Here is a 72,089-nt window from a genome sequence, read left to right as displayed (position 1 = left end):
TGAACACATATAATATCTGGGGATACTTCACAATTTGCTATAAAATGGGGTTACAGGTTGAATCTTTCTAGTCAAGCGGCATGTCATTCTTTTCAGAATCTTATTGGCTATCAGATACGCCTGTCATTTGCAAACTCTGACGCGACAGGATCGATCTATTGTCAATCAAATAGAGGACGGTCCCATCCTCGCTCAAGGGCGTTCCTTGTGTATTTCTCCCTGTTGTCACCTATGAGAAGCACCTATTCGCTCAAGTGAGGTGTCAATCAAAAGGGCAGAGTTCAGCGGCCATTTTGACATCAACACATCTGCAATGTTTACAAGTGAAGAGACGCTACACGACGGAATGCGTCGGAGATTTGGTGGCTTTGTTGGCTATTTATAAATGATACTACTATGTTCCTTGGATGTTTATTGACTTATAAATGTGCTGTGGACTAAATATTTCACTGAATTGGATTTACTGGACCCTTCAGAGTGTAACTACACCGTTTTTGTTGGAATTTTATGGATCTTTGGACTACAAGAAGGCGTCATAGGTCAGTTTTTTCATTTTCATACACATTTTGTAGCTGGTTTTTTGGTTGTTGGTTGTTTGACAAACACTCTGATTGCACTGACTGTGTTGACTGGATCTTAATATGGTTTACATCGTTCGAATCACAAGAATCTCAGCTTTTTAATGATATATGATATGTTTAGGTTTGTCTTTTTTAAGTTGTTGTATTTCCCAATGTTATCAACCAAAACACATGCAGTGTGCCGCCGGCGGTACAGCGGATTCGGATCAGGTTAAACAAAACATATTAAGTTATACAAAGTAGTGCTGTTGGTTAGTAGCCTTATTTTGTTAGGGTTTAATTATGGAATTTGTACCCAAAAAGCCAAAAGGATCGTGAGGATAATTATGGAATTTGTAGATATAGAGATTATCCACAGTGTCTAAAGAAAAACAGCCTTTGCGATGCCATTTGGATAACACCGATTCATCATGCTTCCGTTTGGGCTGTTTAAGGCACCAGACACTTTTCATCATCTTATGGATCATATTCTTCGGCCCCATGCCACTGCCAACTTAGATGACATCATTATTTATTGCAATGACTGGGAGCGGCATATGGAGCATCTGAGGGTTGTCCTGCAAGTGCTGAGAAGGGCCAGACTCAAGGCCAGCCCAAAGAAGTGTGCGACATGTGCAGGTCAGGTATCTGGGTTTCCACTTGGGTGACAGCCAGGTGCATCCCCAAATTGACAAGATGGCAGTCCGAGACATAAGACCAAAAAGGATTTTGGGGCTGGCAGGATATTATAGAAGGTTTGTGCCTAATTATTCAAACCTTACCAGCTCCTTGACTGATCTCACTAAAAAGGAAGCTTCCGAACCGGTCCAGTGGACAGAGCTGTGTCAGCAGACTTTTACCCAAGTGAAGGCGGCTCAGTGTGGCAGACCACTCTTATACTGTCCTGATTTTTGTACCCCTTTTTTGTTGCAGACTGACCTGTTAGACAGGGTGCAGTCCTGTCCCAGGAGATAGAAAGTGAGGACAGTGAGCCGGTGCTGTACATTAGTTGTGAGCTCTCAAAGAAAAGTAATTGACCTATGGCTAAGCCATGCCACCTCCACTCACTTGGACAAACAATCAACATTCGGTGACAGGCGCTATGGCAGCTGTCACATTATGAGACATTTCAATTGATTATTTTTGGAGAAAGAAAGACTATATATCATCTTGAAGTAACCAAAAGGGCCTTAACTATGCATTGGATGGTTATATTAATAATTTTATTGTTGAGAAGGTTGATGAAAAGCTTCAGCTCCAGGCAAAGGTACAGGTTTACAGTGTAAACGTGATAAACCGCATCTTGTTGCCATCATGATCAAATTAAATATGTACAGGTTTAAGCTGCATACGTTTCCAGGAAAAGCCTTTTTACCATCTTTACCAAGAGTATCTCTCCATTAGTTTGGTGCTAGAGTATTTGCATGAATCATTCAGCACAACATTGCTATTACAAATAACATTTGTCATCTTGGTTATTTACAGATATGTTAATGAAGCTAAGTGACATAATGTACAATGCAGCTAAAAGCTAACGTTAACGTTTTCCAATGTTAGGCTAACAATACGTTAGATATGTTAAAGATAACGTTCAAATACGTTGTTGACTTTGGTTAGAACAGGTGTAGACATCCTTGTTCAATTTATCTACGTTTAGTTGGTATTAACTTAACTTAATCCAGAGCAGACACTTAACGTTATCTCAGTTGAGATGTGGCCTAGGAAAAGGTAAAACATACACAACATCGCCCAGTCTCTCGGGATACCTAGTGTTGCAGTTGCATGTACCCCAGGCACACAGTTTGACCATTTTAAAGGGGGGGTTTAATGGTATTTCAAGCATTCTGACTTATTAACACAGTTATAGAGTTGTTTCCTCATGCTAAACGTAGGCAAAGTGTCAAAAGTATTTTCAGGGCGTGTTTCAGAGTATTTCTGTGACGAATGGACTTCGCCAGGGTTCGTACAAGTTTCGGCTAATTTTTTTCGATTACGGTTCTAACTGACATTTCAGGGGTTTTCGATACGTATCACTTCTTTATATGGGCTTCCGCCGGAAAACTTCCCCCGGAAAACCCCGCCCACCCGTCAGTCAGCGAGAGACGCTAGAGCTTGCTAACAGCTTATCACGCCACTCAGCTTTGTTTAATTTCAAAAGTCAACAATGGCACAACAAGAAGTGTGTTTTTGGATGTAAGGAGAAGACATCCAGCCTTATGGAAACAATGGATATAGTTTATTATCCGGATTAGCAGCGGAGTTTTGCGTGTGTGTTTGATGCGGTGGATTTTCATGACGAGTTACACGTGGTAAGTAAGACTTCTGTCTTATGTTGGAAATAGGCGCGTGTATATTATATAAATGACATGAACATGTAGTGAATCATAAGTTAAAACAGTGTTGTATAGTGTTGCATGACTCGTACTCGCTCCTCCCGTGTTATAACTCCTCCTTCTTCATTTTTTCGTACGTTATCGGAAAGATTCGGTAAAGCTAATCTTTCTTTTATAAATCTGATTAAACTAAAGACTCTTCAGAGATATAAAGGATGTCATACTACTCCATAGGTACTCCAGATTAATATCAGAAATGCAGAAACAGCGTGTGTTACGTGAGCTTTAAACTTAAAATGACAAGAAAAAAACATAAAAGCGAATGAAAACTGACTAACTGCAATGCATTTCAATGGACGTGGAAGCAGAGAATGTCTTTGGTTAGCTATGCGCTCCACAAACATGACAGAGGCTATGCGCACTGTGATTGGCTCATCACATTTTGGTGCATGGCTTAGCCATAGGTCAATTGGTAAATTGCTCAGATACAAATGAGTAACATTAGTAATGGGCATGAAGAGACTGAATAAAAGGCCCAAGAGTGATCAGAGAAAGAGACAATGACTGCTAGCTGCTACACGCTCGGACTATACGAGAAATACTCTCTGTGGCGCTGATAGAGCGACCCTTTTCTGTATCGTTGATTACTTAATAAACAAGCAACAACTTTTAAACTATTGACTGAAAAAAGTTTTACCTTAAAAAAGTTAAGATTTCCTGAGCAACTTTTTAAGAAATTTTGTTTACAACAAAATCTTTTGCATTCTCAGCATTTCATGTTAACATCTGTGCCAGTAATGCATGCAGTCAGTGCCGTAGCATATAGGAATATGTGGGTAATCATCAATCATGAGATTCATTCATGCTTTTTTGGTACAGGTTGCACATTATTTTCTTTCATGGACTATATAGACCATATAAAGTAGCCCTGGCCACCCCATTTAATTATAGCTAAATTATAGTTTGTATAAAGGCCTAAACTTATACTGTATTAAAAAAATATATTTCATTTATGTATTATTTTTAATATACCCTCATCAGGAGGCTGAGCCTCCCTAAAATGAAGATCTTAATCTCCCCTGTAAACCACAAACACACACACACACACACACACACACACACACACACACACACACACACACACACACACACACACACACACACACACACACAAGGAAATCCTATTGAAGGTGGGTGTGAACATCAGACCACTACACATATTGAAACTTATGAAAAAACAATCATTCTTTCTTCTGCTGAGCAAGAGATGCATTTATTACTCTTTTTTAATTTTTTTCATTAAGTCCTCTTGTTTGGGATATCCTTTAACATTTGAGCTTGTTTGCAGGTTATAAGTGGGATTTTTCTATGCAAGAAGCAGCATAGTTATTCAGGGATGAAAGGACTGCTATATCTTCGTTTTTCAAGGTACCGTGTCAATTAACTTCTATTCATACATTTTATGGGGCAAGAGATTCTGTCAAAGGACACCGCTGCAGCCCTTGCGGTGCGTGGGGGCCCCGCCCATTGATGGGCCCAATCTACATTATATTAATATTTATTTGAATTTTAACTGAATTCATTTTTTTATCTCTGCAGTGAGTGAAATGCTTTGTTAATTAATATATAAACAAATATTTTACTCCCCCGTGCACTTTCCCATGTGTGCTGCTGTCAAATTAAACAAAAGTAATTTTATTATGACTGTAGGAGCCATTTATATTCACCTTTAGTTTGGTTAATTTAGTTATTGCTTATTTTGGCCACTAGGGGGAGTATTGCACTGGGTGTAGCACATCACTGGAAAGTAGATATATATTTACAGGTGTGGTAATTAGTGAGAAAGCTGTGGATGGTGGGGAACACCATGCCATCCATGCTGAGGCTTAGAGGTTAGCCTCCACAATGACTTTTATGACATTCGTTCTTTATTTACTCACAAGCGTGCAAGATGCATTAAGATGCATTTTGATGAACTATGTGAGGATCAACATTTGCAAAATCCCCAATAAATATTTTAAGGTTTTCATTTTCTATTCAACAGTCGTCACATTTACAAGACAACTAAAACACAAAAGTTTCAGGCTATATATTAGGCCATAAATATGTCTTTGTAATTGTTTTACAATCTTCAAAAGTAGATTTTAATCCCTATAGCTTTAGAATTTTCCTTCAATTGGACTAGGGCTGTAACTCTATGAGCATTGTATTGTGATTCCTTTAATTTATTAGGGGTTCAAGCCCGTAGGGCTGAAACCCTATTGTATTTGTATGGATTTTTATTATTATTCTATTTATTATTTTTCTTCTGCCGTAGAACGGATCGTGCAGACCAAACCGTAAGGCCTAGAGACTTGGCCAAATGGTAGGACCCAATTTGGGGAGAGGTTGATAGAGTATCAACCCGATTGGCCTATAGGTGGCGCTATAGCGATAACAAACGCGTTGATGCTCATAACTCCCACAAATCTTGTCCAAATGTCAAGTGTCTTATATCACTGAAATCCTTGCGTCAAGACGAACAATATCTCCGATTTCATTTCCGTCATGAATTTTTTTTCGCTATTTTCGATTTTGTCGAAAAAAATAAAAACGAACTAGTCCTAGGTTTTTTGTCCGATCGGAACCGTTCCAGTGCTGTAATATTCCTTGGAGTGTGAATATAAAAAGTTATCAAAAAAAAGTTGAACTTTATACTCGTCGTCGTCAAGCCACGCCCAAACGCCCCCAATGGGCGGAGCCTCTTGGACTTAAATGGCTATAACTTGGGATTGGGAAGAGGTATCGAAACCATATTTGGTACACATATACCGCTGACTATTCTGGGGTGATCTGAAAAAAATTGCATCGCTTGACCACTAGTTGGCGCTAAAACACAACCTCAACTTTGAAGGGCTGTAACTAGAGAAATATGTGACCGATCAACTTGAGATTTGGCACGGGTGCTCTTGGTCTAGGGTGCTATCTGTGTGTGAAAGGAATTTCGCGTAGGTCAAAAAACATGGCCGCCATCGGCCAATCAAGAAAAAGCAGCTATTAGGCAGGGTTAACGGAGGCCGATCGAAACGAAACGCGGTGGGCCTGTTTGTCTCTTGGCCATGAAGGTCTGTGCAGAGTAAGAAAAAATTCGGCCTCCGGGGGGCGCTATCACGTTTTTTCAGTGTTTAAGTGATTGTGTATTATGCAGTGTTTCAGATATCAACAAGATCCTCATATCATTCAATAGAGGTACTTAAAATGAACAACATTGCCTCAAGAAGCACTTGTCTCAGTCGAATCGTTTGTGAGATATTCATCATTTTCTTTTAAACCTACTTTTGCGAACTAGTCCTAGGTTTTTTGACCGATCTGAACCAATCCAGTGCTGGAATATTCCTTAGACACTAAATATCAATAATTATCAAAAAAAGTTGAACTTTGCACTCGTCGTCGCAACACCATGGTCAAAAGTACGAAGAGGCGGGGGCACAAATACTTAAATGGCTATCATTTATGATAGGAATGAGATATCAACACAAAACTTGGTACACACATGTATAGACCTAGGCCGAGTTCACATGCAAAAAATTGCAGATATTGTCCACTAGGTGGCGCTATAAACTAAGAACAAAGAACGATGACTATAGCATATGTATACGACACATAAATATTTGTCTGACCTACTTGTTATTTTGCACATAACATATGCTTTCAGATTCTTATAATGGTCTATTAGGATAATTACATATTTTAGAAAACATGCCAACCAACAGCCAACCAGCATTTACCATGTACGAGTCAAGCGAAATGGTGTGAGATTACAACTAAACTGATGGGCCTATTTGTTTTATGTTCTCAAGTCTCTGTGAGGATTTTTAGTTCATCTTTCTGAAAATCTTTGCGTCTAACACAATGTGTGCAAAGTAAACAGATCAGTGGTTCTCAACACACCTGCTTCAAATAATCAGCACAATAGTAGAGATTTCTATGAACTAAACTGATTGTGTCAGATGAGAGAAACATACAAAATGTGCAGAGCAGTGGTCCTCCAGAAACAGAGTAGAGAACCATTGCTCTAGATGTTCATGTTTATATGAAAAAAAATATTTTGTGAACTAATACTTGGTTTTTCACTCAACAACAGTAAAGCCAATGCAGTACAATTTTCTGTAGTCTGTGAGCCAATATAAATGCCAAATTTTGATCACCAATTGTAAGTCTTATTCCTTTAGTTGTTTAAGTTTGAATTACAAAAACAATTTTTCAAAACTCATCCTAGGTTTTTCAGTCAACAAAAATAAAATCAGTGTAGTACATTTTTTCTGTCCTCTGTGTGTATAGATTTATCAAGTACAAAATGTAATGAATTTGAATATCTGCTGTTGTATGCATAGATTTCATGTGATGTCACACAGTGGTGTAGGTGCCATTTGTACGATTGAATTGCAGCATGCATGTTTAAAGGAAATCATAAAGATATGGATTAAAGTTTTCCATTGTCCCCAAAACTCTGAGCATAATCAGAAATGAATTGCTGCTATCAAGATGATATACAGTCTTGTTCAAAATAATAGCAGTACAATGTGACTAACCAGAATAATCAAGGTTTTTAGTATATTTTTTATTGTTACGTGGCAAACAAGTTACCAGTAGGTTCAGTAGATTCTCAGAAAACAAACAAGACCCAGCATTCATGATATGCACGCTCTTAAGGCTGTGCAATTGGGCAATTAGTTGAAAGGGGTGTGTTCAAAAAAATAGCAGTGTCTACCTTTGACTGTACAAACTCAAAACTATTTTGTACAAACATTTTTTTTTTCTGGGATTTAGCAATCCTGTGAATCACTAAACTAATATTTAGTTGTATGACCACAGTTTTTTAAAACTGCTTGACATCTGTGTGGCATGGAGTCAACCAACTTGTGGCACCTCTCAGCTGTTATTCCACTCCATGATTCTTTAACAACATTCCACAATTCATTCACATTTCTTGGTTTTGCTTCAGAAACAGCATTTTTGATATCACCCCACAAGTTCTCAATTGGATTAAGGTCTGGAGATTGGGCTGGCCACTCCATAACATAAATTTGTTGGTTTGGAACCAAGACTTTGCCCATTTACTAGTGTGTTTTGGGTCATTGTCTTGTTGAAACAACCATTTCAAGGGCATGTCCTCTTTAGCATAGGGCAACATGACCTCTTCAAGTATTTTAACATATGCAAACTGATCCATGATCCCTGGTATGCGATAAATAGGCCCAACACCATAGTAGGAGAAACATGCCCATATCATGATGCTTGCACCTCCATGCTTCACTGTCTTCACTGTGTACTGTGGCTTGAATTCAGAGTTTGGGGGTCGTCTCACAAACTGCCTGTGGCCCTTGGACCCAAAAAGAACAATTTTACTCTCATCAGTCCACAAAATGTTCCTCCATTTCTCTTTAGGCCAGTTGATGTGTTCTTTGGCAAATTGTAACCTCTTCTGCACATGCCTTTTTTTAACAGAGGGACTTTGCGGGGGATCCTTGAAAATAGATTAGCTTCACACAGACGTCTTCTAACTGTCACAGTACTTACAGGTAACTACAGACTGTCTTTGATCATCCTGGAGGTGATCATTGGCTGAGCCTTTGTCATTCTGGTTATTCTTCTATCCATTTTGATGGTTGTTTTCTGTTTTCTTCCACGTCTCTCTGGTTTTGCTCTCCATTTTAAGGCATTGGAGATAATTTTAGCTGAACAGCCTATAATTTTTTGCACCTCTTTATAGGTTTTCCCCTCTCCAATCAACTTTTTAATCAAAGTACGCTGTTCTTCTGAACAATGTCTTGAACGACCCATTTTCCTCAGCTTTCAAATGCATGTTCAACAAGTGTTGGCTTCATCCTTAAATAGGGGCCACCTGATTCACACCTGTTTCTTCACAAAATTGATGACCTCAGTGATTGAATACCACACTGCTATTTTTTTGAACACACCCCTTTCAACTAATTCAACTAATTGCCCAATTGCACAGCCTTAAGAGCGTGCATATCATGAATGCTGGGTCTCATTTGTTTTCTGAGAATCTACTGAACCTACTGGTAACTTGTTTGCCACGTAGCAATAAAAAATAAACTAAAAACCTTGATTATTCTGGTTAGTCACATTGTACTGCTATTATTTTGAACAAGACTGTATGTCTGGCTGTATTTACATCAGTAGCATTAGGATTCTAGTCTACCTTCCATGACATAAACGTGTCATGACATGATGTATAATACAAAGTATTTACATTTTTATACGTTCTTTTTAAAATATTGCAGCCCAAAACTTCACGTAATAATGCATTTGGATATTATTCACACAAATGACCTGCCAGAACCCAACTAAATGGCTGCACTTTATGAAAGTGACCACAGACAAATGCTCACCAGCAAATATGCTGCAAGTCTACTAAATGACATGACATTTGTTATTGACACAATTTGATATTGAAAACATAGTTGGATCAGTTATGTATTGGCCTAGCCTATAATCACATACCAATGATTGCAGAGCTATACCACTATTTGACAATTTAACATGACAGAGCCTGAAAATGTTTTTATTAAAATATGTAACATTGCTTTATTGTTTCCAAATCCAAAATGTGTTCACAGGTTTCATCAATGGATACATGATTTATGAAGTCCCTACTATTATGTTAAAATAACATTTCATCAATCATTCTGTTGGTATCCGTTTTAACAGTCATGTGACAATCGGACAAGGGTTAAACATTTAAATAGGTTGATGGAATCTTCAAGGACACAAAGCATATGGAGATGGGTCATTTATTTCAAAGTATTATTTCCTAACCCTGCCATTTCTGCTTCTGTGTGTGTGTTAGCTTATTCTTCACCATTGCTGTGTTATAGGTTAGCCCTGTGAGACGTATATATCTATATCAGAACATCGTAGAGAACTTGTGGTGGGCTGTTTTGTCTCTTGTTAACAATTTTTGAAACCTTTTGTGTGGCAAATCTTGCCATGGCATGCACCACATCATATTCTCTACAGAAAATTGGTAACATGTTAGTATTCCAGATTCTAAGTAGCAGCAAATCTACACAGGCATGCCCTTAAAGGGGTCATATTATGAGATTTTATTAAGATGTAAAATAAATTGTTTGTGTCCCCAGAGTGTGTATGTGAAGTGTTACCTCAAAATACTCCACAGACCATTTATGATTGCATGTTTCCTTTAAAATGCAAATGAGTGGATGAAATGCAAACACTAATCACAATGATGGTGGTTTGTTGTAATTGAATCTCAATTGTGAGGTCAATTATTTTTTTCCCTTCTTTCTCTCTGCACTAAATGGCAGTGCTGTGGTTGGATAGTGCAGATAAAGGGGGCAGTATTATTGTAATTCGCTTTGCTACCTACCTCACAAAACAGGTCAAATTTGAACTACGTAAATTTTCACATGCTTACAGAGAATGGTTTTCCCAAAGAAAGTTACTGGGTTGATCTGTTTTACGTTGTCTAGGTTGATAGAAGAACTGGGGACCCAATTATAGCACTTCCACATGGAAAAAGTGAGATTTTCACGCTATGACCCCTTTAAGGTCCCAGATCGCTTGAACCCCGCTAATCACTGCTTGCAGCTATATTTTTCTTATTTTTTTTCTACTTTGCTTGTTGCATTTCCTTTCTACACGTTGTAGCAATGCTATAGACAAGGGTTTTTACGAAGACAGGGTGAGGGACGGCTACATACATTGAGACCTTTTTGTGCTGATTGGTTGGATTAGATGACAGTGCTCCTCTTGAACTTCATTAAAAACTTCATTTGTTTTGCCTTTCCTGAAAATCAAACCAACTTGTTGATAATGTCAATCTCTTCTGATTGAGTTACAGGAACTTAATGTTAAATTGTCAGGTTAAACAGACAGCCATTAATACATTAATATTATCTAATGTTTTTCTCACAGGTGTTCTGCTGTATGAGACTTTGGCATTGGAAGTGAGAATGCCATCAGAAATTCATGGCCTCAGAGGTTCCTGCACTGAAAAAAAATATTCATTGAATTTAATCTTTTTAAGGTAAGTGGTTGCAATCAATTTATTTAAGCTATATCCAAAAGTTTTATATTTTATTTTACTTCACTAATCTTTTTTGATTAAATGTAGCTTAAATAAATTGATTGCAACCACTTACCTTAAAAAATTGATTAAATTCAATGAATCATTTTTTTCAGTGTGTCTGGTTATACCGTGCTTTTACTCTTACACTTCAAACCCACCAACTAACCCACGTAGAGTTGTGTGGTATCAGTGGGTGTCGAGTGGCTACTCTATAATTTGTGATCCCTGGTATCGAGACAGTGTCACTGACAAGTTCAGAGGAAAAACTGATATATATAGGCATACAAACTTGAGGCAAGTCAGTAATGACTGTACACGCGCATCTGTAAGACGTGTTGTCAAATCGACCGAGTCCAGTTCAGAAAAGAGATCCTCTGCACGGCGCAAAGTTTCCTCTTTTTCCAGCTGACCCGAAGACCCAAATGAGCGAGGTGTTTGAGAGTTAAGTCTCTGTGATTGCACAGCGTCTGACGTGATTGAGTTATTATGAGCCAATCGTCTTGATACGTGAGAATGTGCACACCTTTCTCTCTCAGGGGTTTTAAAGCCCCCTCCACTACTTGAATACACGGGGCGAGTGAGAGAGCTCGAATAGGAGGACTTTGTAGTGGTATGCTGGCCCCTCGAACGCGAAGCGGAGAAATGGACTATAGACTACATAGACTCGCCGCCAAAATTATCAGAGCTCTGCTGCACACATGCAGGGTATGTGCAGTAACCTGTTAACATCAACACTTAAAGAGTAGTGCTTCAAAGACGCAGTTCATTTATGCATTGTGTGAAGGCTAAACTTAGTTATGTGTCTGAAACAGTCAAATGTAGCATCTATGTCCTTACTCTTGGGTGGTGTGAAAGAGTAGTGGCAGGATATTTGCATATTCATATCTATGGTTTGAGCTGTTCGATTGAGTAGAGGTGGGGACTATATTTATTCATAGCCTATTCATAGATCCACGTACACTAAATGAGGCAAGAGTGTAGAGTTACATTCAAGCTGTTTTAAAGCATGTATATATACGCATATATGCTATTATGATGTTCAGAGTTTTAAATAATACAATTCATGGTTACAGGGAGACTTTAAGGTATAAGTTGCCGTTTGGTGTTTTTGCTGCATTGTCATGTTGGGGACTCTTACAAGACTCGATTCAATTCAAGCACCGGATAAAATATTTGTTGAACCACAAAACTATGACGACAAAGGAAATGCTTTAGATCTTGGGGGGCGCTTCAGAGCACAACACATATTGAGCCTTGTGTGAAATAACAAATCATTCTTTCTTCAGTTGAAGGCATTTGTTACCTCTTTTTTCTTACTTTCTTTTATTTTGTCGGTTATCATCCAGTCCACTTGTTTGAGCAGGGGACTCAGAAGGTAAGGATGAAACTTGGAAGCTAATATTACATTAAGTGTATTAAATAAACGTATTATTTTACTTCTTGTTTTCTAAGGGCTTCACCTAATAAACCCATTATGATATTTTTTTTTTAAATACTTTAGGTGGTAAACAGGTGAAAGTCATGAGATGTGCACTGTTACATAGTTCTGCAAAAAAACATTGTATTTGTGATTTTCTGAAACGTTTTTAACATTTGAGCTTGTTTGCAGTTTATTAATTTGATTTTTCTATATAAGAGGAAGCATTGTGATCCAGAAATGAAAGGACTGATATATCTTCTGTTTCAAGGTACCGTGTCACTTTACTTCTATCTGTGTATTTTATATGACAAGAGGTTCCGTCACAGAAAATGTATATAAAACTAATGTGACTTATGTTTTTTACATTTCATATATTGCAGTATGCCAAAAGAAAGCAAAAGTTGCTTTATGTTTTCTGAATATGACACCTTTTTTCATAGTGCGTAATGTCCCTTCCCTGAAAATCAAACCCATGATCGTGTTGCCGAATGCCGATAGTGATTGAGCTACAGGAACTGAAAACTAAAATCGAGACTCTTAATGACACTCTTATATTCCCTGATTTTTCTCACAGGTGTTCTGATGTATGAGACTTTGGCATGGGAAGTGAGAATGCCAACAGAAATTCATGGCCTTGAAGGTTCCTGTCTGGTTATACCGTGCTCTTACTCTTACACTTCAAACCCACCAACTAACCCACGTAGAGTTGTGTGGTATCAGTGGGTCTCTCGTGGCTACCCTTTAGTTTGTGATCCCTTGAATCCAGACAGTGTCCTTGACAAGTTCAGAGGAAAAACTGATTTATATAACCCTACAAACTCAGAATGGGATTGTAGTCTGCTGATCAAAAGCGTGGATTCATTCCACAATGGAGAAAAATTATATGCATGGATTGATCGAGAAAATGTTGGATGGCGCACCTATAAGTTTTATGATGTCACCTCCATGGTTATTGTTGACAGTACGTAAATACTTCACATGTTCTTTTAATGTAATATTTTTGGTTTTAAAAGTGTCATTACAGCTGTATCATCGGTTGCCTAACTGTAACATTTGTCTCTACTGTAGCAAATCCACAGCAGCCCATCATTAATATTTCTGAAGGTTTAAAGATCGGTGACAGCATTACAGTAGTGTGTTACACCTTACACACCTGTCCATACAGCAAACCAAACATCATTCTGAAGGGTATTGAAGGATCTGATAAAATCGATGATGTCCGTATGGAAAATGGTCAATGGAAAACCACTCTGACACGCACCGGTGTTGTGAAGGCTGAACGCTCAGATATTGAGTGTAATGTAACACATCATGGAGGCATAACAACAAGAGCTACAAAATCACAAAATGCCAAATGTAAGTAAAAACATTATATGCCTTCAAAAGCATACATCTACTTGCCTCTGTTTTATCTGTGTGTTACCTTCAGTTTTAACGATGAATTTAAAGACTTGAACATTTAACTATTTGTAAAAATGTAATTCATTCAAATAACTTAAAACATGTTTGATTTTTGTGCAAACTGCTTATTATTTTAATTTTCAATGTCAGGTGTTCATTCTAATATAACCATTGAGCCTGAACAGGCAGCAGATATCATAGAGGGTGTTGATATGAACTTCACTTGTACCGTCCACCATTCCTGCCAGACGAATCCTCCGATCCTCTCCTGGAACTATGAGAACATGTCAGTCAAAAATGATAAGAAACAACTTACAGGATTTGAATTGGCCACCTTTTCCACCATAACCTTTTTGGGGGCAAAGAAAGACGATGGGAAGATATTGATCTGCACTGCAAATATTTCTGGACAGAAAATCACAGCATCTGTCGACTTACATGTACAACGTGAGTGATTTAAGATATCATACATGATGTGTGCGATTCCTTTGTGTCTTTTCACTTCTAGATTTTTGTCTGCAACTTCTTTTACAGAGTCTCCAAAACCAATGACAGCAGTCCCTTATAAATGTATGTGTTTTACATTTGTCCTGCAGCTGTTTACATGATATATGCTTCCTTTTTCCTTTAGCTGTTTCCCAGAACCCAGATGTGATGACCTTTGACATGAAGACAATTGGGCTTTACATTCTAGCCCCCTCATTTGCCTTTCTTCTCATTTGTATATTTGCTGGAGTCATCATATACAAGAAGTGTAACAGGTACATGTGTGTTACATCAGGTTTAGGAAAAGTCTGAATGAAGTATTCATATATTGCTATGATGTAGTTTGTTGAGCATGTATAGCTTCTTATACGGTCATATAACACTGTCAGTATTATTTATAGGTCTTCACCTGCTAATCCACAAGAATCACAGCTGGAACGAAGGTACAGTATGCATATTTTTTTAAATGTAATGTTTAACCATATGTAGATGTTAACCAACTTGTTTGTATGGATCTGAGCTCTTCATGTAAGTAAGTAAGTATGTGTGTCCGGGTGTTAATTCTAAAATGTGTTTATCTGTTTGCAGGTCAAATGCGGTTGCGGCAGACAAGACTTTCTCTAAAGCCCGTATACCATCACCAAAGAGGTATTGTGCATTTAAACCAAGTCAGTCTCTAAAACAGTTAACTGTAATTTGTTTCATAAAAAAATTGTGCAGTATTATAGTAGATTAAAGTATTTGTCTTAACTCTTAAAAATAAAGGTGCATCATATTGGCATAGAAGAACCATTTTTGTTTGTACAGTGTGGTTCCATAAAGAACCTTTAACATCTGAAGAATCTTTCTGTTCTTTGCACTGGATAAATAACTAGTTGTCAATTGTCACATAACATTTCCTTAGTCAGCATAGTTTGTCAGTACAGTCAGTAATGTAACAGATGAAAAGTTCATATATTTCTGCAGTCCAATAGACGGAAGTGCAGTGATGGCTTGAATCTCTTGAATGATTTTTTTATTAAATTGTTGTTTTTATTAATTCAATTAATTAGACATATTTTCTGTTTATGTATTTACTGTATGGGAAGTGTGGAAAACTTTTGATTGGTACTATATAGAACATCGTCCCAAATATTGGTATCTGGCCTTTTAACCCTCTGGGGTCCGACCATTTTGGGACACTGTTAGAGGTTCTGACATGCTCTTACATTTGGTCTTTTTTCTGTTGCTTTAAAACATAATAATGGCAAGTGTCTCATAGCTACATGAGCTACATGTATGTACATATTTGTATTTTTGAGAGAAAAATGTTTATGCATGGTTTTTGAAAAAGCTAAATTTTTAAATCACTGATATAAGTCCACAAAACCCATTCTAAACATGTTTTCACAAGACTTTTCTAAACAGAGTCTAGTAGTCTAGAGTTTTTTTCATTAAAATGATGTGAAAATCATCCTGCCTACTCATTCACACAAAACAATATATTGATTTAGAAATTGTAAGACTCTTTTTGTTTAGATGGGCCGTATGCGAGAAGGATTGATTGACAGCTAGCAAACAATGAGCTACATAATGAGCTGCATAATGAGGCAGGAATGTGAGATGAAACTACAGTTAAGAATGTGAGGACAAACGTATACATGTTTGTTTGAGTTATGAACAGCTGTTAGCATAAATTGTCCACAGAAATACCCTTACATACATAACTGATGGGTAAATATCACTGATAGCACTACATTTAGAAAAACTATCATGTACATAAACTAAATTCAGAACATCTCAGATAAACATCTGCAGTGATTATTAGTTTTATAAAAACATACAAAAATGTATTTCTTAACTTTTGTAGCGTAGCATTAATACCTGGATGGCCTGAGCTGGGAGAAGTGTGTAGCCTTTGGATGAGCTGTCATCTGAATTTAGGAGGAACAAATGTGCAGTCGTTGGGACAACCGCTAGGTGGCGGGTTCTGAGTGTTGGCTTGATTGATTTTCTGAATGACGTTCCATTGTACTGGAGCAACAATGAGGGAGGGAGGGATGATGGGCTCAGGTTTGATGGGTTGTGGCACAGAGTCATACTGACGAGACAGAGCATCAGCTTTGGAGTTCTTTGAGCCTGGATGATAGATTATTATAAATTGAAAGCGAGTAAAAAAGAGCCCACCTGGCTTGTCTGGTGTTGAGGCGTTTCCGCTGTTTGTAGGTATTCAAGGTTGCGGTGGTCAGTTAAGATGGTGATTGTGTGTTTGGCACCCTCTAGCCAATGCTGCCATTCTTCCAGCGCTGCCTTCATAGCCAAAAGTTCACGGTTGCCCACATCATAGTTTCGTTCGGCTGCATTCAGTTTTCTTGAGAAGAATGCACAGGGAAAAAAGTTTAGCGGGTTCGCCTTGCCTTCGGGACAAAATGGCACCAATGCCTGAATTTCATGCATCCACCTCCCCAATAAACGGATGTTTAGGACCAGGGTGATGTAGGATGGGGGCTGACGTAAACATGAACTTCAGATCCTCTAATGCCTGTTTTTGCGTCAGGACACCATGTCAGTTTGTGGTTGGTTTTCTCCTTACTAAATATTTTAAAGGTGCTGCAATGGCACTAAAGTTTTTGATAAAGCTTCTGTAAAAGTTTGCAAAGCCTAGAAAACGTTGGAGGTCTTTTACAGATTGGGGTTTTGGACAGTTCAATACTGCACATAACTTCTGCTTGTCCATAGCAACACCCTCTGGACTGATGACATATCATAGAAATTAAGTTGAGGTAGAATGAAATTCACACTTCTCTGCCTTGGCATAAAGTTGATGTTGAATGAGACGTTGCAACACTGCCCTGACGTGTTGAATGTGTCAGAATAGATCAATAGGTTGTCGATATACACAATGACAAAGTGGTTAAGTATATCTCTGAATACATTGTTGATAAAGGACTGAAAGATGAACGTACTGTTAGATAATCCGAACGGCATCACTAAATATTCATAGTGTCCTGCGGCTGGGGATGTGGACTTCCAAATAAACCCTTTGTCTAAGTATTACTTCATGGCTTGGGTTTCAGGTTCTGACAGGGGAAAAATTAGACCCTTGGGAGGTTATGTGTTGTGAAGCAGCTCAATCACGCAGTCACAGGATTGATGAGATGGGAGTTGTGTCGCTTTGGTTTTGCTGAATGCGACTGCCAAATCGTGGTACTCACTGGGTACTTTGTCAGGGAGAGGGATTGCAGGATTTACTGGAGACATAACAGCAGGTAACAGGTTGTCTTTGTGTACACTTTATCTGGCAGGTTGTGCTCCAACTCACAATTTCTTTGTTGCTACATGAAATCAAGGGATTGTGTTCATATGGCCAAGAGAAGCCAAAAATAATGGGGTTGTGAGGTGATGGCATGGTGTAGAAGGTGATGTTTTCGGAGTGATTCGTTGAGATGTCTAGAGTTATTTCTTCGGTGATGTGCGTGACGCGTCCCTAGCCTAAGGGCCTACCATCTTACGCTGAGACAGAAAGAGGTGAGCAGGGGGTTAATTTGATATCATGATTTGTAACTAAATTAATGTTAATGAAGTTGCCTGCAGCGCCAGAGTCAAGTAATGCCTTGGTGGTTACTGTACAATCGTGAAATTTTAACGCAACAGGAATCTCAAGACAATCAAAAAACCCAGTGGGAGAAAGAGCACTCGCCCTGCCTTGACGGGACTGAGCGGGTTGATCAAAATTCAACCTTGCCTTACAGACCATCCTTAACTGAAATATTGGTATTTTAGCTTATTATTTACTCTAGGAAGACAATACACTAGACAAAGGTTTTTTTTAATAGCATATTTTATCATTAAAATCGCATTTAACATTAATGGTGATCTGAGGGGGCGGGATAGTGGCGCTGGCCCTGCCACAAGATCGATTTTAAAGCATATTGGGTCATTTACTCTTGAATTGCTCTCGCGCTGCTAAGATGTCACAGTCCGATTGGTCTGCATTGAAGCTTAATGAGCGCTGAGCATTGAGTCAAATAAGACAAGCGTCAGAAAATTACAGAGGTGCGGACCTCTGGGACTCAGTGGTAGGTATACGGCCATGTTCATAGTCAAGGTATAAGAATAGTTTTTTTAAAAGAGACCTTGACTGAATGGTTTGTGGATCCAGTAATTGTTCTTCTATGGCATTGCTGTAACCTTTATAGAACTTTTATTAAGTGTTAGATCATTATTTATGAATATGTTAAAGTATGTTTATTGAAAAGTGTAATATACAACCCCATATCAGAAAAGTTGGGACACTGTAGAAATTATGAGTAAAAAGGGAATAATTTACTCTATTGTGTATAAAATATACATGTATGAGATTTGTAAATGTTTCCATTCCCTTTTACTCACATTTTCTACAGTGTCCCAACTTTTTCTGATTTGGGGTTGTATGTTTCTTTGTCATTTGGCAAATAAAAATATTCAAACTGAATGCTTATCAGATTAAACATGTTTAAACAAATTAACCTTACATACAGTATATCAGTGCCAGTCTTTTGTCTCAAGATACACACCACTTTGGTTTTTGTAAGTGTTGTTTTTAAAAATGACTCATATGTCTCAATACAACTAAGGCCTAGTCCTGGATTAATCTAAACACTGTCTGAGAATATGCAGCTAAATTATTTATTAACTTCATTTTTAATTGTTTGTTGTCTCCTGTGCAATTTAGGCAGAGAAAATCCTGCCCTGTAAGTATATAATCAATCATTATAATTACTTTACACCATTTTAGTGAATTGACACAGTTTCTGTCCTCAAATAGTGTCTGAAATGTGTAGTACTGAGGCACTCAAAAGGAATATATGTTAAAAAGCCTTTATTTCACATGACACAAAAAAGCCACATTGTCAATATTATAAAGTAATAATTTTAAATACCACTAACAATATATATATATATATACAGCAACTGGTTACTTTATACAGCCATTTCCGAAACAGATTATATCATAAAAAAGAAACGAAAAAGGATTTAATTACATTTCACGATCCAATACATAGTCTCAGATGCTAAATGATTTTACACTTTCTATATTCTTCACTTTTCACATCAGTATATAATTTAAAAACATCTACATGGACAGATAAATATAACCAAACAATGACATAATACATTAAGTCAGTTACAAAAAAAGGGTAAAAATCCAATTCCAAGTTTAGACCAGGGTATTGATTAGCTTTTAATGTATAAATCCAAAAGGATTCTCTTTGCAAAAGTTTTTTTTAGTCACTTTATTCAGTGTCTGAAATGTTATTGACTGATTTTACCTCTGTGTCTCTGAATTTATACTTTAAGATGGAGAATTATGAAGATTATTATGCCAACATGGAAGATCTCAACATTTATGGAAACGTCTAATGAAAATGCTCCACATTTTCTCCAAAAATGTGCTTAATACAGTGTTTAAAACAGAAAAAGACAAAAGTCAAACATATATTTTAGACAATATATTAAAAATACAACGTGTCTTGGATTTGTCAAGGAAAAATTAGCATCAATACTTTTCACATGCTTTTATACATATTATACTTACTGTCTCTCTCTGTTTGATTTGTGTGGCATCTGGATCTCTCTCTGGCTTTTCAGCTCTAATGAGCAAGGTTGTCTTCAATGCCAAGTTCAGACTGCATGATTTTTAAAGTAGTTGAGTCACAGATCTTTTTTTACACTGTATGACTATCTGGGATAGGGTTCAGTAGCTGGTGTGTTGACACTGCATGATGGGTCGGCGACAGTGGGTTTCACACATAGACTGTAAAAAAATAAATTGTAATTATTTTGATTCCAAAAATGTCCGACCATGGGCGCTGCCATGTTACGTATGTCATTTTGGAATCAGGGCATTGGCAGAAGGAATCGTGCATGCAGCCAGAGGCGGAGCCGCAGTATATTAAACTTCCGCCCAAACACTCGTGCGCCCAATTCAACCACGCCAATCATAAGGACACGCCCAATTTCTATAGCATCAAATTACTAGCTACAATGAAACTTATTACAAAAATGAACAATTATTAATTTTATTAAAGGAAATGAAAGAAATGACTTGGGAAAACCCAGATGCACTGAATGTCTCACCCTGATACCCCCAATTTATGGGGACGGAAATAAAATAAAGTCTCATTACACAATAATGCCAATGCTTAGTGGGATAAAATTAACTTTAATATTTCTTACATCTATCTTAAACAAAACAGTGAACAAAAAATTGACAACAACTGGGTATTATACAATCTATATTGTTCATTACACCCCTGTGGACTGAAACTGTGGAATTGCCCATCAGCGTGATAACAACTACCTTAAAGGACCAAAACCATCTTTAGGAAAATTTTATTGGAAGTGTAAGGGGTTGTGTACACCAAAACTTTTACGCCCGCGGCCGGCGCATGTTTTCAATTGTTTCCAATGGAAGCTCAGTGTTTTTCAAATAAGTCAGTTTTTTCCGCGCTGAAAACCGGCGTTCGGCGTTTTTTCAGCGCTCGGCGCTGAGCGTCGAGAGTTGAAAGAGATTCAACTTTGGGAGAAAAGCTCCGCTCGTTAATGTCAGTTCTCACACGGCCGCCCAATCACAGTGGAGGAGGGGCGGGACATTACCACAGCAACCAACCGGCTCGCAGCTGAAGTATCACAGCTACCAAAGTGCTCAGCTGAAGAAAGCTGGCACTCAGCTGAAAAACAGCTGGCAATCAGCGTCCTCAAGGCGTTTTCAGCCGCGTTTAAAAGTTTTGGTGTGTCCAGCCCCTAAATATTGTTTTATTTAGAGCCGAGTCTCGTTCGTTTGCATGGAGAGGGCGGGGTTTAAGACTTGTATTGCAGAGGATTCACTTTTCAAGATGTATGAGGCACACCCGGTTTTACATTGCATGACTTCACCATAGGAATAATCGCCGACAACTTTGTCCCGGTCCGCAAATTACGTCTCTCAACCAAACGCACGTGATAAGTGACAAGGAAACAATGCGAGTTCACGCATGCAACACCCCGGAGTTCTCATGTGAAACTGGGATTATTATTAAAAATGGTAGCCCTCAAGAAGCTTGCCATACAAATTGCATGCGCGCTCATTTGCAGCGAAAAAAGAAAAAGTGAAGCACCCCTTTTTCTGATCCGAAGCCATGCTTGCTGATATTTTGGTCTGTCTGTACCTTATAACTCCTCCCTGAACTTCCAACTATCCTGTATGTTGCTCTCTCATTGGCTGTAGGTCATCAACGATGTTATTTACGGTCAAAACACATTTTACACGGCATGATTTTTAATCGTATGCAGGTCAAGATATCTGATATTCTCTCAGATCACATGTTTGATAGATCACACTGTGTGAATGTCACTCGCATGCACGAGCACCGAGTTGCCTGTGGTTTCAGGCATTTGTCGGCGATTTCTCAGAACTTGTTGGCGAGACTAAATCAAGGCTAAAGTGCAGTCTGAACTTGGCACAAGCAAACAACTTTTCTTATCAAGGAATAGTTCACCCAAAAACTAAAATTCTGTCAACATGTACTCCCTCTTTTATTGTTCCTGTCTTTATTCTGTTGAAGATATTTTGTTAAATAATGTTGAGCATAGTCGGTACCTATTGATTTTCTTGTTTTTTCCTACTAAGTGTGTTGTTACCATCATTAATCAAAATATCTTCTGTTGTGTTTAACAGAATGATGAAACTCATGCAGGTTTAGAAAAGCATGAGGGTGGGAAAATGATGACAGATTTTTCATTTGTGGATGAACTATGCCTTTAAGTATACAAATTATGTATTATTGTAAATATAAAAACAATTCTAGTGCTGTTTAACCTGAGAATTAAATATAAAGAAATAAAACATTTATGTTACATTTTCATCTTATTTTAATTGATTTTGCACCTATGCCTTTGTCTGGGCGATAGCAAGTCAGTTTCTTCCCTTGTAGTAAACACATTTTTTTGTGATGCATGCAGAAGTCCTGATGAATCTTTAAGAGGATGTCCAGGACTGTAGGGAGATACCAAATATTTTGTTTGGTGATAAAAAACTCTCTCTCTCTGTGTATTTTTTATTTTTTTAATCAAAGTATCTTTATAATATACTGTCATTGTTTCAGAAAATGCAAATACTAATCCCTAGAGTGTCTTACTTTTTGCAAGCTATGAAAGCTGTTACTGGGACAGTACCTATCCTAATAAATACCATTAGGTACTGATATGTACCTTTGATGTGCTAATATGCAGTCTTTAGGTACAAAAGTGTACTTTTAATAAGAGTACTGCCCCAGTGACTGCGTTTGTACCTTTGTTTCTGAGAGTGTGCTGCCCTCTGGAGGATATGAAATAAAATATTAACAAAAGTTTTTGTCAACAGTAGAGTTTCTGACAGCACAGCAAAACACAAGAGAAGATTATCAAAAGGGCAAAATTGGGAATTACTATGCCCGGCTTGAGTGGCTTGTACACGTTGTATTTGGTGTGATGGGTGAGGTTTTTGTTAAACATCAAACTCCTTTTCTCTGTCCAGTAAAGCATTTCTTAGTTTCTATTTTGTTTATTTTGTATTAGATAGTATTTTTTCATTTAATCCACTGGTTCAAGGACAATGTTGGAAAGGTAAGAGTGTATGAAGGTATTTTTGGTGCAAAACACCTGCACACCCATGACAGTGGAATTTGTAGTTGTAGAGATTATCCACACAGGTGGATCAGTAAATTTCATTATTTTGGGTGCATTATTTTTAAAAAACACTTTGTAAAGGGGGGGGGGGGGGGCATGTCTTTCAAAAGAAGGTCCAGGTTCTATTGGGGTAGGGGCGTGTTTGTTTAGGTGATTTCAAACATCAACATTGGCTTTCAGAGATTGTGCACCCCACCTTTAAATACAACAGAAGAGTTTCATTTTTACGAATCCTTCATTGAAATGTGCCTCCCCCCATGAGATAGTAAGGGGATCTTCTTATAATGATATCACCCCTTCATCTGCACTATCCAACCACAATGAGGCCATTTATTCGAGACTGTATGCACTTATATCAAAACAAGTATTAAATATGTTGTTTAATATGTTTCTTTAAAGTTTAAAATGAATACGAGGATTAATGCACTGCAAGAGAGAGAGAGTGAGAGAACAACACGTATTTGCTATCATACACAATAAACATATGTTGTTTTATCTGTTTATCTAATGATTGAGCATTAAATGTGTTGTTTAGTTACATATCATTTAAATGTGCTTGTGTGGTTTGGTCAAAAAGTAAACTCATGAGTGTTTGTGGAAGTAGCATGTGAAGGACCTAAAAGTCTTTATTTTTATCCCACAATGTTCCCCATCTGCTGATGAACACTTATGTAGTATAGAACAGATGATCGACTTTTTAAACTGGTTAAAATATATAAAGCTGAACACACCGCTACTAACTTGAAAACTGTATTTTTGCTCACACCCATAAAGTGACTATTTTGACATGCTACAATAAATTATCTATATGGTATTTTCAGCTAAAACTTGACATATGTACTCTGGGGACATCAAAGATTTATTTTACTTCTTAAAAAAAAGTCTTGTGGAATTTCCCCTTTAGTTAACTAAATAAGAAAAGAAGAAGAGAAAATCACTCATTGGCGAATGAGGAGAGAAGGCAGAGTACAAAGGGACCTTTGGAGATAGCAGACGGTGTGCTTTTGGTGTACTTTGTGTGCGCTGTGTTGCTGCTGTGCAGACCCGCTTTATCGATCTAAATCAATCCCTTGGGGAAGAAGGAGATATAAGATCGGGCGAAGAGATCATTGGGCGATTTCACGTATGACTGTGCTACTATCGAGTCAGCGAGTACATTGTTGTAGGATTGTGTTGACAACGAAGAGTGAGTAACAGCTGATGTGTGTTGATGAAGTAATTATAAGAAGAGCTACTTGGTGTACATTTGAAGTGTGTTGAAGGTCCCTGGCCCCACTGAAGAGAGTAGCGTGGGCGAGCTACGGATCGTCCGGAAACACGGGCAAGACACTCAACTGGGGAAACGTGTGCTGTTTGTTATCTGGCCCTGCGGAGGAAGGGAGCGTGGGTGAGCCGAAGAGGTAACTAATCAAAATTGTGTACTAACCCGTCTTCTCTGGGGAAAGAACAACGCTCAACCCGCCTCACAAGGTAGTCAAAGCCAGGCGGCTTCAGTCCATATATTCACGTAAAGTGTGTGTGCAGAGTGCTGTGGGTGAATTGTGATTATCATTTGTGTTTACACTAAAGCTTGCTGTGTATGCTGTGCTTGTAGCGACCAAAGCTGCCCTGGCCTCGGACGGGTCGTGAGAAGGAGAGAACACGCTGTGGTTTGAGCCCTATGAGAAGGGGAAATTAAACTTCTTTTTGTTTGGCCTTCCTGTGTGTTAGCAAGAGTCACACCACCCCAGCTAGCAGGCAGTGGTGAAGCCCGGCGGTACATCAGAGTGAGTAGCAGCCAACGTGCATTGTACGGACGGAGGGTCGTAGTGGTGTGTAGATCTATCCCACCGAAACCAGGGGTGTGGGCGGAGCCTCGTTGAGAGTTCGCCCCAGCTCGCGACCCCGGTTACTACAACAGAAGGGGGAGCTAGGGAAGCGTTCGGCTCTGTGCCACACGACTCCTCAGTCCCCAAGACACCCCGGAAGTTTAGGTGACAGGTGGAGGTATACCGTGTGTGGACGCTGCTGCGAAAACCCACTGCCTGTAAAAGCAACGAAAAGTCTAAGTCTTGTGAGTAATCGATCTCTGTGGTGTGAAACATACGTCTGCTTACAGTGAACGCCTTGAAGTGAATGGAAAGCCCAAGTCTTGTGAGTAACTTACCATTGTGATGTGTTACCTACCTCTGCTTACAGCAACGTCTTAAGGAGGAACGACCCATGTCAACAGTGTGAACCACTTACCTGTGTCCCAGTGAACGCCCCGAAGCGAATGGAAAGCCCAAGTCTTGTGAGTAACTTACCGTTGTGATGTGTTACCTACCTCTGCTTACAGCAACGTCTTAAAGAGGAACGAACCGTGTCAATAGTGTGAACCACTTACCTGTGTCTCAGTGAATGCCCCGAAGTGAATGGAAAGCCCAAGTCTTGTGAGTAACTTACCATTGTGATGTGTTACCTACCTTTGCTTACAGTAACGTCTTAAGGAGGAACGAACTGTGCAAATAGTGTGAAACGCCTACCTTGCTCCAGTGAATGCCCCAGAGCGAACGAAGATCCCAAGTTCTGTGAGTAACTTACCTTAGTGGTGTGTAACCTACCTTGCTCCAGTGAATGCCCCAGAGCGAACGAAGATCCTAAGTTCTGTGAGTAACTTACCTGCAGAGTGTGTAACCTACCTTGGCCCATAGTAATCCCCGAACGAGAACGAGCCGCCTACGTAGTGTGAGTATCCACCTCTGGCCACTGGTTCGCACCCGTGGGGCGTGAGAGTTCCCCGAGGGACCAGGACATCCAGCCAAGGAAACCTGTAGGGACAACAAGAGACCAAAGAAATTAGGCAAGTAGCAACTGAGTACAGAAATAAGCCACTAATAGTGTTCCACCTGTTCTGCCTCCAGGAAGAAGCGGAGGGCGCCACGAGTCAAATGACCAACCCAGGAAGGAGTCCCAGCCCCCGTTTCATGGTCCAGACCGCCCTGGAGGCGAGAAAGAGATATTTGTTTTAAACTGCCCTTTCCCCCTTCCCCCTTGCTTTTAGATATTTAAATAAAGTTTCATTTTAATTATAGTATACTTGTCTGTCTGGTCATTGGGGTGGTCCTGGGAAACTCCTCGAGGTGGCGATTAGAGAGGGGGGTGACCCTTTATAGATCTCAGGTCCGCTCCGGCCTGTGACAACAGGTATTTATAGTGTACATACATGATAACTAATATCAAACACTACTGTTCTTACAAATTGTATATACACAATAAGTGAATGCACCCAGTATTTATTCATATGATAGTCAATGGTTGGGTTTGCCTCACAGTGACATGTATATGATGCTATATCTTAGGTGGTAGGTCCTATGTCATTACTGTGTAAAAAACAACACTTTATTTTACAGTCCTGTTCCCATGCAGTTACCATAGGTACTAGTGAATGTACCCAGTAGTTAATGCATACGGTTATTAAATGCTTGGTTTAAAGGACAAAGATACTGAGTACCAAAATGACACATCAGTAATGTTTGTTCTTAGTTATCATATATGTATGGTATAAGTATAACTTACACTTGCCTGCAGGTACCACACACTTATCGTGTATATACAATTTGTAAGTACAGTAGTGTTTTTTGTTAGTTACAGTATACATACACCATATGTGCCGGTCATTAACTTACACTGGCCTGCAGGTACCACACACTTATCGTGTACAGTATATACAATTTGTAAGTCCAGTAGTGTTTCTTGTTAGTTACAGTACACATACACCATATGTGCCGGTCATTAGCTTACACTGGCCTACAGATACCACACACTTATCATGTATATACAATTTGTAAGTACAGTAGTGTTTGATATTATTTATCATTATGTACACTATAAATACCTGTCATTTACCCTAACTTGCCTGTAAATACTAAATACTTAAATTGTACATTTATTTTGTAAGTACAGTAGTGTTTCTCGTTAGTTACAGTATACCTACACTATAAGTATGTATCTGTTATTACCCAGTACTTATCTAGAGTTACATAATAACTACCAAGTATGTACCACTGGTAAGTACAGTAATGATACCAATTAACTACCATGTAGATACCTAAAAGTAAGTACCACACATTTGTTTGTAAGTACAACTTATTTACCATATATGTACAAGGTAAGTACACGTACTGTAAAACAAAGTGCTACCGAACTTTTTTATGTAATGCTTTTAAAAAAACACAAGGCTCTCTTCAAATTCTGAAACTTTTAAGCTCCCAACACGTTTGTAAATTATTTTTCTCTTGTTTGTTACAAATACAATATTAACGAGAACAACCCTTTTCTTGCATATTTTTTTTTTTTATTTTTTTTTTTTTTTTGAGATAAGAAAACGACTTTTAAAGGTTTTAATAGAAAAAATAACAATTTCAATACAAATAATTTTTTAACATCAATCTTAACATGGTGGTGGTCTTCTTCCTTCACTTGGTTTTTCAGTTTTCAAATTCCACCATCTTAATAGAAAATAGGCTTTTAAAGGGAATAGGAGATGAGACTCTCATTGGTTTATTGCCATTACAGCCAAAACACATCCATTACAAGAATAGGAACAACCCTTTTAGACTGTGCACCGTGCATTTTAGACAATGCCCTTAGATCGCTAAAATAGGGCCCATTATATTTGGATGCCGCATAGATTCGCTGTCAAAATGATCAGAACTCTGCTGCACACATGCAGGGTATGTGCAGTAACCTGTTAACATCAACACTTAAAGATTAGTGCTTTAAACATGCAGCTTACTTATTCATTGTGTAAAGGCTAAACTTAGCAGTTATGTGTGTAAAACAGTTGAATGTAGCACCTATTTCCTTGGTCTGAGGTGGTGTGAAAGAGTAGAGGCGGGACTAATTTGCATATTGATATCTATGGTTTGAGCTGTGCAGTTGAGTAAAGGCGGGGACTGTATGTATTCATAGTCTATAAATCAAGAGGCAAGAGTATAGAGTTACATTCAAGCTGTTTTAAAGCATGAAGAAATTACTGTGACAGGTGACACACATGATATTATGATGTTCAAAGATGAGTTTTAAATAATACAATTCTTGACTACAGGGAAACTTTAATGTAGTAATGTGTTGCCATTTGGTGTTTTTGCTGCATTGTCATGAGGGGGACCCTTATAAGACTCGATTCAAGACGAGCACCGTGGTAAAATATTTGTTAAACCACAAAACCATGATGACAAAGGAAATGCTTTAGATTTTGGTGGGCGTAAACATCAGAGCACAACACATATTGAACCTTATATGAAATAACAAATCATTCTTTCTTCAGTTGAACAAGAGAGGCATTTATTACTGTACGTCTCTTTTCTTACTTTATTTCACTTGTTTGAGCAGGGGGCTGAGAAGGTAAGGATGAAATTTGGAAGCGGATTTTACATTAAATTAATTAAATAAACTTATTACTGTACCCTTTTACTTCTTGTTTTCTAATGGTAAAGGCCTTAACCCAAAAACCCATAATGAGAAAAATTGTGAAAACACTTTAGGTGGTAAACAGGTGAAAGTCATGAGATGTGCACTGTTACATAGGTCTGCATGTTGTTTTTGGGATATTCTTTAACATTTGTGCTTGTTTGCAGTTTATAAGTTGGATTTTCTATATAAGAGGAAGCATTGTGATCCAGGGATGAAAGGACTGATATATCTTCTGTTTCAAGGTACTGTGTCACTTTACTTCTATCTGTGTATTTTATATGACAAGAGATTCTGTCACAGAAAATGTATATAAAACTAATGTGACTTATGTTTTTTTTATATTTTATATGTTGCAGTATGCTAACAGAAAGCAAAAGTTTCATTAAAGTTCCCATTGCTTTATGTTTTCTGAATATGATACCTTTTTTCATAGTGCCTCATGTCCCTTCCCTCAAAAATCAAACCCATGATTGTGTTGCCGAATGCTGCTAGTAATTGAGCTACAGGAACTGAAAACTATAATCAAGACTTTTAATGACACTCTTATATTCCGTGTTTTTCTCACAGTTGTTCTGCTGTATGAGACTTTGGCATGGGAAGTGAGAATGCCATCAGAAATTCATGGCCTCAAAGGTTCCTGTCTGGTTATACCGTGCTCTTACAATTACACTTCAAAGCCACCTACTGACCCACGTAGAGTTGTGTGGTATCAGTATGTGTCGAAAAGCTATCCTATAGTTTGTGATCCCTGGTATCCAGGCAAAGTTATTGATAAGTTCAGAGGAAAAACTGATTTATATAACTCTACAAACTCAGATCGGGATTGTAGTCTGCTGATCAAAAGCGTGGATCCGTCTCACAATGGAGAAAAATTATATACATGGATTGACCCAGAAAATGTGAAAAAGAGCACCTTTAGGTTTTATGACGTCACCTCCACCATTATTGTTGACAGTGCGTAAATACTTCACATGTTTTTTTAATGTAATATTTTTGTTTTTAAGTGTCATTACAGCTGAATCATCGGTTGCCTAACTGTAACATTTTTCCCTACTGAAGCAAATCTACAGCAGCCCATCATTAATATTTCTGGAGGTTTAGAGATCGGTGACAACATTACAGTAGCGTGTTACACCTACCACACCTGTCCATACAGCAAACCAAACATCATTCTGAAGGGTATTGAAGGATCTGATAATGTAGATGATGTCCGTATGGAAAACGGTCAATGGAAAACCACTCTGACACGCACCGGTGTTGTGAAGGCTGAACGCTCAGATATTGAGTGTAATGTAACACATCATGGAGGCATAACAACAAGAGCTACAAAATCACAAAGTGCAAAATGTAAGTAAAAAATGTGTATGCATTCAAAAGCATACATATATACTTGCATCTGTTTTATCTGTGTGTTACAGTCAGTTTCACAATTAATTTAAAGACATTGAACATTTAACTATTTGTAAAAGTTATATTCATTCAAATTTAGCTTTAAATCTTGTTTATGTCAACTGCTTATAATTTAAATTTTAATTTCAGGTGTCTATTATAATATAACCATTGAGCCTAAACAGGCAGCAGATATCACAGAGGGTGTTGCAAAGACCTTCACTTGTACCGTCCATCATTCCTGCCTGAAGAATCCTCCGATCCTTTCCTGGAACTATGAGAACATGCCAGTCAAACATGGAAAAACACAACTTACAGGGTTTGAATTGGCCACCTTTTCCACCATAACATTTTGGGGGGCAAAGAAAGACGATGGGAAGAAATTAATCTGCACTACAAATATTTCTGGACAGAAAATCACAGCATCTGTTGACTTACATGTACAACGTGAGTGATTTCAAGACATACACGATGTGTTTCTTTAACAGAGACTACAAAACCAGTTATTTCATTCCAAGATAATATATGTATTTTTGTGTGTTTCACATTTGTACTGTAGCTATTCACATGATACATCAAAATGACCAATAAATTACTTCTTTTACTTCATTTAGCTTTTTCCCAGGACCCCGTATTGACCTTTGACTTAAAGACAACTGGGCTTTACATTCTAGCCCCCTCATTTGCCTTTCTTCTCATTTGTATATTTGCTGGAGTCATCATATACAAGAAGTGTAACAGGTACATGTGTGTTATATCAGGTTTATACTTAGGAAGTCTGAATTAAGTATTCATATATTGGCATGATGTAGTTTTGTTGAGCATGTATAGCTTTTCATACTGTCATATAACACTGTCAATATTATTTCTAGGTCTTCACCTGCTAATCTACAAGAATTACAGCTGGAACGAAGGTACAATATGCATGTTTTTAAATGTAATGTTTAATAAGTAGATGTTAATCAACTTGTTTGTATTCATCTGAGCTCTTCATGTAAGTAAGTAAATATGTTTGTGTGTGTGGGTGTTCATTTCTAAAATGTGTTGCATCTGGTATATTTGAAGTTTTAAAATACAGAGAAGTCTACCAGTTCTTTCTTACAATCTCACACCTTTTGTGCAAGCAAGCAACCCTTTACACTTTAGCAATTGTGATAGCAGATAAAGATTGCAGATATCAAAACATATTCTTAACACTTTACAATAAAGTTGTATTAGTTTATGCATCAACTAACATGAACTATAAATAAACAATACTTGTTCAGCATTTATTAATCTTAGTTCATATTAATAAACAAAATAACTAATACAAAATTTAATAATTCTTAATGAATGCATTTTCTGTATTGAATGATGATCACTTTTAAAAACAATTATGAAAATGTATAAAAATATAATCAGATTATATTGTGCTTATGACTGAACATGGCGAGGCAGCATCACTTCAGCTCTGGTTAGCTATGTTTATACTGATGTGTGAATTATAGCTAAGTTATATTGAGATATTGCCTAGAAACCACTCTTAGCATTAGCAACCTTATCAGACTCAAAAGATGTTGAGTTGTGTCAAACCAATACTGGATGGTTTCAACCCAACTGCTGGGTTAAATATAACTAATTTTTAGGAACAGCCCAGCATTGGGTAACTTATTAGTTTGTTCTGTCCCAACACTGGCTTGAAAATGACCCAGCATTCATAGAGAGCACCTAAAACAGCCACACCCTAACTGATCTCACAAAATACATGAAATAGTCACGCATTATTTTGCTCAGTTTTGCGTGACATTGTCACGTATTTCCACCAAATTACGTGCCCCTGACAAGACTTTCTTTTCCGTGACAGTTTCACGTATTGGTTACTCAACTGTTCCCTTTCAATACGGTTCACTTCGCATTGCGTCAGTTAGCTGACGCTATGGGGGGAAACTCCTGTTTAATCCGTGACTGAAGCCTATTGGTTAACGTCTGTACAAAGTACAGACCAATGACGTTTGAACCCGCGCGCGGGATGTTCACGTCCTTATATAAGCGCGGTTCAATCTTCAGGAGCTCATTATTTTCTCCTTCAGCGCGAACCTCTCGCTGCTCCAAAGAAAAAGAAGAAGCCTTACCTCGCCGTTGACAAAAGCCCTGCAGCGGAGTCCAGGCCTAGCGTCTTCCCCTGCCGTTTTCCGGCTGAGAACCGAAAATAGCAGAGTCCAGGTCTAGCGTCTTCCCCTGCCGCTTTCCGGCCGAGAACCGAAGATAGCCTTCGCTTGCCGTGGTACGAGCCCTGTGCAGCGGACACATGCCTGACGAGGTCTCCCCTGCGGCCGCCCGGTAAGATCAATATGAACCGGGGTTACGTGAGTAACCTAATGGTTTTTCCTATTTTCTTACAATTGTCGATTCGGTTTAGGGTTAGAACAACTTTCTGTTACATAAAATGATATCCTTACCCAAACCCAACTCTAACCCTAACGTCAGGCGACGATGGTTTAAAAAGCATAAGAACATTTTTTATAAACCAATATATTAACTGACATCCTAACGCAAACAGCAAATCTAACCCCAAACTGAAGCGACAATTGTTTAAAAATAGGAAAAACAGTTGAGTAACCAATACGTGAAGGTGAAACTGTCACGGAAAAGAAAGTCGTGTCAGGGGCACATAATGTGGTGGAAATACGTGACAATGTCACGCAAAACTGAGCAAAAAATGCGTGACTATTTCACGGAAATTTGTGAGATCATGTTGGCCATGCCATAAATTGACTAAGATTTGTCTCTAGCTAAGAAGCCAGCTGTACTAAAAATAATGTAAATGTGTGCAGGTATGTACGCTTATAAAAAGATGTTGGATGACCCCTTACTGTATGTCACCCTCGTCTCTCTGATTCTGCCTAAAACTTTCAGAAAAAAATGCAAGTGAAAGGTATAAATTGTTATGCAGTACAATTCAGTTATAGCTATGTATGCATTTGATACCAATATGTACCTTTGAGGTACAAATGTGTACTTTTCAAAAGGGTACGGCCCAGTGACGGCTTTTGTATCATTCAATTCTGTGAGTGTAGGTCAGAGAGTGACATCCTTCATTTGTGACTGATTTCTTAGTAATTTAAACCATATGTTTTTTGGTATTTACATTATCTGCTAATCTAAATGCATCTGTATAATTGTATAATAATCAAGCTAATGGATAGAGTAAATATACATAAGTCTGTTTATAAAAACAATATTACACTTCACCTATGTGTTTTCTGTTCACAGGTCAAATGCGGTTGCGGCAGGCAAGACTTTCTCTAAAGCCCGTATACCATCACCAAAGAGGTATTGTCCATTTAAACCCAGTCAGTCTCTAAAACTGTAAACTGTAATTTGTTTTATAAAATATTTTTGTGCAGTATTATAGTAGATTAAAGTATCTGTTTTAGCTCTTAAAAATAAAGGTGCATCATATTGGCATAGAAGAACCATTTTTTATCTGTACACTGTAAAGAACCTTTAACATCTGAAGAATCTTTCGGTTCTTTAGAGAGTCCGGCGCTCTCTTTAAAGTAAGAAACATAACTAGTTAGCAACTTACTGGTAATAAACAATGACCCCATTGTCACATCACATTTCCTAAGTCAGCATAGTTTGTCAGTATAGAGTCAGTAACGTAGCAGATAAGAAGTTCATATTTCTTGTGCAGAATTTTTTAAAGAAGTGTAGTTTTGCATGCTCACGTGAAACTTTCGCGTGCGCACGCGATAGTTTCACATGCGCAAGCGAAACAAAACTTTATTTAATTTTTGCTCCATGTCCCCTTAGGGGCTCAGTAGAAGACAATACACTCGGCAAATGTTTTTTTATAGCATATTTTATCATTAAAATCCCATTCAGCATTAATGGTGATCTGAGTGGGCGGGATAGTGGTGCCGGCCCTGCCACGAGATCGATTTGAAAGGGTACTGGGTCATTTACTCTTGAATTGCTCTTATATGGCCATGTTCATAGTCAAGGTATAACAATTGTCAGTAATGGTTCTTCTATGGCATCGTTGTAACCTTTAGCACTTTTACTAAGTGTTAGATCATTATTTATGAATATGTTAAAGTATTTATTACCTTCATTTTAAATTGTTTGTTGTCTCCTGTCCAATTTAGGCAGAGAAAATCCTGCACTGTAAGTATATAATCCATCTTTACCTTTACTTTACACCATTTTAGTGAACTAACACACAGTTTCTGACCTCAAATAGTGTCTGAAATGTTATTGAATGATCTTACCTCCTTGTCTCTGAATTTATACTTTAAGATGGAGGATTATGAAGATTATTACAGCAACATGGAAGATCCCAACCTTTATGGAAACGTCTAATGAAAATACAGTGTTTCAAACAGAAAAAGACAAAAGTTAAACATATATTTTAGAGAATATATAAAAAATACAACTTTGTCATGGATATATCATGGAAAAATAGCATTAATATTTTAATTCACATGCTTTTATATTATACTTACTGTAACTTTGTCTGATTTGTGTGGCATTTCTCTCTGGCTTTTCAGCTCTAATGAGCAAGGTTGTCATTAATGCCGAGGTCAGACTGCATGATTTTCAAAGTATTCGAGTCACAGATCATTTCACACCGCATGACTATCTGGGGTAGGGTTCAGTCGCTGGTGTGTTGACACTGCACTGCTTTTTATTGGAAGTGTAAATATTTTTTTTATTTAGAGCCGAGTCCCATTCGTTTGGATGGAGAGGGCGGGGTTATGACTTGTATTGCAGCCAGCCACCAGGGGGCGATCAAAGAGCCAGCAGCTTCACTTTTCAATATCTATGAGGCATACCAGGTTCCCTTTCAAGGGATACTTGACGCTGTGTCATGTAATGACATTATGGGGAACGCTATGCAGCGTGACGCGCGTGAATATTGTGTCAACTAGGTCTATATATAGACGCCGGCGGATGACGTCAAGAGTGACGTGGCAACGCGAGGCTATAAATATGCGGAAATAATATAGGTCAAACAGCTTCTGCTATTTCAGCGAACGCTTGTGTGAATGTGAATGTGTCTAAATCTATATCTAGTGAGATTAGATTAGATTAGTTTAAAAAACTAGGGAAACATGGATAAGAGAAAGGGAATTAGAAGTGTGTTACCCCCTGTCCTAGAATATTATTGACGGGGATAGCACGAGCTTTGTGTGTGTGTGTTTGGTGCGGACTACACGCACGCTTTCCCCCGAGGGGGAGGCGTGCGGGCATTGTGAGAAAATACCATTCAAATGCTCCGCTCTCGATGGGTTTTCGCAAGCGTGGTTCAATGGGTGCCCGTGAGCGGCTTCACCCGTTTATCCGCGAGTGTTGTGAATTACTCTAGTTCTGAGGATCTAGATGTAATTAATGTTTATACAGAAAACAAACCCCGCAAGCCTTGTGGTTTAACGGGTGCCCGTGAGCGGCTTCACCCGTTTTTATCCGCGAGTGTTGTGAATTACTCTAGTTCTGAGGATCTAGATGTAATTAATGTTTATACAGAAAACACAAAGCTTACTGATTTATACCCTTTCTCCATGTTACGAAGAACTATTATGTTGTGACCCGATCGGCTGTAACAATCTAATATTGACTTTACTGACCAGCACAAAGTGAAGGCTGCCAGTGAACTTGACGAAAGAGGTTTAACTTTCTTCCCTGATTTACACTGATAAGTTTTTAAACGGAAGACCATGCAGATATGCAGACTCCTCTAATTTATTGTTAAACACATCAGCGAGTTTCTTAACCCTTTTTGGGGGGGTTTTAAATAATGCAGATACGGCAAATGCCCGTATTGAAAGTATCTCGCGGTTTATTTGTTGCGAGAGACAGCAACAATATAAATGGATTAACAAGTTTATATGGTCGCGGGTCGCGCTGGAGCATGCCTTCGCAATATTGGCATTCTTCACGCATATCAAGCAGATATTGTATGAATTAAAGGGTGAACCTGAATCCTGTAATATTAGATGAGCTCAGGAGAGCGGCGGAGCTTTCTCTCCGTGCTACTAAAGAAACGGGTTTTTCCTCGTCGCAGTTTCCCCGAGAATCTGCATCTAAACAGTATTAATCAACATACAGATAACAAAAACAGAGTGTTGTCTCTCGTGCCCCCCTCTCCCTCAGAGAGCTTGGGGGACGAAACAACAACCAGCAACCAGAGAGGCATATAAGGCTGATCTGAGAGCAGTCATTGTCTCAAAATCATAAGGCTGCGTTAAAGGGGACCTGTCGTTCACAAGTGGCCTCTTAGGGCACTTTTCATAGAGCACAGATAAAACCTGTGCCCGATGTGCCCTCACATACAAAATAGTTTGTTAACCCCTTATGTTCCGTCTTCATTAAAGAAGACCTAATTTTTGTCTCCATTAAAAAAGACATATAAAAAAGAACAATAGGGTTTTTCTTAGTAGCTCAGCTGTGCCCTGCCGGTCCTCCGCTTCAGGGCAGTGAGCATTCTGGAGTCAATCTCCTTTTTAGTGCATTTTTCCATGAGTGGAGAAAATTAAAAAATGTCACAAAATGGCTGCTAGAGGTTATAGAGAAAGGCTACATAATTCAGTTTGTTTCCCATCCTCCCAGGTTCGGAGGGGTTTTACCCACCGAGGTGGGCCCCGGAAAAAGACCACCTTATTAAAGGAATAGGTCATTGCTTTATAGCCATTATTTTATTGTACCAAAGAAGGATGGAGGGCTGAGGCCTATTTAGATCGATCTCTGAAGAGATAAAAATTCTAAAACTGACAATTCCTTTTATTGTGGCGTTAATCAGGTCTGAGGACTGGTTCGTCATGATAAGGACCCCTATGTCCATATATCTATCCTCCTGCAGCATCTGGAAATCCCAGGTTTGCTTTCGGGGGCAAACCATACCAATATCGGGTTCTGCCGTTCAGAGTAGTTCTTTCACAGCGCATAATGCATGGATTTAACCCTTGCTCCTCTGAGACTTCAAGGGATCCAAATACTTAATTACATAGACTATTGGCTTGTGTTAGTCCAGTCTCGAGACATGGCAGTTCGGCATCGAGATGTCGTCCTTGCCCATATGAAGCGCCTAGGGCTACGGAACAACGCCAAAAAGGGCATTTTAACCCACTAGCAGAAAATATTATTTCTTTGGGTAACTTGGGACTCAGTGAGGATGTAGGCACGTATGTCTCCTACACACACAGAGTCGATCCTGGCATCAGTGTCTAGGATCAGATAAGGCCAATTTTACACCGTAAAGCACTTTCTAGAGTGTTAGGTCTGTTGGCGGCAGCATCTAGTATTAGGGAGGCCTGAGGTCGCGCCCTCTATACAGACTGGCGCATCAGGTTCTCCTTTGGTCTCACAGGAAATTTTTTTGTCATTCAGACATCCCCAGGGTCCAGAATGTGAGAGCAGACACCCTGTCGAGGCAGGGGCTGAGGTTGTAAAGCCCATACTATTCGAAAGATTATGGTTTAAAATGGAGATTACTCCAGATTTAAGATCCACTATTTCTGTTTTTATGCTCCTATTATTAAGGGCTCTTTTTAGTGTTTCGAAAGCCCTTTTCATGGCCTCTTTCAAACACATTTGACTTATGTGCAGATACATTTCTGTCACTGAAGTTAGCCTTTTTATTAGCCATCATAGTTCAACAGGTGCCTGCAAGTCGGCTTCATCCGTTTTAACCGTGAGGGCTGTGAATTACTCTAGTTCTGAGGATCTAGATGTAATTAATGTTTATACATAAAACACAAATGAGCTCCACACGAAATTAAAACTATTTTAAATGGAGACTATTCACTACTCGGTTTAGTGACAAAAATGTATTTCCAAACTGCCCAGTGGCTTCAGTTCTGGAATTTTTACAAAATCGGTTTTCATCCGGTTTATATCCATTTACTACCAGAGTATAGGCTGCGGCTATCTCTGTGTCTATGCTCCTATTTCTAAGGGTTCTATCTGTAGTGCTTCGAAAGCCCTTCTCATGGCCTCTTTCGAACACATTTGACTCATGTACAGATACATTTCTGTCACTGAAGTTAGCCTTTTTTATTAGCCATCATGGTTCAACGGGTGCCCGCGAGTCGGCTTCACCCGTTTTAACTGTGGGCTGTGAATTACTCTAGTTCTGAGGATCTAGATGTAATTAATGTTTATACAGAAAAACACAAATGGGGTCCAGATGAAATTAAGGCTATTTTAAATGGAGGCTATTCACTACTCGGGGTAGTGACAAACATTTACTTCCAAACTGCCCATTGGCTTCAGTTCTGGAATTTTTACAATACCGTTTTTTCATCCGGTTTAAATCCATTTACTACCAGAGTATAGGCTGCGGCTATCTCTGTTTTTATGCTCTTATTACTAAGGGCTCTATCTGTAGTTGTTTCGAAAGCCCTTCTCATGGCCTCTTTCGAACACATTGATTCATGTACAGATAAAGTTCTGTCACTGAAGTTAGCCTTTTTATTAGCCATCACTTCTCTGAGGAGAGTGAGTGACTTCTTATTCATGCCTGGAGTTCGCTTCAGACGAATTAAGGCTATTTTAACTACCTGGTGTAGTGACGACATATTTAGTTCCAAACTGCCCAGTGGCTTCAGTTCTGGAATTTTTACAATACCGGTTTTTTATCCGGTTTATACCCAGAGTATATGCTGAGGCTATCTCTGGTTTCACACTCGTATCCCTGAGGGCTCTATGGGTAGTAGCATCACTTCTCTGAGGAGAGTGAGTGACTAACAAGCTTATCAGCTGCTTCTTCATGCCTGGAGTTTCGCTCCAGGCGACATTTAAGGCTGTTTTATTTAAAAAAGTAGAGATTATTCACTACTCTGTGTAGTGACAAACATTTACTTCCAAACTGCCCACTGGCTTCAGTTCTGGAATTTTTACAATACCGGGTTTTCATCCGGTTTATATCCATTTACTATCGGAGTATATGCTGCGGCTATCTCTGCCTTCACGCCTTATTGGGTGGTACATTTAGGATGAGGCCTCCTGCTCAAATCAGAGTTCCAGTATGGGACCTGGCAGTAGTTCTGAAAGGGGTTCTTTATGGCACCTTTCGAACCCATTAACTTGTGTACAGTTAAGTTTCTGTCACTGGAGTTAGCCTTTTTATTAGCCATCACTTCTCCGAGGAGAGTGGGCAACTTCCAAGCTTATCAGCTTCTTCTCTATCCTGGAGTTTGCTTCAGGACATATTAAGGCTATTTGCACCCAAGACCGGGTTATGTTCCCAAGGTTCCTAGCAATGTGGCTAGAACATTGGTCTTTCAGGCTTTTTCATCCTCCTCCTCAAGAGTCGGCGGATCAACAGAGGCTACATCTTCTATGCCCTGAGGGGTTTTTAGAGGTTTACATTAATAGATCTTCCACCTTAGAAGATCCGACCAACCTTTGGTCTGTGTTTGGTTCTCCAAGAGAGAACATTCTTCCTCTAAACAAACAATCAATAATTGATTGTGGAGGCTATTTTTATAGCGTATGAGGTGCACATTATGTTTTCACCTCTGCGAAAATTAGGGCACACTCGACTAGGAGTATGGCGTCTTATCTGGCCCCTTTGTCAGGGACCTCCATGCTTTGTGGTGTGGCGGGATAATCTCCCCCACACATTTTTATGAGGTATTATGATTTTAGACCTCCCTTTTCTACCGGGATCTCAGGTCTTTATGTCTTAAGTTGTGCGTAGACACCTTCACACTTACAGACAGTCACAATTAATTATGGCGTAGTGGGTATCTCGTTCCCCATAATGTCATTACATGACACAGCGTCAAGTATCCCTTGAAAGGGAACGTCAGGTTACGACTGTAACCGTGGTTCCCTGAGATAGGGAACGAGACGCTGTGTCCCTTTGCCATAACTCCTTGTGCCTGTAGCATTCGCTTCAATTTTAACAGAAGCTGTTTGACCTATATTATTTCCGCATATTTATAGCCTCGCGTTGCCACGTCACTCTTGACGTCATCCGCCGGCGTCTATATATAGACCTAGTTGACACAATATTCACGCGCGTCACGCTGCATAGCGTTCCCCATAATGTCATTACATGACACAGCGTCTCGTTCCCTATCTCAGGGAACCACGGTTACAGTCGTAACCTGACGTTTCACACTGCATGACTTCACCATAGGAATAATTGGCAACAACTTTGTTCTGGTCCACAAACTCTACTTCTCACAAACAATGCACACAAGAAGTGACAAGGAAACAACACGCATGCAAGACTGGAGTTCTTATATGAGGATTATTTTAAAAAAGAATAGCCCGCAAGAAGCTTGCCATACAAATTGCATGTGTGCTCATTTACAGCGAAAGATGAAAAAGAGAAGAGGCCCTTTTCTGAACCGAAGCCATGCTTGCAGATATTGTGGTCTGTCTGTACCTTATAACTCCTCCCTGAACTTTCAGCAGCCCTGTATGTTGCGCTCTCATTGGCTGTAAGTCATGCAATGTTATTTTCAGTCAGAACACATTCACACAACATGATTTTAAATAGCCGACAGGTTCAGATATTTAGCCTGCCAGATTTCTCACGGGTGTCTGTGTCTTATCTGTGATTCTCTCAGATCACATGTTTGTTAATTCACACTGTGTGATTGTCACTCGCATGCACAAGCACCGATTTGCCTGTTATTTATTTGTCTGTTATTTCTCAAAACCTGTCGAAGAGTCAAAATCAAGGCTAAAATCGTGCAGTCTGAACTCGGCAGAAGTATTTACTGTAAAGAATGTTTCATTGTAAATATAAAAAACAATTCTAGTGCTGTTTAACCTGAGAATTAAATATAAATTAATCACAGGACAAGAAATAATACATTTGTGTTACATTTTCATCTTATTTTAAAAGAGGATTATACCTTTGTAAGTCAGTTTCTTCCCCTTGTAGTAGACACATTTTTTATTTGATTTTTTTCCGAGACACTGCATGCATTCAGAAGTCCTGAGGAATCTTTAAGTGGATGTCCAGGACTGTAGGGAGATACCACATATTTTGTTTTGCAATAACTTTGTAATATTTTTTTAATCAAAGTATGTTTATAATCAGGGCTTGACATTAACTGTTTTGCTCACCAGCCAAAGTGGCTAGTTGTTTTTCAAAGTTACTAGCCACTCAGCATTTTCACTGGCCACAATTTGGTTGCTGGTAAAATACATTTTATATGATTAAACTTGACTTTGGCATCCTAAAATGACTTTAATTCGAGCAAATTTACTTGGTTTAGCTAAATAAGATGCAGATTGAATTTCAAGTGCAGTCTTCAAATGCAAATTACCATTCAATACCATTAGGTACTGATATGTACCTTTGATGTGCTAATATGCAGTCTTATAGGTACAAAGGTGTACTTTTAATAAGAGTAGTGCCCCAGTGACTGCGTTTGTACCTTTTTTTCTGATAGTGTGCTGCCCTCTAGAGGAATTTAAATAAAATATTAATACAAGTTTTTGTCTACAGTAGAGTTTCTGACAGCACATCAAAACACAAGAGAAGATTATCTAAAAGTGCAAAATTGGGAATTACTATGCCTGCCTTGAGTGGCTTGTATTTTACTTTTCCAAGTGATAGTGTTGCACAGACACATTGGTGTGATGATGGGTGAGGTTTTTTAAACATCAAAACATTCTAGGGCTATGTAGCCTCATAAAATCTCCCTTTCTCTATTCAGTAAAGCATTTCTTAGTTTCTTTTTTGTTTATTTTGTAAATAGTATTTTTCATGAGTGTATGAAGGTATTTTTGGTGCAAAACACCTGCACACCCGTGACAGTGGAATTTGTAGTTGTAGAGATTATCAACACAGGTGTATCAGTAAATTTCAAGTAACAGATAAAGTTTTTTTTTTCTTTAAAGGCGGGGTGCATGATTAAAAAAAAAACACTTTGGAAAAGGTAGTCGGCCGAGTGCCAAAACACACTTGTAGCCAATCAGCAGTAAGGTGCGTGTCTACTAACCGACATTGTTGCCTGGGTTGCGTATGTGTGGGACGGGTCTATCAAAAGAAGGTCCAGATTCTATTGGGGTAGGGGCGTGTTTGTTTAGGTGATTTCAAATATCAAAGTTGGCTTTCAGAGATTGTGCACCCCGCCTTTAAATACAACAGAAGAGTTTCATTTTTACGAATCCTTCAGTGCAGCTGCACAAAACTTATTTTACGAATCAAAGATAAAGAAACTCATACATTCATGTATTTTGCTGCAATAAATATGGTTCAAAACAATAACCACCAATGTTTCTGCGAGTTAATTTGTCAGGTAATATTTTCACCAAGTGGAGAACAATATAAATAAAATATTTTTTGATGCAGGCTTTTAAATATGTTTTGCACCATATTTTCTGAAGCAATTGTAGCAAAATTTGCATTTAGCCAAGCTATGCAATACAGTGGAATACTCCAATAAGGTGGGTAGCTAAAGGGGTATCCAAATTTTATGCGCTACTTTCACTTCATTTAATAATTCATTTCCTGTTAATGTACGTTGCCAATTTTAAATTTGGAAGAGGATGCATATAGTATTTGTCTTTCTGTGGACTAAAGTCTGCTCATAGATTGGGCTTTTTTCTCTTTGTACTGTTTTACAACAAAACTCAACACCATGTTTTTATTTTTAAAGTTATATTTTTACCGTATGATGATGATGAGAGTAACTGTGTTGGACTGGACAGCAGCCTTGAACTTGAAACGCAATGCACATCGTGTGCTTCTTATACCCAACAATAACGCGTGTGCACAGAGCTAAGTGAGTTAATGTTCGCGTCTTTTTGGTTTAAAGACAAATACACATAAACATGTCTCAAATTAGCTGTCTTGGTGAGTATCATAGTAAACAGTTGATAATCTTAACCGAATGTAAACATGTTATTGCATTTGGTCTTACAGTAGGTCTAGCTGTTGAAGTCTCTGTCATTAAAGTTAAAGGAGGCATTCTATGAAAATCTGACTTTTTTCATGTTTTAGTGCTATAATTGAGTCCCCAGTGTTTCTACCAACCCACAAAAAACATGAAAAATAGCAACCCTATAACTTTGTTTTGGTTTGCTTCTCTCTGCAAGCATGTGAAAAAATAGGTCATTGAAATTTGTCTCCCCCCATGACATAGTAAGGGGATCTTATTATAATGATACCACCCCTTCATCTGCACTATCCAACCATGATGAGGCCATTTTGTCTGAGACTGTATTCACTTTCATCAATACAAGTATTAAATATGTTGTTTAATGTGTTTCTCTGAAGTTTAAAATGAATACAAGGATTAATGCACTGCAAGAGACGGAGTGAGAGAACAATGCGTATAAGCTATCATACACAATAAGCATAGGCTATATACGTTTTATCAGTTTCTCTAAAGATTGAGCATTAAATGTGCTGTTTAAATACTTATCATTTAAATGTGCTTGTGTGGTTCGGTCAAAAAGTCAACTCATGAGTGTTTGTGGAAGTAGCATGTGAAGGACCTAAAAGTCTTTATTTTTATCCAACAATGTTCCCCATCTGCTTATGAATTTAAATGACATATCATTTAGATGTGCTTGTGTGGTTCGGTCAAAACGTAAACTCATGAGTGTTTGTGGAAGTAGCATGTGAAGGACCTTAAAGTCTTTATTTTTATCTCACAATGTTCCCCATCTGCTGATGAACACGTATGTAGTATGCATAGAACAGATGATCGATTTTTAAACTGATTCAAATATTTAAAGCTGAACAACACAGCTACTAACTTGTTCCGTGAGAATCTCCTGCTTTGTTGTTGCTGTCTGATACTTGCTGCAGCACTCCAGCTCTTGAGACTCCGCCCACATGAGCTCATTTGAATTTAAAGGGATACACACAAAAACTGTGTATGTTTTCTCACACCCATAAAGTGCCTATTTTGAACATAGACTGTAAAAAAAAGATGGACAATGCCTGTTCGCTCTCTTCCATTGGTGAAAAGTGAAGCCGTCAGTGTCCCGATATGGCGCTGACATCTTGGGTCTTGAGTCTGCCCAGTAGCAATTTCGGGACCAGTCCTGCGCAGTAGTGAGCTGGAAGTAAAGCCGCGAAATCAAGACCCCGCCCTCGCTCTCGCAGAATGCGCATATCACACGATATCACATCTGTCTATCATGACGTGACACCACCGTTTTTATATCATTAAATAACTAACTAAACACAAACTTATTTTAAAAACAAACATTTGTATTTACATCAGCGTGAAAAAAACTACAGTAAATGACAGAAACCAGCTTCGGAAAAAAGATAATTGAAGTGTAATTAATTTTTTTAGTTGGTCTCAAGTCCCATTGAATAACATGGGGAGGCGGGGTTTATGACCTATACTGGGACCAGTCACTGGGGGGGGGGCGATCAAGACGTTTTGGCTTCACTTTTCAGGGCTTGTGCAGCACGCTTGATTTTGACATGCTACAATAAATGATCTATATGGTATTTTGAGCTAAAACTTGACATACTGTATGTACTCTGGGGACATCAAAGATTGTACATCTTAAAATGTCTTGTGGAATGTCCCCTTTAACTGAATTAGAAAAGAAGAAGAGAAAATCACTCATTGTTATGACTGGCTAACTGTAACTTTGTAACAAAAATTAATCCATATTTATTTATTTGTGTCTGGGGGGGTTAGTGAGGTCTGTAGCGGGAGGGAGAGTTTGGAGACGAGCGGTGAGTACGAGGATCAAGTACAAATGAGTAACACTTTTGTCTGTTTTATGGGAATTTTTTGTGGCACTGGTAGCGCAAGCTTTTTTCTGTTTTGCCAGTGTCTAACAACCACAAACCAATGGGCTGGTGGAGAGATTTAATCACACGTTAAAATAGATGGTCCATAAGTTCATTCATGAAGATGCCTAAAATTGGCTGGAACCTCTCTTGTTCGCTGTCTGGAAGGTCCCACAAGGTCTTCCCCCTTCAAGCTTTTTATGGTCGTCAGCCCAGAGGGGTGTTAGATGTCGTGAGAGGATGGGCCTTTTGAATAGAAAAACAAATTCAATACGTCCTGGACCTGAGAACAAAACTCCACACTTGTTACAGGCCCAGGAGAAGCAAAGCCAGCTGTACAACAGGGTGACCCGCCTACGCAAATTTGCACCGGGAGAAAAAGTGCTTGTATTACTGCCCACGTCGAGTTCTAAATTATTTGCAAAGTGGCAAGGACTGTTTGAGATCACATGGCAAGTTCACAATCTCAATAATGAGGTCGTCCGAACCGATAGGGGAGGGACACATCAGATATACCACCTCAGTCTCCTTAAAAAATGTAATGAGACGGAATCAGTGTTGCTGGCAACGTTGGTCAGTGGAGAAGATGATCTTGGGCCGGAGGTATGCTCAAAACCTCAATCTCTCGCTCAGGTCCCGGGTGGAGATCATTTCTTGCCCTCCACCTCACTACAGTATGTAGCCAGGTTGCAGACAAAATTTGCTAATGTTTTCTCACCCCTACCTGATCGCACAAATTTTATTCAGCATCATATCAAGATCGAGCCAGGTGTTATTATGCACAGCCAGCCATATTGTTTGCCTGAGCATAAAAAAGGTGTTACGGGCTGATTTAGAGGCGATGCTCAACATGGGCGTAATAGAAGAATTCAGCAGTGATTGGGCAAGCCCGATAGTTTTAGTAAAATGGATGGTTCCGTTCAGTTCTGTGTGGAAATTCAACGCATATCCAATGCTGCTTGACTGGCTAGGCACAGCTTGCTTTTATTGGACACTGGGTTTAACTAAAGGGTACTGGCAGATCCCCTTATCACCAGTGTCTAAAGAAAAACAGCCTTCACGACGCCATTAGGATTACACCAATTCGTAATGCTTCCATTCGGGCTGTTTGGTGCAAAAGCACCTTAAGTGTAATTTTCCCCCTAAGTTTACCCTTATGTTTCCCAAATCAAGTTTTTTCTGTTGTGTCACCATGGCAACAATAGTATTTTATAACGACAAACCTGGGTCGCTGTCTTGAAACACTTCTCTTAGGAAAGAGTAATCATTAAGGGATTATACTGTATGCAACACCCTTAATTTATTCTTTTAGTTAAGGGGAATTTACCCGTTAAGTGTCATACTTAAGGGATGAACTTAAGGTGCTTTATGCAACCGGGCCCAGTCACTTTTCAGCATCTCATGGACCATATTCATCTAGATTACATCATTATATATTGCAATGACTGCGAGTGGCATATTGAGCATCTGAGGGTTGTCATGCGAGCGCTGAGAAAGGCTCGATTCATGGCCTACCTGAAGAAGTGTGTGGTTGGGTATGTGGAGGTCAGGTTAGGTATCTGGGTTTCCACTTGGATCATGGCCAGGTGCGTCCCAAAACTGACAAGACGGCTGTCCGAGATCTAAGACCAGAAAGGATTTTGGGGCTGGCAGGATATTATAGAAGGTTTGTGCCTAATTATTCAGACCTCACCATCTCCTTGACTGATCTCACTAAAAATGAAGCTCCAGAACCGGTCCAGTAGAAGGAGCTGTGTCAGCAGGATTTTACCCAAGTGAAGGCTGTTCGGTGTGGCAGTCCACTCTTATACTGTCCTGATTCTTCTCCCCATTTCTTGTTGCAGATTGACGCGTTGGACAGGGTTCTTGGTGCAGTCCTGTCCCAGGAGATAGAAAGTGAGGATTTTTTGGTACAGATAGAAAGTTCATGCTTTTTTGGTACAAGTTGCACAGTGTTTTCTTTCATGGACTATGGACCACATAAAGTAGCCTTGGCCACCCCATTTAATTATAGCTCTGCAACTGTTCGTATATAGGCCTTAACCAATACTGTATTAAAAATATATATATTTTATTTATTTATTCTTTGTATTATTCCCTCATTGGGATGCTGAGCTGTCCTAAAATGAAGATCCTAATCTCCCTCGTAAACCACAAAAAAAAGGAAATCCTTTAGAAGGTGGGCGTGAACATCAGAGCACTACACATATTGAAACTTATGAAAAAACACATCATTCTTTCTTCTGCTGAACAAGAGAAGCATTTATTTCTCTCTTCTTTTTTATCTTGTTTCAGTTGGTTCTTATCCAGTCCACTTGATGGAATATATTCTTTAAAATTTGAGCTTGTATTCAGTTTATAAGTGGGATTTTTCTATATAAGAAGAAGCATTGTGATCAAGGGATGAAAGGAGTGCTAAATCTGCTTTTTCAAGGTACTGTGTCACTTTACTTCTATTCGTGCATTTTATGGGGCAAGAGATTCTGTCAAAGGACAACGCCGCAGTCCCTGCAGTGCGTGGAGGCCTCGCCCATTGATATATTAAATTGGTATTTATTTGAATTTTAACTGAATACATTTTTTTATATTTGCAGTGAGGGAAATGCTTTGTTAATTAATATATAAACAAATATTTTACTCCCCCGTGCACTTTCCCATGTGTGCTGCTGTCAAATTAAACAAAAAGTATATTTTATTAAGACTTTTAAGACATTCGTTCTTTATTTACTCACAAGCGTGCAAGACGCATTAAGATGCATTTTGATGAACTATGCATGGATCAACATTTGCAGAATCCCAATAATTATTTTAGGGTTTTAGTTTTCTGTGCAAAAGTCGTCACATGTACAAGACAACTAAAACACAAAAGTTTCATGCTATATATTAGGCCATAAATATGTCTGTGTAATTGTTCTAAAATCTTCAAAAGTAGATTTTTATCCCTGTCTCAGACTTTTTCCTTCAATTGGACTAGGGCTGTAACTCTTTGAGCATTGTATATATTGTGATTCCTTTAATTTATTTTATTTTTTCTCGTTGTATTTCTTTTCTACACTTTGTAGCGATGCTATAGACAAGGGTTTTTACGAAGACAGGGTGAGGGACGCCTATGTATAGAGACCTCTTTGCGCTAATTGGTTGGATTATATGACCGTGCTCCTCTCGAACTTCATTAAAACCTTCATTTGTTTTGCCTTTCCTGAAAATCAAACCAAAGAACTTGTTAAAAGTGTAAATTCTGATTGAGCCAAAGGAACTTAATTTTAAATTGTCTGGTTTAACAGACAGCCATTAATAAATTAATATTATCTAATGTTTTTCTCACAGGTGTTCTGCTGTATGAGACTTTGGCATGGGAAGTGAGAATGCCATCAGAAATTCATGGCCTCAAAGGTTCCTGTCTGGTTATACCGTGCTCTTACTCTTACTATTCATACCCACCAACTAACCCACGTAGAGTTGTGTGGTATCAGTATGTGTCGAGTGGCTACCCTTTAGTGTGTGATCCCTGGTATCCAGACAGTGTCATTGACAAGTTCAGAGGAAAAACTGATATATATAGGCATACAAACTCAGATCGGGATTGTAGTCTGCTGATCAAAAGCGTGGATCCGTCCCACAATGGGGAAAAAATATATGCATGGATTGACCCAGAAAATATTGGATGGCGCACCTACAAGTTTTATGACGTCACCTCCACGATTATTGTTGACAGTACGTAAATACTTCACATGTTCTTTTAATGTAATATTTGGTTTGAAAGTGTCATTACAGCTATATCATTGGTTGCCTAAAGGGCGATTTATAGTCGTGCGTAGGTCCTACGGCGTAGCAGCGACAGCGTAGGTTCCGCGTCGGTTTTCATTTATACTTGTGCGTCGCCGTCCGCGTCGACGTGCAAACACACGCGAAACCGCTGGTTGGCAGTTATCACGCGTGTAACCACAGTAGCAGCAGAAGTCGTCACAGAAGAAGAAGCTAAGCAAGTTAACCCACAAACGAAGACGAAATAGCAACTTGTTGTGTATAATTTGAGAAGACCAGCAATGATGGAAGTAAATAAACAGTGACTTATGTTGCAGTTTGAGTTAAATCACTCCTCAACTTGGCTCATCTTTGTTTTCACCGTCTCAAACGGAAATACCTATGACGCAGTTTTTTTACCTGACGGGAGGGGTTCTGGTGGACCAATCACAGAGCTTGCGGTCCGCGTAGAGCCGACGCGCTGTTAGAAATTTTGTGAGGTGTGCGTCAGGCTACGCAGAGCTACGCACAAGCTACGGATAGCCTACGCCGTAGCTACGCCGTAGGACCTACGCACGACTATAAATCGCCCTTAACTGTAACATTTTTCCCTACTATAGCAAATCCACAGCAGCCCATCATTAATATTTCTGGAGGTTTAAAGACCGGTGACAGCATTACAGTAGTGTGTTACACCTTACACACCTGTCCATACAGAAAACCAAACATCATTCTGAAGGGTGTAGAAGGATCTGATAAAATAGATGATGTCCGTATGGAAAATGGTCAATGGAAAACCACTCTGACACGCACCGGTGTTGTGAAGGCTGAACGCTCAGATATTGAGTGTACTGTAACACATCATGGAGGCATAAAAACAAGAGCTACAAAATCACAAAGTGCAAAATGTGAGTAAAAATGTATATATGCATTCAAAGGCACACCTCTATACTTGCCTATACTTGTAGTTTTAAAATCATGTTTGATGTTTGTGTGTCAACTGCTTATAATTTCAGGTGTCCATTCTAGTATAACCATTGAGCCTAAACTGGCAGATATTACAGAGGGTGTTGAAAAGACCTTCACTTGTACCGTCCACCATTCCTGCCAGACGAATCCTCCGATCCTCTCCTGGAACTATGAGAATATGCCGATCAAAAATGGAAAGAAACAACTTACAGGGTTTGAATGGGCCACCTTTTCCACCATAACCTTTTTGGGGGCAAAGAAAGACGATGGGAAGAAATTAATCTGCACTACAAATATTTCTGGACAGAAAATCACAAAATCTGTTGACCTTCATGTACAACGTGAGTGATTTCAAGACATCATACACAATGTGTGCTATTTCTCTGGGTCTTTTTACTTATATATTTTTGTCTGCAGATTATTTTACAGAGCCTCCAAAACCAGTGACTCCAGTCCAGAATAAATGTATGTTTGTGTGTTTCACATTTATCCTGTAGCTGTTACATGATATATACATAATAATGACCCATAAATGACTTACTTCTTCCACTTCCTTTAGTGTGTACGATTCCTCTGTGTCTTATCATTTATATATTTTTGTCTGCAGATTCTTTTACAGAGTCTCCAAAACCAGTGACTCCAGTCCAGAATAAATGTATGTGTTTCACATTTGTCCTGTAGCTCTTTACATGATATATACATCATAATCACACATAAATGACTTCATTCTTTCACTTCCTTTAGCTGTTTCCCAGAATGAACCCGAGTTGAGGACCTTTGACATGAAGACAATTGGCCTTTACATTCTAGCCCCCTCATTTGCTTTGCTTCTCATTTGCATATTTGCTGGAGTCATCATATACAAGAAGTGTAACAGGTACATGTGTGTTACATCAGGGTTATACTTAGGAAATGTCTGAATTAAGTATTCATGATGTATTGATATGATGTAGTTTCATTGAGCAAGTATAACTTTTCATACTGTCATGCATTTTATGTGTTGTATGATGATCACTTTTAAAAACAATTATGAAAATATAATCAGATTACAGTGTGCTAAAGACTGGAAATGTCTTGTGTGTGAGAGTGAGGCAGCATCACTCAGGTTCTGGTTAGCTATGTTTATAATGTATGTGTGAATGAAAGCTATTTCAGAACATGCATAGAAACCGCTCTCATCCTTAGCAACCATTACCTAAAATAGTAGCACCATAAATGAACCGACATTTGTGGCTTGCTTAAAAACCATCTGTTCTAAAAATAATGTAAAATAAAAGGGCTGTCAATAGATTTAAATATTATATCTAGATTAATCGCATGATTTCATAAGTTAACTCGCGATTAATCGCAAATTAATCTCACATTCTGTCTGTTCAAAATGTACCTTAATTTAACACTTTTCAGGTTTTTCATATTCTTATCAACATGGGTGTGGACACATTTACAAATATAGTTGCTTTATGTAAATGTATGTTTACACCAGCCTGTTTACATTTTTAACAGAACCATTAGCCATTCATTTGTATATGAATTTTCCTTTCAGAAAACCATTTTCTTTCTCCATCTCTGTTTGCTGCTGCATCATTTGTGACCAGTGCTGGCAAGTTCAGTCGGAATTAGCAAATTTTCGAAAATCATTTTGACATTCTCTTTTAAAAAACTTCAAAACAATGCATGATTTGGACTCAAACACCTGTTTGAAGTCATGTTTTAAAAGCGAAACCAAAATCTCCGACCCGCATTAATGGAGAAGCATCTTTGTATTAGTTAAGCATTTAGGATGGTAACATTTACACCTCTCAGAAAATGTACAAATAAAGATCATTTAGATGTACAACGAGCATTTAGAGTTTTGTGCATTACGTTAATTCACTGTTAATAAATTAACGTCGAGGGGTTAAAAATTATTTGCATTAAACAGCCTTTGATTTTGACTCTTCTTTCTCTCTGCTTCTGCCCTAAACTCCCAGAAATAATTGCAAGTGAAAGGTCATTATATGCAGTAAAATTTAGGCATAGACATGTATGCATTTGATACCAATATGTACCTGTGTGTTAGGTACTAATATGCACTCTATAGGTACAAAGGTGTACTTTTTGAAAGGGTACCAGCCAGCTTTTGTACCATTCTGTGAGTGTAGGAGAGAGTGACATCCTGCATCTGTGACTGATTTTTATATAGTAAATTTTGTCTGCTGATCTAAATGCATCTGTATAAATGTAAAAGAATTAAGCTAATGGATAAAGTAAATATACATACGTCTGTTGATAAAAACTTACAATAGCACACTTCACCTTTCTTCTTGTAAAATCTATTTACAGGTCAAATGATTTGCATGCAACTGCGGCCCTTACACCATCACCAAAGAGGTATTGTGCATGTAGTCTCTAAAACTATAAACTGTAATTTTGTTTATTTTTTTGTGCAATATTATAGTAGATTGATGTCTACACTCAAAAACAATATCAATATATACTGATCTCTGCATTCATTCCTGTGCTGAGTTGTCATACGCAAACGCACGAGGCATATTTGACACGCTGTGTGGTTTTCTTATAAATTACATAATATCACACAGGACATCTAAAACCTTGTTTATTCTTGTCTATCACTGCACATAAAGTTCGTTACACGCACAATCACAGGCCAAGCTATGCATTCCTTTGTGTTCCTTGTTGTATATGTATTATAATGATTAAGAAACACAAATAAGAGTCAAGACAATGATGGGAAGTTCTTCTTTTGTGCATTTTACTACGCAAAAGTAAAACTCTGTAACACCATTACTTCTCTTAGATAATGAACTGGCCAACCAAACTCTAACTATGTGATCGTTTTTACAATGGCCAAACAGTACTTTTACCAAAGTGTTCACATAACAACCCAATACACTACATCCCTTTAATTTACCATGATTAACTATAGTATTTGTAGCCAAAGCATGGTTGCACTTTTTCTGTATTTAAACCATGGTTTCTATACCTTACTTTTGACGTAAATGCGGGTGCCGCCATCTTTGAGCTCTTTTGTGTAAGACTTCCAGTGAGCCACTAAAGCTAATGGTAGTTTATAGCAAGTAACATTCATCTATCATTCAAACATTAATCATCAAATTCAAAGAAATAAACATTTGAAATATATATATAAATTAATATAATGTAAGTTTCACTTTTTGAATGGAATTAGTGAAATAAATCAACTTTTTGATGATTTTCTAATTATATGACCAGCGCCGTATATGACATAAACTGCTTATTAGTTCATGTTAATAATAGTTCTTAACGCATAAACAGAAAAATCGATGGACAACATAAGAAGCAGAGAAAAGTGGATACGATTAAATCATACTAGCGAACGTAGTAATGATGTAACATGTAAAAAAAGAGTTCTAAGTTAAGCCAATGTCCGCTGACTCCCCAGCAGTTGAAAAACCCTGTGAGAAATATCCTAGGGAGAAAAAAAACCTTGAGAAAGAGCTAGACATAGCTGATTATATCGAGGTTATACTATATATCAGATACTATTTTATAAAAAAATTTATATATACATATATATATAAGCGGGAAGCAGTCGATGGTCGAAGGGCTCCGGACATGCTTACTATTGCGGCATAAGTATATTACCCAGACGAATTATGTGAGTGCTTTGTTAAAGAGACATGTCTTTAGTTTATTGTTTTCTTAAATTCATTAAATTATATATTAACTTTCTTTTTAATTGTCTCCTAATCTCCTGTGCAATTTAGTCAGAAAAAAACCTGCACTGTAAGTATATAATCGATCATTACATTACTTTACACCATTTTAGTTAATTAGAACACAGTTTTTAACATCAAATCGTGTCTGAAATGTTATTGACTGATTTTACCTCTGTGTCTCTGAATTTATACTTTAAGATGGAGGATTGTGAAGGTTTATGCCAATATGGAAGATCTCAACATCTATGGAAACGTCTAAGGAAAATGCTCCACATCACTTGCAAAATGTGCTCAATACAGTGTTTTAAACAGAAAAGAAAAAAGTTAACATATATTTTAGTTAATATTAAAAATGCTTTCTCATCTCATGGAAAATAGCATCAATATTTTAATTCACATACTTTTATATTAGACTTACTATTACTTTATCTGATTTGTGTGGCATCTGGATCTCTCTTTGACTTTTCAGTTCTAATGAGGAATTTGGCTAAGCAAACAACTTTGCACTTAAAGGGACAGTTTACCCAAAAACTAAAATTCTGTAATTAATTACTCTCTGTCATGTTGTTTTAAACCTGTATGAGTTTCTTTATTCTGTTGAACACAACAAAAGATATTTTGATAAATGATGGTGAGTAATGGTGTTTCCTACCGTACTACAGTATGGCAGTCAATGGGTACCGTTGAGTGTATGGATACCATCATTTCTTAAAGGAATCATTTGATTTCATATTTTCTTTTGTCTTTAGTGTGTTAAAAGCTGTTTGTGCATATATAAGATTTGTAAAGTTGCAATTATTAAAGTTTTCAAACCCAAAGAGATCTTATTTTTAGCAAAACACTTACCTAATGTATATGCAAAGACAGAAGGTGTAACTTTCATTCACAGTGTAATATTGTTGCTGCGACCATGTCGTGGAGATGCTGTGTTTTTCCTTGCAAAAGAAAAACAACTTTCTTTGGCCTACCAATAGATGAATCAATAAGAAATCAATGGTTTTAGTTTTATTTACTGTTCCAGAACAACAGCTTAAATGTTTGATTGTGTGCTGCACATTTATTTGTTTCCTGAACATGGGAGAGTACAAGACTGGATGTGCATAAAGGCTTCGCCTAAAAAGTAGAGCAATTCCAACTTTGCAACTACAGTTTGGCTCTTGTGATTCACAGCCTGTAAGTAGTCTATTTTTTCAAGACAATTCAAAAGCGAGGTACAATTAGCAACAGAATATTGGCCTCTAAAGATATATTATTTTGTGTTAAACAGAATGAAGAAACACGTACGGGTTTAGAACAACATGAGGTGAGTATGACAGAAAAAACTATTCTGATGTTGTTTTAGCCGAGGATTAAATCTAAATAAATTATAGAATTGATGATCAAACATTAACGTCTTTGTGTTTTGAACTTTGACTGAAGGCAAAAACAACAACCTATAAAGATATCAGTTAATCTTAGCACCAGTTTTAGGTCCTTTTATATATGTCCTTGCATGCTTTTGAAACCCAACATATTTAGATGATTTGACAACAGAAGAAACAGATGTCTTTCGAGACACTGTGGATTAAATTTAAAGCTTAAACATCAAGGGTGTTATTTTCCATTTTGGTATAGGCATAAAAATCAAAGTAAGCATTCTGAGAAATAATGGTTTTTCACTTCCTCAAAAATTCATGTTTTCTCACTTCTTTTATTTTGCAGTGTTTGAAGGCTGACTCTCCATCTATTTGCTTGTGCAGGGACCGATCAAAGAACGTGCAAATAAAAAAGGAACAAGGTTATATTTGTATTTTATTTTGACAGAAAGTTTAGCACGTATGTCTGTATATTCTAATCTCCTGTGTGACAGCAATCATTTTTTTTACTAGTACTAGTAGGGGAGAGCAGGGGCGAAAGTAACATTTTTCCGGGTGTGCCTCATAAGTCTTGAAAAGTGAAGCCGTTGGCTCTTTGATCGCCCCCTGGTGGCTGGCTGCAGTACAAGTCATAAACCCCGAACTCTCCATTCAAACGAATGCTCTAAATATAAAAAATATTTACACTTCCAGTAAAAGTTTCCAAAAGATGGTTTTGGTCCTTTTAAGTAGTTGTTATCATGCGAATGTTAATTTTTGTGATAAGTTTCATTTAAGCTAGTAATTTGATGCTATTGAAATGGGGCGTGTCGTTATGATTGACATGGTTGAATTGGTCGCGCGAGCGTTTGGGCGTCGTCCATCTTTTTTACAGTCTATGCATTTTTCAGAAAAACTTAATTTAAAAAAATAATGTTTTAGACAGAGATATATTTTTGCTGTGGTCAATAACTCACAAGTGTGGTCTATCAATGCCAGGTGAAATTTAAAAAAAATGTAAAACAACTTCAGTAGTGAATTGTTACTTTTGACCCCACCTAGATCACACATAGATCAAAAGTAACACAACAAAACAAGATAGATTTTTGTGTTACACATGTTTTTATTAAATATACATGACAAGCGTGCCGCACAAGCCCTGAAAAGTGAAGCCAAAACGTCTCGATCGCCCCCCAGTGACTGGTCCCAGTATAGGTCATAAACCCCGCCTCCCCATGTTATTCAATGGGACTTGAGACCAACTAAAAAAATTTATTACACTTCAATTATCTTTTTTCCGAAGCTGGTTTCTGTCATTTACTGTAGTTTTTATCACGCTGATGTAAATTCAAATGTTTGTTTTTAAAATAGGTTTGTGTTTAGTTAGTTATTTAATGATATAAAAACAGTGGTGTCACGTCATGATTGACAGCTGTGATATCGTGTGATATGCGCATTCTACGAGAGCGAGGGCGGGGTTTGACTTCGCGGCTTCCCTTCCTGTTCACTACTGCGCATGACTGGTCCCGAAATCGCCATTGCGCAGACTCAAGACCCAAGATGTCAACACTAAGAAAATGAAATTAAATCAAATTAGAATAATATACATTTTCAACATATACATCAGTATTCGCAGCGGGACAAAACCAACAAGTGTTACTTTCGTTCCGACAGGATCTCCTCACATTAAACCCAATTTACTTTTATTTTTAAAAACTCTGAGAAGAAGACCACTTTAGAAATTTTACTTGTAAAACGGTGAATAAATAACACATTATTTTTTCAGGTCTGTCAAGGGTTTGTGTGCTAAAGATGCTGTCATAGTTTGGGATGCAAATGATATCAGGGCTCTGAGAAAATCGCTTTGTTACTTTCGTCCTATGTTACTTTTGCCCAGGTTCTCCCCTATATTCAATTCAATTCAATTTTATTTATATAGCGCTTTTCACAAAAGTCAATTGTTTCAAAGCAGCTTTACATAAATAGAAGCAGTGAAAAGCACAGAAAAACGACAGATAGCACAACAAAATACATGATAGCATGAGCAGTTAAATTTGCTGCGGCTATGACTCAATATTATAAGTGCACGTATTACTAAAGTAACGTCTAGAAGAGGAAGCTAAGTAAAGCCCAAAAAGGCTGCCTCCAGGCTCGGACTGGTAATCTGTACAACCGGGCAAATGCCCGGTGGGCCGGTCGACATGTGGGCCGGTGGCCTCTGAGATTTTTTTTTTATGCCAAAATGTTCAAGTTATTTATTTTCGGCCCGTCATGTATAAATGCAGTTGCATTTGGCTTGGAGGGCGGGTGATAGGGAAATATTTTCGGCTTCTTCATGACAGGTTCAGTGTGTGTTACGATTGCGCCCCATGCCCCACCCCTCAAATGGATTTGTCCAAGCAGCCGCTGGGTTTATGGGGAAATACACAGTGATGATAGCACATCATTTAGCCTTGCACTTAAGAATTATAATTATGGACAACAGAGGCTCCAAAAAGAAGAAAGGGGGAGCGGAGAAGATCCGCGAGAAAAAGTCGCTTACCAATCTCATAGTCGAATCGTCGCAGATGTGTTATGAAATAAGGATCATTCAATTTTGGCCGTATATGGGTGCACACATTATCTGATTTCACATATAACAGCTTTCTCACAATATATTAATATACTGCATATTATGATAATGCTGCAAATAATATGTGAAGTAGCAGCTTTCAATAAATATTTTTAAAATGAGTTAATAAATCCATCAACCCCTGTGACAGGGCTTAACGTCCATAAGAGGTCTCTATCTTAATAAAGCCTTGCCTCTTTGTTTCGACATTTAAAAGACAAAGCTGGCAAATTAAACTATGACTTTCGTTCTTTTAAAAATTTCTATATTTTATTTTATTTATAAATCACTTTGGGTTAGCCTATCTGATTTAACTATTTGGCCTGTGTTTTGTTTCCGTGCACTTGAGGCATTTTGCATATTTGTTCTGCACTTTGTTACTTCTGACCTTATTTTATTAAAAAAATTGTATTTATTATAAACGTAAATTCCGATCTTATTTAAGTATGTACATTTTGGATAGCTTTTCGTTGTATCGATGTTGCGCTATTGCGTGCTGGCCATGCTTGCGCATGTAATTTAGCCGAACGGCTTAGGTGCTCTGCGTCTCATATTTAGGAGTTCATCAAACTAAACATTAAAAAACGGATGTTTTTCGACGAGTATAAGTTTTTAAAATGTATTGTAAACAGAGTGGTTATATTGTCTATCTTAAAGTTAAACTACAAAACAGGTAAGCCGTTTTTTTATTTCGGTGATGAAACGGAAACTATCTGCACCGAACCTATTTCTGCCTGACACGAATGTCTTTCTTGTGATTTAATATTATGGTCGGTCGGTGTTCACTTTCAAATGATAGCAAAGAGATTCCTGAAATAAATAATATCATCAGGTCTTTCTGTATCTAAAGTGAATACAGAGATGATCAAAGTCAAAGCAAGCAAGCAGGTATTTCTGTGCTAAATAATAACGCGTAGTGTCTATAAAATCATTAATTTCAGTGTTTTTCTTGTTATAAATTAAAGTTTAATGAATTGTATATAAAGATAAGTTTTTATCATTTACAGTCACAATCACAAATTATTTGTCATTTGTCGGGTTTTTTTGGTCATGACTGCTTTGACGCGCTATATCTCCAAATTAAATAAAAACACTTAATTGTTGCCAAGGCAGGATCACCTTTGTTATTTTTTTAGTTATCAAAATGTATTTTTGTGTGATGTTCTGTAGATCGTGGCTTTAAAATGTTATGAGGAATAATTAAACAAATGTTGCCTTACATTTTACCTTAAAAAAAATATATATAAATGCATCGTCAGTTTTGTCTTCGTTTATTACTTGAAAGACAGTTTTGGTCACTTTATCAGACAGTTGTTTATGTGTGCTGCTTGTGAAAGAAAATAAAAGTTACCAATTTTTACCTGGTCTGGCCCCCTCCCAACCCATGCACACAAACATAGATGATTCGACTATCGGTCGACTATGGAAAGATTCGAAAATTCTGATTCGAATATGTAAATAGTCGAGGACACCCCTAAGAGATGGTAATCTTTTAATCTGCAAGAGAGAAATAGAAAGAGAGGCACTTTAACTGCTTCTGCTCTATCTAATATAAAGTGAAGAAAGCTACATAAACCATTATAACACCGGTCACATTTATAATCTATAGACATATTTATAATCTATAGACCTGCACTGTCTATCATTAATATACTTTACATATTATTGTATTCAATAGAGTTTGATAAAAGGGGTAATCTACACAAGTATTGCTTCATATAACAGTGCAAATAGAGTAAAAGTGTTTTTGTGGTGCTTTGACAAACAGTGTCAGCTTTGTTCATGGCAAAGAGAGTTTGAAGTGGTTGAATTGTAACTATACTGTGAAATTAATATAAATGTTCAATAAATCAAAGCATTGGGTTGGGGGGGGATTTTGGTATCGGTGGGCTTGTGTGTGGAGTGGGGGGGGTCATCGGTCCAGTGGTGGGCCGTTCCACGAGAAATTGCCAGGGCCGAATTTTGTTCCCAGTCCGACCCTGGCTGCCTCCCCGGGGTGAAAAAACCCCTAGGAGAAAAAAACCCCGTGCTTTTATCCGAGGAAAAATAAGTCCTAGGAGGGAAAAACCCTTGGGAGAACGGATAAGGAGATTTAGCAGAGATTAAGCGGTTCTGCCGGTGATCGTTGGTCAGGCATCAGCTGGGCATCACGTTGAAGGACGGCCAGTAGATCAGAGGTGTGCCGACTTTCACATCTACCGGGACTGGGTCTGTTTGTCTCGTTGTCCTTGGGTCGAGGACGAGACCGGGAGAGAAAAACAAAATTGCATTAGCCGTTTATATGTATTGAAGTGTCACACAGTGATGTGGTTTAACTCAGCTTAGTTCCAGACAGACTAACTATTGCGGCATAATTATATTATCCACAGTTGAGGATTTAGCAAATTGGGGGCCCAATGCGAGGGTATATATGGTAAATAAGGGTCACCTTCCGATCTTTAAGAGAAAATGAAACCTGACGACCCGTTTGACTAAGGCCTAAAGCCCCACTGTCGTCGTTAATGCAGGTTCAGTGGCAAACGGGTATGTATGGCATACTATTCACAAGACTTACAATAGCGCCAAAATCGCAACCCGACCATACTATACACACATGCTGTATGGAGATAGCAAATATTTCGTTTGGGGATGATTTTTTAAATCAAATATCTTTATAATATACGCTCATTATTTCAGAAATGGCAAATACTAATGCCTAGCATATTACTTTTTGCAAACATCCTTAAGTCCTGCACCTGAGTTGGAACTAAGTTATAATAGCTGTCACTGATATGAATCTTTGAGGTACTAATGTCCCCTTTAGGAACAGGTGTACTTTTTAACAGGGTACCAGGCCAGTGACAGCTTTTGTACCTTTTCTCTGAGACTTTGCTGCCCTCTAGAGTGGATATGAAATAAAAACAAATAATTAAACATTTTGTCTTTTTAAGTTTTAGCTGGGTCTCAAGACTATAGAGCTTCTGGTAGGAGAGCTAAAGACAAGAGAAGATGGGCAAAAAGTGCAAAATTGTTAATTGCTATGCCTCACTTTTCTGTATTTTTTTTATAATGTTTATTAACATTCTGTTATCTTTAACATCAAGAGCATGATTGAAGCCGATTGAAGGGCATATCATGTACGAGTCACTACTACTCACTTTCCGGAACTTTCGCTGGGACCACACCGGCATACTTTCACAGCTTCATACATTTCCAAACCCAAACCAGAACCTTACGATCAGCAAATGAGCGACGCCTTGTGTTTCCTTCACAAAGGGGCACTAAATCACGTTCCCGCTCATTTTTCTTCACTTCTCCCTGCTGGTGAATGATCTTCCTAATGCAATCCGGTCAGCCACATCTCTTGTAAGATTCAAAAAACTTTTAAAAACACATCTTTTCCAAAAATACTTGACATAGATATTGACTGCATTTCTTTCTCTTTTTCCAAATTTTTTACTAATCTTTGGATAAAAGCGTCTGCTAAATGCCTAAATGTAAATGTTTTCTCCAAGTGTGGCTGTTGGTTGTCTGTATGAACTCCATACATCCACTAAAACACACTTTGTGCATTTTATAAAACATATGTTTTGTCCTGTGGGTTTCACGCCGAAATATCTTATTAAAGTTATGTTTAAATTCCATACTATACCTTTAACCTGGTCGTGTGAAAGGTCTACGCCGTAGGTTATCTGTAGCCTCCGCGTAGCCTGATCTGCACCTCGCCAAATGTTTAACATCGTGTCAGGTCAATGTGGACCGCAAGCGCTGTGATTTATCCACTAGAAACCCATCGTCAGGTAAAAAACTGCATCATAGGTATTTCTGTTAGCGACGGTGAGAACAAAGATGGGCCAAGGTAAGAAGTGATTTAACTCAAACATTAGTCGCTGTTTATTTACTTCCATCACTGCTGGCCTTCTCAAATCATAAGCAACAAGCTGCTGTTTCGTCTTCGCTTGTGGGTTAAACTTGCCAAGCTTCTTCTTCATTGGCGGTCAATGAATGTTACAAACCTTTTCTTGCATATTTGTAAATTATTTTTTGAGATTACATTGTGTAGTCTATCCGTACATTTACAGCAATTAAAAGCATGCTTTTACTTCCATGACTGAAAGAAAACGACTTTTAAAGACAACCAAAGGTTTTAATACAAAATATTTCAATACAAAAAAAAAAGCATTTTTTTACATCAGTCTTAATCTGGGGGTCTTCTTCCTTCACTTAGTTTTCAGTTTACAAATTCCGCCATCTAAATAGGGAATCGGCATGGCGTGAGCGCACCTGGCTTTCAAAGGGGATGGGAGATGAGACTCTCATTGGTTTATTGCACGTTACGCCCAAAACACACCCATTATGAGAATAGGAACAAACCATTTTTCCTCTCCTTAAATTAGCAAAAGCCCCTTTAGACTGTGCACCCTGTGCTTTACACCATGCGCTTAGATCAGGGGTCTTCAACGTTTTTTGGGTCGGGGACCCCTTAGAAGAGAGAGGCATGGAGCGGGGACCCCCTAATACTAAATGTTTAAAACAGAGATATTTAAGTAAGCAGTAAGGTACGAGAGTCTGCCTTTTTGTATTAGGCACAACGCAAAGTGGAGTTGTGATGACCAAAACTGATGACCAATCAGAATCAAGGACTGGAACTGTTTTATAGAAACAAACCATATTGTCACACAGCCATACTATATTAACATGCATAATTTTTTTGTTAAAGTAGATTTTGTTTTTATATTAATATAATAATAATAATAATAATAATAATAATAAAATATTATTTTAAGCTATTTGCAGTGTAATATATTTTCATTTTGTGAATTGGACAATGGCTTTCAGTTTATAAAAAAGACTGATCATGGTGAATGGCACAAAGTCTCTCTATTCTGGTGGGGATAGAGGTTGTGCTACTTTTTAATTTTGAGGTCTATTGCCTTTCTCGTGTATCATCATTGTCACGAGTTTGAGTAACGCAGGTTTATTTTTTGCATAGCTTCATATCAGACTCAGGAGAACAACATGCAACGAGTCCAAGCGCATCTCTTTGGGGAAACTTTTTGAGAGGCGGATTTCAACCTGACTATAAATCTTGCACAAAGCACCATCACGGCGCGCGTTTCATTCATTTTTAAAATCGAGCGATAGTTTAATCACAGTTTAAAATGCAGACGCGGTGTGGTGTAATTGCCTGTTAAATTAGCGCTTTAAATCTGAACCTCGTGAAACAGCCGTCCAAGTTCAGAAAAATAGATGAGACAACATGTCGCAATGATTCTAAAATGACATTCTGAAAGAAAGACACACATAAGATTTACCTGTTTTATGATGACTTTTCTGTCGCTACTGCTGCTTCCTGAGTGGACATTTATAATCTTTAGATATTTTATTTTGGTTCGCTGGCTAAACTAAACGCGCACCTTCAAATCTATGCGGCCACCTACGTGCACAACTTAAAGGGGACATGTAACGTTTTGTACATATATTTTACGTTTTAAGCAAAAAATAGCTTGTCGTTAAACATCTTTTGGCGGACCCCCTGCAGTTCCGTCACGGACCCCCTGGGGGCCGCGGACCCCCAGTTGAAGACCCATGGCTTAGATCGTTAAAATAGGGCCCATTTTGTTTGGATGCCACATAGACTCCCCGCCAAAATGATCAGAGCTCTTCTTCACACATGCAGGGTATGTGCAGTAACTTGTTAACATCAACACTTAAAGATTAGTGTTTCAAAGACGCAGTTCACTCATGCATTGTGTGAAGGCTTAACTTAGCAGTTATGTGTCTGAAACAGTCGAATGTAGCATCTATTTCCTTGCTCATAGGTGGTGCGAAAGAGTAGAGGCGGGACTCATTTGCATATTCATATCTATGGTTTGAGCTGTTCGATTGAGTAGAGGCGGGGACTATATTTATTCATAGCCTATTCATAGATCTACGTACACTAGCTGTTTTAAAGCATGAAGAAATTACTGTGACAGGTGACACACATATATTATTATGATGTTCAAAGATGAGTTTTAAATAATAAAATTCTTGATTACAGGGAGACTTTAAGGTAGTAATGTGTTGCCATATGGTGATTTTGCTGCATTGTCATGTTGGGGACTCTTACTCTATTCAATTTGAGCATCGGGTAAGATATTTGTTACACCACAAAACCATGACGACACAGGAAATGCTTTAGATCTTGGTAGGCGTAGACATCAGAGCACAACACATGTTAAACCTTATATGAAATAACAAATCATTCAGTTGAAGGCATTTATTACGTCTCTTTTCTTACTTACTTTTATTTTGGCGGTTCTCATCCAGTCCACTTTTTTGAGCAGGGAGCTGAGAAGGTAAGGATGAAACTTGGAACATTTAGGGGCAGTTTCCTGAACAGGGATTAGACTAGTCCTAGACTAAAATAAGTATAAGAGCTGTCCAAACTGAAAACAACTTGCACTGAGTTATCTTAAAATAGATCAGTGCCCTTTGTTTTGCCTCACAATGCACAGAAGTAATGTTAGTAAGGCATGTTTGTTAAAACTAGTTATATTTTCTAATTAAACTGAGACCAGCTAGTCCTGGTTTAAGATAATCCTTGTCCGGGAAACCACCTCTAAAGGGTGGTTTCCCAGACAGGGTTTATCCTAGTCCCAGGCTAAAAGGCATGTTTGAGCTGTCTTAATTTATAAAACATCTTGCACTGACATATCTTAACATATCAGTGCCATTGTTTTGTCTCAAAATCTAGGTTTGTTTGTAAAAACTACTTAAATGTGCTAAAATAACTAGGGCCTAGTCCTGGATTAATCTAATCCCTGTCCAGGAAACTTCCCGTTAGTTATTATTGTCCCCTTTCACTTTTCTTATGGTAAATGGCTTCACCCAATAAACCCATAATGGGAACAATAGTGAAAAACATTTTAGGTGACAAACAGGCATGAGATGTGCACTGTTTTGCATGTTGTGTTTGAGATATTCTGAAATGTTTTTAACATTTGAGCTTGTTTGCAGTTTATAAGTTGTATTTTTCTATATTAGAGGAAGCACTAAAATCCAGGGATGAAAGGACTGATATATCTTCTGTTTCAAGGTACCGTTTCACTTTACTTTTATTCATGCATTTTATAGGGCAAGAGATTCTGTCACAGAAAATGTATATATATAAAACTAATGTGACTTATGTGTTTTGCATTTGATTTGTTGCAGTATGCTAACAGAAAGCTAAAGTTACATTTATTTTTACATTCCTTGTTTTCTGAAGATGACATCTTTTTCATAGTGCCAACTGTCCCTTCCCTGAAAATTAAACTCACGATCTTGTTGCCGAATGCTGATAGTAATTGAGATTTAGGAACTGATTACTAAAATTGAGACTCTTTATATTCCCTGCTTTTGTCACAGGTGTTCTGCTGTATGAGACTTTGGCATGGGAAGTGAGAATGCCAACAGAAATTCATGGCCTCAAAGGTTCCTGTCTGGTTATACCGTGCTATTACTCTTACACTTCAAAGCCACCATCTAACCCACGTAGAGTTGTGTGGTATCAGTGGGTGTCGAGTGGCTACCCTTTAGTTTGTGATCCCTGGTATCCAGACAGTGTCATTGACAAGTTCAGAGGAAAAACTGATATATATAGGCCTACAAACTCAGATCAGGATTGTAGTCTGCTGATAAAAAGCGTGGATCCGTCTCACAATGGAGAAAAATTATATGCATGGATTAACCCAGAAAATGTTGTAAAGAGCACCTATAAGTTTTATGACGTCACCTCCACGATTATTGTTGACAGTACGTGAATACTTCACATGTGCTTTTAATGTAATATTTTTGGTTTTAAGTGTCATTACAGCTGAATCATCGGTTGCCTAACTGTAAAATTTTACCCTACTGTAGCAAATCCAACGCAGCCCATCATTAATATTTCTGGAGGTTTAAAGATCGGTGACAACATTACAGTAGCGTGTTACACCAACCACACCTGTCCATACAGCAAACCAAACATCACTCTGAAGGGTATTGAAGGATCTGATAAAATAGATGATGTTTCTATGGAAAATGGTCAATGGAAAACCACTCGGACACGCACCAGTGTTGTGAAAGCTGAACGCTCAGATATTGAGTGTACTGTAACACATCATGGAGGGATAACAACAAGAGCTACAAAATCACAAAGTGCTAAATGTAAGTAAAAAATTACATGCATTCAAAAGCATACATCTACTTGCCTCTGTTTTATCTGTGTGTTACAGTCAGTTCCCTTTCAATACGGTTCACTTCGCATTGCGTCAGTTAGCTGATGCTATGGGGGGAAACTCCTGTTTACTCCGTGACTGAAGCCTATTGGTTAACGTCTGTAGAAAGTAAAGACCCAAGACGTTTGAACCCACGCGTGGGATGCACACGTCCTTATATAAGCGCGGTTCAATCGTCAGGAGCTCATTATTTTCTCCTTCAGCGCGAACCTCTCGCTGCTCCGAAGAAAAAGAAGAAGCCTTACCTCGCCGTTGACAAAAGCCCTGCAGTCCAGGCCTAGCGTCTTCCCCTGCCGTTTTCCGGCTGAGAACCGAAGATAGCAGAGTCCAGGTCTAGCGTCTTCCCCTGCCGCTTTCTGGCCGAGAACCGAAGATAGCCCTTCGCTTGCTGTGGTACGAGCCCTGTGCAGCGGACACATGCCTGATGAGGTCTCCCCTGCGGCCGCCTGGTAAGATCAATATTTTTAATATAAAGCTATAAGCTAAAAGAGCAGGCGCTGTTGTAATAGCGTCCAGCACAGCGGCTCGTGAGCCTCTCTGCTATGAATTTCCTCCGAGCGTGTTACTGGTTTGGCACCTCCCACGCCGGGACCGCGCTTATATGCTTTGGTTGTCTTATCCATGTTTCGTGCTCCCCCTGCTGTTCCTCTCTCGCCGGGATGAACACACGGCGAGCCATGAGACCAGATGGATGCATAGACAAGCACACACGGATTAACCCCCCCTGTGTTCTGTCACACCGCAACCGTTCATGCTTACAGAGTCCCTTCGCTCCTCTCACATTCAGTGGCGAGATCTCTGGCACATATATTAATCCCCCGAGTGCATCGGGTGATACCGTTCATACGACGCATGGCTGTTCTGTCTGTGTTGCTGCTACCCTCTGCCGTTCCTCTCTTGTTGAGATGAACAAGCGGGGAACCGTAGAACTGGATAGATGCATACGACAAGCAAACACGGGCGGTCTGCCACTGTTCTCTGTCATAGCACAGCCACTCGTGCTCCACGCTCGCGGAGTCCCTCGCTCCTTTCCCCACAGTGGTGAGGTCTCTTAACGGCTTAGTTGGCACGCGGTCTTACGGCTCGCTGCCTCTAAATGCAGCTGTCTAGTGTTCAACGATTACAGAGCTTCATGCCCCTCCCCTCCTGGAGCGGCGCGATCTCATTCGTCTGCTCGATAGGGCGGATTCGCCGCTATTGGAGCACCAAGAACACTCATTATAGAGCTTCATGCCCCTCCCCTCCTGGAGCGGCACAATCTCATTCGTCTGCTCGATAAGGCGGACACGCCTCTATTGGAGCGCTAAAACACTTATTATAGAGCTTTACTGGCCTGGGCCTGCCTCACTTCGGAGAGCTCACGATTTGTCTGCCCGGTCATTTCTCTCTGGTTTAGATGGAATCAGAGGCAGAACATGTTTGTTTATAATATACTGAGGCCCGAATACCTCCCTTTATTCAGTCCCGTCCTATATCAGTGCGCTGAATATTGGTACATTCTTATATACCCGGTTTTTCTGCCCTTTTAATAAACGCCAAAACCGCAGGCCTCACGGCAGACTTCCTCTCTGCGATGGGTTCAGTCTGACATTAAACCACCTAGACATACTGCCCTGCTCCGTGAGCCGTTCGGTCACCGTCACTACTAAGGCTCGTGCACCTGAACGGCTGAGCTCTGGTTTTCGCAGCACAGCTGCATCAACAGAGAACGAAAACGTCTGGGAGAAAAAGGGTTAAGTCGCGCCTCGGCTGGACTGCCCTGAAATGTTTTCTGTGTGCTGTTTATCCAAAACATACTGTGTAATACTGTCGGTTATGCGACCTCACTATAGTGGCGAACGGTATCGAATTCCTCTAAAAAGAGTAATTTCCGTGCTTACTATACTGTGTATTGACACCCACGGTTGTACGGTGTCTCTAAACACTTTATCGCCTTACCGACAAGCAATCAGTAATACACGCACACGGCCCGCTGTCCATAATTCTATCGACGCTTGCCAAAAAAAAAAAAAAAAAAACACCGGTTTGGCCATATACTGTGTATTGACACCCCACGACTGTACGGTGTCTCTAACAACTTTCTGCCAAATTCGCTCGCAGCCCACCTCAGTCTCTCCGCTACGTTGCTGACGGCGCAAACGAGCATGGTCTTAACGGCTGTTATTCTCTCTTCCTAGAGAGACGACAGCCTCAGACTTTTGCATGGCCCCAAGCGTTTGAATCGCGCCCTCTCCGGACGGCCACTCAAAGGCTTACAGCCAAGCGGTTTATGACGTTTTTCGGCCATATAGCTGATTTATATTAGCGGATCCGAAGACGCTCACCTCCGCTCCAATACTCTGAGATATTAAGGGTAATATCAACCTCAAGTGAGCTTGCTACCCGCCACAATAAGTTTCAAAGCTCAAAGCGCGCGCACAGTCAGACGCGCGGCATCTCGTTTAAGACGGGCTCACGTACCCCTCTAACGAGCCTCAGAAAGCTGAATATCGTGGCATTCTGTTCATAAGTCCACTTCAGTTTGACTAAGCAAGGTCCCGCCCCGAGCTGACAGCCGGGAAGCTTATGCTTAAGTTACACACGGCTGCATGAAGTGCTATCATTATGGTATTTGCTGTGGGTTGAACACGCTTTACGCCGGCAATCAGCCTTCGGCGCGTGGAACGCCCGTTTGTCTCATATCAATCACCTTGTACTGTGAATACGGTACATTAAGGGGATGATTTAGCACTGCAGCACTCTAGACCGTGTTACTGTGATAATGCGGTCGGGCAATCTACGGTGGTTTCATTATTTACCGAACCAGACTGAGATCTCGCCCCCTGTACAAGCTGACGAGTCATCTCCTTTATAAACTCATTGCATCGCTTTATAAGCTACGTTCAATCAGAGTGATACGCATCTCATGCTTAACTACCAAGATGCAAAATATTAACCCATTACGATGGGCGTGCGGAGATGGCATTCGTGGGACACGACCTACATTACGTTGTGACACGTTGACACGAGCTGCTAGGACCCCTTTCGCGAGGCGTCCTTATGCAAAGTCTGATCCATTCTGTCTTGTGACATTTGAAAGTCTAAACCCCCGCGAATCGTGGGTGGGACACTTTCTCCTCACTACAGAGGCTCGTACACGGCGGCTCTCTCCCCTACCTATATCTATGTGGCCGTGATAACAGCGAACCACGCTTTTACGACCGACCATTCATTTAATTCACAAGCCTGTCATCTCTCAGATGCGGACGGCGGCGGTAACAGCGAACCGTGCTTTTACGGCTGGCCATTCACTTTATTCATAAGCCTGTCATTTCTCAGATGCGGACGGTGCCCGAGGCACAGCGCTCTGGAACTGTCCAAGGTCCTGTATGACACATACGTCTGACGTACATCAGACGATCAGCTGTTCATCTGCGTCACAGATCACTCACTAGAGCACCTGTCAATACAGGTTATTTATGGATCGTTGACGTTATCACCTCCCGTGACAATTATGCTCACTCGTCTTAGAGCATGGGCATGGTCTTAGAGGTTTCTCATTTGACAATTGTGACACGGCCGGCTGGTCCCCGTCGTCCACGTTGTCAGTTTACAGCTTCGACATCCCTGCTTTGCGCACTACTGAGGTTTGTTGCATTAAAGGTGCGCCCATTAGCTCACCTGTATGCACGATATGGTTATTAATTATATGCGTCCACCGTGCGCTTAGAGAAGCTCACATGTGCACGCTATAACATTTTGGTATACAATAAGATACACTTGGGAAAGCTCACCTGTATACACAGCTGTGTTATGCTTTGTGACACATACATTGTTGTTCATCTGTGTACGTTCACGGTGCATTGGGTGACCACCGTTACGTTCATCTATCATATCTGTACACATTCACGGCGCGTTCTGTGCACTGATTTATCTATACGCATTCACGGTGCACTGAAGGGTTCACCCGTGTGCGCACAATTTATTATCAGAACACATGACGGCGCGCTCGAGAATCTTGCCGGCCTGTGCATTATAACACTCTGATTCATCTATATGCATTCACGATGTATTCAAGTGTTCACCTGTGCCCGTGCAATTTATAGTCAATACACATTTACGGCGCGCTTGGAAAGCTCACCGATCTGTGCACTATAATACTACCTATATGCATCCCGATGCGCTCGAGGGCGCACCTGTGTTCATACTAATGTGGTATCTGTATAATCCCATGCTACGAATCGTTCTGCCGCATATTATAGTCAGATCGGCCGTTCGTGAGCTTCGCAGATCACTCACTACACGTATGTCTGTTGCTAACAGTGGTTATTTAGATGGATCGTTGAAACCATCGCACTGGCTCACGCCCCTCTATGAGCTATGTCCTATATAGAGCCCACTCTGTGCGAGTTTGGCTTCTTCATGAACTTGGTCTACAGGGGTATCTATTTGATATCTGCTACGCGGCCGGCTGGTCTTCGCCGTCTACGTTGTGAGATTGTACAGCTTAGACGTCCCTGCCCTACGAGCGCAGGTTCTCTTGGCTCAATCATGCACGCTCATGCGTTTTATGTGTACACCACGGTGCGCTCAGTGAGCTCACCAACGTGACTCTGAATTTACTTATCTCGCACAGCCGCGGCGTGCTCGGTACCTTGCCGTCTTGTGCTATGTTATGTGCCCCCAGTGCGTTTAAAACCCCACCGTGTGCGCGTCAACAATTTATATGGTGCTTACACATTTGCTTTAAAGCGGTGAATATGCCGGGTATAGGGCCACACGCAGTGTCTCTCCGGTAAGGCACTTCAGTACGTTGTGTATGCACGGCGTGATGGGATTACGTTCCCCCATAGCGTCAGCTAACTGACGCAATGCGAAGTGAACCGTATTGAAAGGGAACGCTTAGGTTACTCACGTAACCCCGGTTCCCTGAAATAACGGGAACGAAGCATTGCGTCTCTTGCCGTGCTACAAACGTCTACGCAGCGAGTGTTATTCAGCTGCGCGCTTCAGTCGAATAATAATGAGCTCCTGACGATTGAACCGCGCTTATATAAGGACGTGTGCATCCCGCGCGCGGGTTCAAACGTCATTGGTCTGTACTTTCTACAGACGTTAACCAATAGGCTTCAGTAACGGAGTAAACAGGAGTTTCCCCCCATAGCGTCAGCTAACTGACGCAATGCTTCGTTCCCGTTATTTCAGGGAACCGGGGTTACGTGAGTAACCTAAGCGTTTCACAATGAATTTAAAGACATTCAACATGTAACTATTTGTAAAAGTTAATGAAAGTTAAAGTTAAGTAAATATGAATGTAGCTTTTAAATCATGTTTGATGTTTGTGCCAACTTCTTATAATTTCAGGTGTCTATTATAATATAACCATTGAGCCTAAACTGGCAGCAGATGGTGTTGATATGAACTTCACTTGTACCGTCCACCATTCCTGTCAGACGAATCCTCTGATCCTCTCCTGGAACTTTGAGAACATGCCGGTCAAAGATGGAAAGAAACAACTTACAGGGTTTGAATTGGCCACCTTTTCCACAATAACCTTTTTGTGGGCAAAGAAAGACGATGGGAAGAAATTAATCTGCACTGGAAATTTTTCTGAACAGAAAATCACAGCATCTGTGGACTTACATGTACAACGTGAGTGATTTCAAGACATCATACACAATGTGTGCGATTTCTCTGTGTCTTTTCACTTATAGATTTTTGTCTGCAGATTATTTAACAGAGCCTCCAAAGCCAGTGACTCCAGTCCAGAATACTGTATATGTATGTTTGTGTGTTTCACATTGTCCTGTAGCTATTTACATGATACATCAAAATGACCTATACACTTTATTCTTCCACTTCCTTTAGCTGTTGCCAAGAATAAACCTGATGTGAGGACCTTTGACTTGAAGATAATTGGGCTTTACATTCTAGCCCCCTCATTTGGCTTTCTTCTCATTTGTATATTTGCTGGAGTCATCATATACAAGAAGTGTAACAGGTACATGTGTGTTACATCAGGGTTATCTGAATTAAATATTCATATATTGCAATGATGTAGTTTTGTTGAGCATGTATAGCTTTTCATACGGTCATATAACACTGTCATTATTATTTATAGGTCTTCACCTGCTAATCCACAAGAATCACAGCCTAAACAAAGTATGTAAGTAACAGTAAGCATTTTTATAAAAATGTAATGTATAACCATATGTAGATGTTAACCAACTTGTTTGCATGTGTGTGTATAACATTTATGTATTTATATAGCCGCTAAAATTAGATAAATGTATTAACAAAAAGCTCTCTGCACATTTGTATACATTTGTTAAATACTTTCGCTTCAAATCCGTTTCAATAAATATACAAAGTATTTTATGAACGTATGTGCCGAGACCATTCAGTTAATATCATTATTTCATTTTGACAGTTGTTTAGTGTCTAAGCTCCTCATGTAAGTAAATATGTGTGTGTGTGGGTGTTCATTTCTAAAATGTGCTGGGTCTGGTGTATTTGAAGTTTTAAAATATAGAGAAGTATTCAAGTCCATGCTGACAATCTCGCACCTTTTGTGCAAGCAAGCAAGCAACCCTTTACGCTTTAGGCAACTGTGATAGCAGATAAAGTTTACAGATATCAAAACATATATTCTTAATTTACAGATATTCTTAACACTTTACAATAAAGTTGTATTATTTATTATTTATTCATCACCTAACATGAACCAAGCAATACTTGTTCAGCATTTATCAATCTTAGTTCATGTTCATAAAAAAATGTACTAATACAAAATTTAAATTCTAACATAATTTTTAATGACTGCATTTAATTTGATATATGATGACTTTAAAAAAACAATTATGAAAATGTAAGTATGAAAATTAGTGTGCAAATGACTGAACATGTCTTATGTGAGAGAGCGAGACGCATCACTTCTGCTCTGGTTAGCTATGTTTTTATAGTATGTGTGAATTATAGCTAAGTTAGTATATGAGAACATGCCTAGAAACCACTCTCGGCCTTAGCAACCTT

General features: G+C 38.9%; 3 protein-coding genes and 3 long non-coding RNA genes across 6 annotated transcripts; all 6 read left to right on the top strand.

The window, feature by feature from the left end:
- Positions 1-12,541: 12,541 nt before the first annotated feature.
- Positions 12,542-22,592, top strand: LOC135770772 (sialoadhesin-like). Its single transcript, XM_065280563.2, has 9 exons — positions 12,542-12,676; positions 12,983-13,369; positions 13,477-13,764; positions 13,960-14,256; positions 14,441-14,570; positions 14,697-14,738; positions 14,884-14,943; positions 18,989-19,007; positions 19,615-22,592. The coding sequence occupies exons 1-9, from the start codon at positions 12,646-12,648 to the stop codon at positions 19,675-19,677; spliced, it is 1,317 nt and encodes a 438-aa protein (XP_065136635.1). The 5' UTR covers positions 12,542-12,645; the 3' UTR covers positions 19,678-22,592.
- Positions 22,593-23,931: 1,339 nt separating this feature from the next.
- Positions 23,932-25,892, top strand: LOC135770773 (uncharacterized). Its single transcript, XR_010542766.2, has 4 exons — positions 23,932-24,432; positions 24,557-25,015; positions 25,141-25,234; positions 25,419-25,892. It is a non-coding gene; the product is annotated as an uncharacterized lncRNA (long non-coding RNA).
- A 2,717-nt stretch (positions 25,893-28,609) lies between these two features.
- On the top strand, positions 28,610-30,242 carry LOC141282502 (sialoadhesin-like). Its single transcript, XM_073815553.1, has 4 exons — positions 28,610-28,640; positions 28,966-29,352; positions 29,458-29,745; positions 29,938-30,242. The coding sequence occupies exons 1-4, from the start codon at positions 28,610-28,612 to the stop codon at positions 30,240-30,242; spliced, it is 1,011 nt and encodes a 336-aa protein (XP_073671654.1).
- A 436-nt stretch (positions 30,243-30,678) lies between these two features.
- On the top strand, positions 30,679-34,572 carry LOC141282461 (uncharacterized). Its single transcript, XR_012337154.1, has 4 exons — positions 30,679-30,701; positions 33,040-33,099; positions 33,918-33,936; positions 34,069-34,572. It is a non-coding gene; the product is annotated as an uncharacterized lncRNA (long non-coding RNA).
- A 14,294-nt stretch (positions 34,573-48,866) lies between these two features.
- On the top strand, positions 48,867-49,894 carry LOC135771895 (uncharacterized; the record flags this gene model as incomplete). The annotated part of the gene is made up of 3 exons (XM_065282245.1): positions 48,867-49,152; positions 49,261-49,554; positions 49,821-49,894. Coding segments are annotated over 3 exons (654 nt in total), but the record flags the coding sequence as incomplete, so codon positions are not given.
- A 69-nt stretch (positions 49,895-49,963) lies between these two features.
- Positions 49,964-53,729, top strand: LOC135770780 (uncharacterized). Its single transcript, XR_010542770.1, has 4 exons — positions 49,964-50,090; positions 51,536-51,583; positions 52,960-52,978; positions 53,110-53,729. It is a non-coding gene; the product is annotated as an uncharacterized lncRNA (long non-coding RNA).
- Positions 53,730-72,089: the final 18,360 nt, after the last annotated feature.

The sequence above is a fragment of the Paramisgurnus dabryanus genome, chromosome 8 (genome assembly GCF_030506205.2).
Source record: "Paramisgurnus dabryanus chromosome 8, PD_genome_1.1, whole genome shotgun sequence".
NCBI lineage: Eukaryota > Metazoa > Chordata > Actinopteri > Cypriniformes > Cobitidae > Paramisgurnus > Paramisgurnus dabryanus.
This window is presented reverse-complemented; position numbering and strand designations above follow the sequence as displayed.

Excerpts from the sequence above, each read along its gene's own strand:
- LOC135770772 (XM_065280563.2), top strand. The coding sequence starts at position 12,646 with ATGAAAGGACTGATATATCTTCTGTTTCAAG. Across the intron at positions 12,677-12,982 it reads GATATATCTTCTGTTTCAAG|GTGTTCTGATGTATGAGACT; the intron begins GTACCGTGTCAC and ends TTTTTCTCACAG. Across the intron at positions 14,257-14,440 it reads TGTCGACTTACATGTACAAC|CTGTTTCCCAGAACCCAGAT; the intron begins GTGAGTGATTTA and ends TTTTTCCTTTAG.
- LOC141282502 (XM_073815553.1), top strand. The coding sequence starts at position 28,610 with ATGAAAGGACTGATATATCTTCTGTTTCAAG. Across the intron at positions 29,353-29,457 it reads CTCCACCATTATTGTTGACA|CAAATCTACAGCAGCCCATC; the intron begins GTGCGTAAATAC and ends TCCCTACTGAAG. Across the intron at positions 29,746-29,937 it reads AAAATCACAAAGTGCAAAAT|GTGTCTATTATAATATAACC; the intron begins GTAAGTAAAAAA and ends TTTTAATTTCAG.